This window comes from Musa acuminata, unplaced genomic scaffold, assembly GCF_036884655.1.
Source record: "Musa acuminata AAA Group cultivar baxijiao unplaced genomic scaffold, Cavendish_Baxijiao_AAA HiC_scaffold_1138, whole genome shotgun sequence".
Taxonomy (NCBI): domain Eukaryota; kingdom Viridiplantae; phylum Streptophyta; class Magnoliopsida; order Zingiberales; family Musaceae; genus Musa; species Musa acuminata.
This window is the reverse complement of record NW_027021350.1, coordinates 3,022,971-3,087,936: the sequence shown is the minus strand read 5'-3', so window position 1 is coordinate 3,087,936 and position 64,966 is coordinate 3,022,971. Positions and strand designations below refer to the sequence as shown.

The 64,966-nt window shown below is 34.7% G+C and overlaps 1 protein-coding gene and 2 non-coding genes across 6 annotated transcripts; all 3 read left to right on the top strand.

Moving 5' to 3' along the window:
• Window positions 1-5,558: 5,558 nt before the first annotated feature.
• Window positions 5,559-28,166, top strand: LOC103999724 (ABSCISIC ACID-INSENSITIVE 5-like protein 3). Of its 4 annotated transcripts, none has more exons than XM_009421553.3 (4): window positions 5,559-5,828; window positions 6,510-7,297; window positions 7,383-7,454; window positions 27,854-28,166. In XM_009421553.3, exons 2-4 carry the CDS (start codon window positions 6,533-6,535, stop codon window positions 27,932-27,934), a joined length of 918 nt encoding a protein of 305 aa, XP_009419828.2. In that variant the 5' UTR covers window positions 5,559-5,828; window positions 6,510-6,532; the 3' UTR covers window positions 27,935-28,166. The 4 variants fall into 4 exon arrangements, with proteins under 4 accessions (XP_009419828.2, XP_009419830.2, XP_009419829.2 ...); XM_009421555.3 differs by having other exon boundaries at window positions 6,300-7,297; window positions 7,383-7,438; XM_009421554.3 differs by having other exon boundaries at window positions 5,560-5,828; window positions 6,300-7,297.
• A 588-nt stretch (window positions 28,167-28,754) lies between these two features.
• LOC135671307 (small nucleolar RNA Z101) lies at window positions 28,755-28,855 on the top strand. Its single transcript, XR_010512711.1, has one exon. It is a non-coding gene; the product is annotated as a small nucleolar RNA Z101 (small nucleolar RNA).
• A 121-nt stretch (window positions 28,856-28,976) lies between these two features.
• LOC135671308 (small nucleolar RNA Z102/R77) lies at window positions 28,977-29,064 on the top strand. The gene has a single exon (XR_010512712.1). It is a non-coding gene; the product is annotated as a small nucleolar RNA Z102/R77 (small nucleolar RNA).
• Window positions 29,065-64,966: the final 35,902 nt, after the last annotated feature.

Here is a 64,966-nt window from a genome sequence, read left to right as displayed (position 1 = left end):
CTAAGGCTCTTGATGTCCCATAATTATATAATATGTTTGCATAGACATAAGTATCAAAATAATCTATATGTCTTAACTAAGCAAAACATCTCTTTGCATATGATACATCTACTATGAAAATAAATATTCAAATACTCAATACACAAAGTATCTCCATGTATATGTCTTCGAAGGGCATAATTAGCATTCAAAATAAACAATATGTCCTAAATAAGTAGTGCATCTCTCTCGTGCAATATCCATAGTAAACAAAATTATCTAGAGAATTTGATATATCCTGATCGGGTAAAGCATCTTCTCATGTGATGAATCTATCCTAGAGGTAAGTATCAAAGTGTCCGATATATCCTAATAACTCAGTAAAGTATCACCTGGCACTTGACATCTCTATCTCCATAAATGCATTCAAAGCATCGATGCACCTTAATCGGATAAACCACCTCTATATTTGATGTATTCATTTTGATCACAGACATCTAAGCATTATATAATATTTTTTATGTAAATAATATCTATCAGACAGATATTGTGCTTTGATATAGACTAACTATTATGGTTTGACATAGATTCATCGTTATCCCAAAGTTTTATAGGAAGAAAATAATATGATAATTATTTATTTTATAATCAATCAGAATTGCACATGAAGCCTAATTAACTTAGAATGATAAAGTGTCAACAAGATTTGTCATATTATCATGATATCTAAAACAACATTCTCATAACTAATGATGATTATGAAATGAATACTATAAATAGGAGACTTTCTAGGAATAGTATCTAATTCTAAACTCTTTAGACATTTTTCGTCCAATATAAATAAACACTGACATGAACAAATTAGAGTAGTCTTGTCTCACACACATCGAATGCGAGTTTTATAAGGGCTGTCTAAATGAAAATGATACAATAAAACCCTTGTTGAATTTGGAGGAACTTAACCTCCAAGTAAGTCATCTCAAAAGTAAAGGTGAAAGCTCCTAGAGTGGACAACTTCTATAGTCAATCTTAGTAGGTCAACCTACTCTATCACTTCACACTCCAAAGTATACTTCTTCTTCAACTTTAGGCACGATAATATTTTTACAAAATGGATTAGCTTAGGAAAACTCTAATAATAATAATAGAATTAAAATTTGAGATATGTATGTATATTATTTATCATTTCTATCTAATCAAGTTAAATTATACTTCTTCAACTGCATGGGATTTATTAATGGATTAATTGTTGTTATCAAGCTTTGTAATAACATAAGTTGAACCAAAAACATTCAAATCTTTATTTCATGATATCTTTTTATTTCTTGTTCTATCTCTCATTGTACCACTCATACTCAATTGTCTCGTATATTTTAAGTATGGTATCTATATTTAAGTAATATTAGGATTATTATTAATTTTATGTGATTCAAACATCAACAAATAGAAGAAATACATCATAATTTCTTAAAATCAATGATGTACACAAAATTATTTTCCTTAAAAAAATATTTCACCTTTATAAAGCTTTTAAAAATTTTTTTTTTCTAATATTCTTTACATATAACACAATGGGGATGTAGTTCAAATGGTAACGTGCTTGCTTTGCATGCACGAGTTCTTTTTAATTTTATTATTAATAATAGTATTATTTTTGCTCTGCTCTTTGGTTCAAATATTATTTTGGTAGAAAAGTTTCTTATCAGCTGGATTCTGCGGTCCATTACATTATTTGAGTCCATTTCACTATTAAGTTCAGCCTTGGGTTATCGGTAGTCTAAGAACAAGATATTTCCATGTTTGATGTATTCAATCTACTTCTATATTTGCTCAGATCTTTTAGTTGCATCCTATTCTGATTATTGCCTGGTGATGTCAATTAGCTGAATTCAAGTTTGATGCATATCAGTTTAACATAAGTGCTAATCTGTTTTGGTCATCACCAAGTTGCAAAGCCATGAAGAACAATCAAGCCACAGTGAATCCTTTTCTTCCAAGGACATGAAGGAGGATGAAGCTGTTGATCCCTCATCTTTTTGTTCGAAGTCCTTCCCATACTGCTCCACCGTAATCATAGCAGCCACCAGTATCGAAGACCTTCCCGTATCAGTAATCGAAGTCTTTGTGCATTGTGGCCATCAAGAGTGTCTTGCACTGTAAGCACACTCTTAAAGATCATTGCAAGTGTTTTTTATTAGCAGTGATCTCCTTGTCCTGAAACAAAGAGATTATCTACTGATTTAATGTATGTCAGCAAATCCATTTTATATCTTCAGATACAGTGGTACCTTCATTGGAACTTGAATCCTTGACCTTGACCTGTCTCAGATCAAGCTAATCTTTTGCAAACACAATGAAGCAGATATCCACACACAAGTCACCATAAAAATATTCCATACCCATGTTCTACTGCTGAAAAATGTTCTTGTACTGGATGCAAGGAGCCTGGAAGTTGCCATTGGTGGAGGATGGTGGTCTCTGTTGAAACAAGGTGACTCTTCAAGTGAAGGTGATAGACTGTGCTGTTTCCAGGTTGTCCCTTCTCAAGGATGAGATTCTTAACGAAGAGAAATAGATTGGTTGAGCAGATTGAATGATTATTAAACCTCGGTACTATTAAGATACTTGGAATTCCCACTTTTGATGTATGATTCTGCTCAGGACATAGAGAAGTGGGAGGAGGGAGATGGTCATCATCATGTGCCTCTTGCTTCAGCACCTTCTTCTTTCCCTTCCAAGCTAAATTAATCTCTCCACTGCCTTTCATGTAATGCCTTTAGATGAGGTTTTGGGCATAATCTTTTGAGGCAAATCTTGAAGTGACACATGGTTTATCCCCAACCATTTTTAACTGGCACTTGTAGATTATCAAGATATCTCTGTGGCTACTTTATTATTATTTGTACTTCACACTCTCTATTTTAGTATGTTTCAATCTTGTCACATGTTTTTTTTGTCAGTTGTTATAAGTGATTGTATCCTAATTCACTGCTTAACACTATGCAGAAAATATAAGTGCATTCAATGTTGAAGACATATCTAATTCTTTATAGTTGAATTATTCTTTATTTCTTAGATTTGCAATCTTATTTTGTTCAGTTTGTTTGTGTTTTCTTAGACAGACATGAGAGGATTATTTCATCAATACATCATAGTGGGTTAAGAAAAATAGTAAGTAGATTTCTCAAATATTTGTAATGAATTCAAACAAATAACAATGCCAGATGGTAAATCATGATAAGATGAGAGCTGATTGATAATTACTCCAAAGATTATGAGGATAACTATTTAAACAACCCTTTTAAGTTTTAAAAGTTTGGTAGGAGATCCAAATTCTATTGTAACTCATTTCCAACCCATTCATTCTTAGGAGTCACTTCAATGAAGTCCTTAACTTTGGTGGGATTACATTGTGTTTGTTGATCCCTTAATTTGCAAGAAATATAGTCACAGATGAAATCAAGTGTTAGAAAAAGCTACATCATGGAAGATAAATATGTGAACTGTATGATGGCTTTGATTACTTTACATTTACTAATTACACAAGGGATATTTCTTTTGTTTAAAGATGAACCCACCATTGGACATACAAGTATATTTTTTATTTTCATGATTACTTGGGTTATAATAAAAAAATCTTTACCATTGTAGGAAGGCTCATCTTTAAAATACTTTTTTTATTTTATTATGCATTATAAAATTTTTAGTTAATGGACCATAATGCAATGACTGCAGTGTCATCTGAGTTACTAAGGTATACAATTTGAGAAGAGAATTGTTCCTCATGAGGCACAAATAACAGTGACAGTTCATTCACACTTTGAGAAGAGAATTGTTGATGTCAGTCCAGATGATTCATTCTCCACTTTAACAGTGAGCTTGTTGTTGTGTTGAAACCTTGTTAGGGGATGTGAAAAATCATAACAAGCATACCAAAGTGGCACATATTTTAGATTATCTTCTACAGTATCATCTGACAGCTTCAAGAACAATGTCCTGCTGCAGAAACAAGGGCAAGAGGACCAATGAGATGCCATAGAAACTATCACCCTGCAAATCTCTCTCTCTCTCTCTCTCTCTCTCTATATATATATATATATATATATATATATAAACACCCTGTGAGGATAGAAAAGTTTAAATGAACTATGTTACACATAGTAGAGAATACTTTTGCTCCTGTGAAGAAACATATTCAATAAATTTCAGAGATGAGTGAAAGAGCAATGGAGTGACAAATTACTATACTTCTGTCATCAGTTAACATTTACTTGGAAGATGGATAAATCTTCAAATGTTATTACAGAAGAGGCTTGAAGATTTCTGCATTGATGAGGGTGACAAATCTAATAGCTAATGTTTATGAGGGTTCATTAAACAGCTATGACAGACACCAGTTTAATGATAATAATCTGATCTGAGCCTATACATTTCTTCATGGTCACAGTAACACAGCAGCTTATAATCTTTCTCCATCAGTGTATTTCCTCCAAAATAAAAGAAAAAAAGGGCAACTATTTCACCAAGCAATGCTGATATCACAGCGCAATCTCAAGGACCACCTTGAAGAAAAAGTCCAGTCTGTAGTTCTGGCATTAAGTCAAATAATCCTGTTTGGAGTTTCTGCCACAGGCATAGTACAAAATGCAGCAGAGTAACATATGTGAATCAGTACACTCTTCTCACCTTCCTAGGATGACTCCTGTAGATTTCCTCATGTAAACCAATTTAGAATGATTAGAACAGGAACTCTGTGGTCCCTCTCGTTCAAAGAGTTGGGGAGTCCCCAATCATTGCCAAGTTGGATTTGATGGCACAAGTTGAAGACTTTGCATCACACAACATTCTTGTTTTCTTTCTTACTTGTAAGAACATTCTTGTTTGCAGTTAATCTGGTGAAGCACCACCACACTATAACACACCCTCTTGAGTTATTTCAAGGATGCATAGCCAAAAGATGACCATTAACAAGCAGCTAAAGGACTTTTGTTTCTTGACATGAAAGAAGTAACGATGTCTCAAAGAAACACCTCATGATGAGGAACCTCCTTCGATGCTATGCTATATTTGTTTCTCTAAACATCTCATCTCATGATCATGATGGGGAACCACCTTCAATGCCATGATATATTTGTTTTTCCTTCCAAAGATAATGTACCAAATATGGACTGTCTTAATCTCGCTACGAGGTCTCATCGACTCTATTTGCTTGACTCTACCCTATCGTTTCCATGTGATCATCTCTATCTCATCGTAAAGGTCTCATTTTTTTCTATAAGGTTTCATTACTTTTATCTCGTTACGAGCTACTATTGCATCTAAGTGGTCAAACGTGAAGATGAGAGAAGAAAATAGAAGAAAAGTCGAAGCATAAAGAGAAAAAAAATAAAAGAGAAACAAATAGGACGAAAGCGATTGAACGTCACGATGGGATGAAAGCGACGGATGATAAATGAGGATAAGGTGTATTTAAGATATAAGAGAAAAAAAACCAAATAATATTTAAAAAAAAATCCAGAGATAATTTTTTAGAAAAATCATACAACATTTGTTTGATTCTTATGTAACGAGGTTTATGCAACGCCTGAGAAAGCAGATGGAAGTTTGGCTTTTAATATTCCTGCTCCTTTAGAGTAGTATACCCATCATGGGACCTTCGCTTGGGCGACAAAGCACAAGTGCATGATATGTCACCACATACAGATACAAGAAGGCCAAGAACCGAGGCTTTCTCACGTCATGTCCTCACTCCTAGGATTCTCTCTGGTGACTTTCCAATTGCCGAGAGTTTGTTGTTTCCTTATGGAGATGGATGCTGCAGCTGATAGATTCTGATCTGGTCCCAACAGGTAAGGAAACGGGAAGTATCATAGGATCGCTTTGTTCTTGGTCAGATGTTTGTGTTGATTCCTTTGCAGATCTTTTGGGTCGAGCGAGTTCAAACCCAAATAGCTTCTTTGGCTGGGGAATCTCTGCGATATCCATGTTAGATTTTTTCTTTTTTGTTCTAGTTGGACATGCTTGTAACGTAATCTTTGATGGCATCACCATTTGGGGACTTGATTTCTGCGTCTTTCTTTTTTTGTGTTTGACTGGGTAGGGTTCATCTTCTTTTCCCTGGACAATTTCTAAGATCTTCTGATGTAATTTCCTACATTGATTGCGCTGGTTTTTAGGGGTGGCCACTGCAAGGGCTCGACTGTGTTGATTGAAGTTGTTTCTCTCTGTTGGAAAGATGAAACCATTCATCCTTTCTAAGTTTTCTGTTTCCTTCAAGCCTTGCATTACAGTCTTCAGTGGTTTGTGCTTCTTTTATGCAGGGAAGGTAGTCCTTCTCCTTGAGGATCGTAAAGCTTGACCTTTTCCTTCTTTCCCCCCTTTCTTGTGTTCGCTTGAAGTTTTAGACTTGAAAGGTTGTGTGAATTCTTTTTGTCGGACTGGCTAAGAGGTAGGAAAGTAGCTGGTGTCTCTGGGCCTTAAAGAAAGCAGCAAGATGGGGCACCGAGCCTGATGATCCGATGGTATTCTAGGTTTCAGCAGGAAGAACTGGTAAATGAGCATGACAATGGCGACTCAGGGCGTTGGTGGAGGGCAGCAGTCACCGATCCAGAGCTTGGCCAGGCAAGGGTCCCTTTACAGCCTCACCCTCAATGAGGTCCAGAGCCACTTGGGTGAGCCCTTGCACAGCATGAACCTTGATGAGCTCCTCAGAAGTGTGATCCCGTGCGAGGATAATCAGTCTGCAGGCCCTGACGATGGCGGCGGCACTGGTGTAGGATGTCCAGGCATCCGGTGCGAGGGGAGTATCACCATGCCGCGTGCCCTGAGCAAGAAGACAGTCGACGAGGTGTGGAGGCACATCCAAACAGGGCAGAAGGAGAATAGTGATGGTGTTGCGGATTATGGAAGGCAGCCGACCCTAGGGGAAATGACTCTTGAGGACTTCTTGTCAAAAGCTGGGGTGGTCACGGAAGGATCTGATCAGAGTAGGAGCAATCGGATTGGCAATGTGGGTCTTGATCCAAGGACACAGTGGTTGCAGCAGTATCATCAGCATCAGCAGCAACAAGCTCAGCAGAGCAGAATGGGAGCTTTTGTGGGTCAACAGGTGCCACAACCTCTGGCTGTCGGCATTGGAACCATGTTGGACTCGAGGTACCGTGATGGTGAAGGAGCCAATTTGTCCCCACTTGATCCACAAACACCAAGGCGGAAGAGGGGGCCTTCGGAGGACACGACGAAGAAGACTGTCGAGAGGAAGCAGAAGAGAATGATCAAGAACCGTGAGTCAGCTGCCCGTTCACGAGCTAGGAAGCAGGCAAGACTATGGATGTTTTATCTTTGTTGATGCTAGTGTTGATTCATGGATCTTAGTTATACACATCTGGTTTTTCTATCAACAGGCTTACACGAATGAGCTGGAGAACAAGGTCTCCAGACTTGAAGAAGAAAATCAGAGGTTGAGACAGCAAAGGGTACCTTCTATATTTTTCCTTGAACTTCCTCTAATTGATGATAGATCAATGATTCAAGTTGGTGAGGATGGATGGATACAAAAACCCTATTCTTATCTCACTATTAATTATTTTATATTTAGTGGTCATTTGAATGAAATAAAATCTACATCTTTCAGATGCGGTTTTCATCAGAAGCATAATCTTCAATCACCTAAACTTAAATGGTACTTCAATGTTTGGAAAATATATTATATAACTTAATCTGCTTTTTCTATTCCCAGTTTTGATATTGGCAAATTTATATTCATCATTAGAAAAATTATCTTGCAAGTAATATTACAACTTTATTTATTGCTCCATTTCTCTGCAGTAAGAAAAAGAGAGAAAAAAAAGTGGAGAAGTTGGATAATTGATGGTATAAAACAAGTTTTGACAAGTTCAGAATAGTTCCTATCTTGGATTGCTATGGACAGATTAAGGTAAGAAAGAAAGTATGAAGAAAATTAAAAAGTAATATCTGCCTGGGCCAGAGATTTTAGTCAGACAATCTGTCTATGTCTGAGATCTCATAATATAAAGCACAAGGAGATTGTATTCAGGTCTTCTTAAACTGCCAGCAACATCTAGTAAGAGAGTAAAAAATGCTAAAGAAAGAGTAAAAGGAGGCAAGCTAGTCCCTCAAACCTTTTGACCTTCAAATATATTTCTGAATCAGTTTGAATCTGACTACCTTCTAAAAAGTGCCTCCGATGCACCTGTTTATGACTGATGTGAGAAAATTTTAGTAAGCTGTCGTAAACCATTACTGGACTGGATTAAAGATTAATGAATGGATATCTTGACGTTTTGCATCATAGATAATGCTTAATGTTTTTGGGTCCAACAGCAGAGAAAACTCTTGTTTTGGTCAATTTATAAGGTAATAAATGGTGAATATTTTTAAGTTTGACAGCAAGTTTATGCATTTTCTAGCTTGCAAAATTTACAGAAATTTCACAAGTCGCCAAACTTATAAATAACTTGCTGTGTCAAAGATCATAGCTAAAAGGGTTGTAATAGACTAGATGGTAGGATATTATAAATTACAACTTCCAGTATTGTTACTATTTTCATGGCCGTTGTTGTTACTTCTATTGTTGTTGTTGTTGTTGTTGTCATCTTTCTTCATTTTGTAAATTCAAAATCAACATTGGTTCCCATTGCCAGAAGAGATTGTGTTGGATCATATAGTTTTTATGGTAGACTATGAAAGTTGAAAGAAACTTTTAATTGTTGAAAATGTTAAAAATAGTAAGTGCTTCCGATGCAACTGGTGGAAAAACATGATTCAGACCTTTGGTTGAAATGGTGAAAGCAAGTTCATTTTACTGAAACATTAGTGTAGAAACAATTAAAAGGACTTTTCTTACTTCACTTAATATTCTGTTAGTTATCATCTTATGTTTCAGATAGTATACTCATCTGAATCTGATAATTCTCGTTATGTATCTAACACTTTAAGTGTGTGATCTTTCACATAGTTATTAATTAATTGGATACGTACTGGGTGCTTGAAGATATCTTGCGAAGACTTCTTGTGAGAATTCTTTTTCTAATTCTTGTGAGGACTTAGTAGTATTTTCTCCACTGTTGATACTCAATAATTGACGAGATGGGCATATGGTTTTAGATATGTTGTTATTGTTGTCACTTGAATTGAATATTCATTTATGATATAAATTTATGGTTTTCTCCACTGTTGATACTCAATAAAATTAAGATGATGGTTTCATCTTCTTTCATACTTGTTTTTTTTTAAATTTTCATTTCATGGTTGGAGCATTATATTAAATAACACTAAGATCTGTCCTATGCAGCAGATTTTGTGCTTGTAGCTGCTAAAATGCATATGGTAGACTTCTGCTGGAATCTTTATGTATTTTCCTTTTGGTCTGAATTGTTAAGAGGAGTGGAGGCAACATTTAGTTTCTGGACTTATATTTAGATATTAGAATCTAGAAAATATAGGATTCGAACTTGATTCTGCTTTTCAATCATCAAGGGATTCCTTCTGAACTCATCAATCTCGTTCACTTCTGGTGTATCCATGATCAAGAAATTGCCATGAAGCTATAATTATGTGTTAAAGGTTCTTCCAGTTAAGCGTTCAATTCCAGATGGCCTGCTAATGCTTTCCCTTTATATAGCAATTTCATGTACTGGCTTCAACTTCCAAGACTTGATGCTAATTTACTGTTAATGAAGAAAGTTCAATATTATTTATCTGATTTCGAGGCTTATCTGTTGACCCAATTTGCTGAATCTGTCATCTGAAACTTAAAAAGCCATAGTTGATGGGAAAATGGTTGCCTCGAGTCTCTCTTGCCCATTGTTTAAGATCATAACTTTTGTGATATTTATGTTGAACTTCAAATATATGTGGGCCTTGGTAACTTAATAAGCCTTTAGTGGTTTAATCTTGGATTAGGTTCAATTTGATTCAAGGTTCTCAATTTCATACCGTATCGACGTTTCAAGCTTTGTTCGATATGGTACGGTTCGGGTGTACCGATCGATATGCCAGGGTGTCCTGCTCGGTATATATATATATATATATATATATATATATATCATGGTATGTAGTACCGAATGGTATTGCCCGGTATGGGCGGTACGTACCGGTCCGACAGCATACCGGTACGCTGTCACGGACTTTAGCTGGTTTTGCCTAAGTCGTGCGGCACCCTTGCGTGTCCGTCCGCAAAGGTCAGCCTCTCCGAAGCCTCCCATGGTCCCTTAGGACCCACTAAAGAGAGAATGGGATAGAGAAAATGCCTCACTCGGGATCCACAAGCAAACATATCCGAAAACACTTTATAGACAATGCAAATTACAAACATACTTTACAAGCTTTGAACAGTTGCACAACAAAGGGTAAAATAGTCCATTATAGACCGAAAATCTATCGCACGTGTCCACATGACACAACCTTTATTTACAAGCCTAAAACGGCCACCAACCTAACTAAGATGGGACTATTAAGCCTTCGGCTGTCCCTCTACATGCTGTACAAAGCATGAACATATCAAAAAACACGGACATACATAAGCATTACATCAAACATCCTGTTTAGAAGTTTGTCCGTGACATTCTCCCCCACTTATTCCTTCGACGTCCTCATCGAAGCCTTTGTCGATACTGCAACCCCTCGCCTTTGCTGAGTCTTCAATCTTCTGCTCCAGCTGCAATGCGCCTCTTGGCTCCCAACTGCTCTCCGCTGTTGTTTTTGAGTAGTCGAACCTTTGATCCGCTATGCTGCTTCAACTCGCCAATGACTGACTCTAGTGTGGGGTTGGCTGAGTTGTGTTGATCCCTATTGGTTCTTGCGGATCCTCCAGATGAAGGAGAAGACCATCCTTAGTGCGCTAGTCTCTCAAATGCCTCATGCTGCTTGAATTGGGTGGATGCTTGTTGGATCTTTAACGAGCATCGCCTTGCAAACTTCTGAAGTTTTGGATCCTTCCTCCACAAAATTTGCTTATTGACTCTTCTTTCACTTAGTTGTTACATCCAAGTAGGTTTGCATCACTTCCGCTTTCGATTGGCGTTTCGTTGGGAAATGAAGCGGACAATCTACTCTTAGTAACACTGATCACCGTTGGTGAGGATTTGACAACTATTATCTTCTATTATCTTCGAAGAGTCTTTGAACCTATGCAGAGCTCCTCTACTAGATAGATAAGAGAATTGAGGTACTCGGTTTCGCCCATTCTCTTAATAGTTGAGAAGGCAAAGGTTACTTGATTTCGCCCATCTCGTCGAGGTTGTACTCGATACATCGAGCTGGTTACTGGCCTTCGCCTGCTCTTTGCTCACACTTTTGAAGCACTTGAAGTGTTTGCACTCTTTGCGTTGAGTTAGTTACTATGATTCACCTTCTCAATGCCATCGAACTTCTGGAATGCAGGAAGTTTTCACCCCAACTTGGAGTGATTCTCGCATAGGTTTGGTCGCCTCTGGGATTGTACCGTCTTCTCCATCAACCCTACCGCCTACTCCATCGAGTAGCAAAGGTACAACACCGCATACTGTCTGCTTCGTTCCTTGGTCATGCACTCTTGCCTGACCCGAAGTCCTTCATTTTCGGCTATCTTAATGAGAAGCTTGTTGACACCGGTCTTACGAAGTTCCTTGGCCTCTGCCCTTCAGCCTTGTCTCGGTACTTGGAGATTGCCTCTACATGCTCCGCCTCCTCGGCCCCTTTCACGACCAAGTGCTCTCCCTCCGTGAGAGCAAGGGATCAATGACTTTCGCGGAAGTCCCGCCTCTGCGGTACCATGTTGCTGTCGTGCCCATGGCCCTACTATCCGTCGCCTCGCATCTGCATCCCTTTTCTTCATGATCAATAGATATGTCTCTGTGGCACTCCTCTGAGTCCACCTCCATTCCAACTGATGCTTGATTTTGGGTAGCTAAGTTCCTCTGGACTCATCGTCGCTTCCTCACCCCTTTCGACCCCTTGCTTCAACACCTCTGTGTTCTCCAAGCAGTTCCCTTTGGTCGATGGAAAGACAGACTGCAACTCTCATGCATGGCCTCTGCCATCACGTTGTAGGGTTTGCACCGATTCTGTTCTCCTTAGCTTCCTTGGTAGCAACGTTCGCTTACTCGACCTTGTCCTCTGACATGCCGGGCTCCCTTAAGCGAATATGAGCTCTGGAGCAGTCCAACTCTCCAACCGCTTCGATAATACCTCTGTATGATCAAGTCCCTCCCATGGGACTCATTGGTACTTGCATTCGAACTTTTCCCTTGGTGGAACACAGCCCCCCTATGCTGATGACCAAGGTTTTCATCCGATGCAAAATTTGATGCATGCACGGAAGACCCGCCTTTGCGGTACCATGGCCTTCATTCCTTGAATCCATAACCCTTCTTGTTGTCGTATTGTTCACCGAAGTGGAGCTTCCAATAGCTCCCGATCATACCTCCATATGATCTAGTCCCTCACGGGACTATGTCGTGTGTATCGCATTGCCACGAACTGTTCCACCACGATTCGCTGCACCATGTCACCTCCTGGTGACATCTCTATTGCATTCTGATCCTTGTGGGATGAACTCGAATTGTGAACCCTTCACGTGTTGCCTCTGTCAATACATCGTAGGGTCTGTTCCACCTTCGATTTTGTTCGCTCCTTTGGCAATCAACCTTCATCCCCCCACTCTTGGGTCACACCTAGATGAAGCACCGCTCTAGGACAGTCCGTCGCCTAGTAGCTACCGAAGTCCCCCGACTTCGTTGCAATTAGTGCCCCATTGTTTGGATCCTGGGCCTCTATCCCTACCAGCACAATCTTCGCTGTACACCGCTTCCTGCCTAGCAACTTGATTTGCAACACTATGGCATATTCTTCAAGAGTACCTGTCTCTGTGTCCTCTTGCCCCGTGCTAAGGCCTTCTGAACCCAACTTCACCTCCGCAAATTAAGTCGCCTTAGTTCCTCCATCAAATGCTTTTTTGAGATAAGGTGCATGTGCCCAGAAGCTCCCTTCGTCTTTGGCACCATGCGAGATGAGTCCGCTCCGTCAGAATGAAGGACCCATGGAACAACATGATCCTACTCTTGCCTCTGCAAGAGTTCCTGTCCTTGACCTCTGTCTAAGGAAAGCACTGTGCCTCTGCTCCATGTTCCAACTTCTATGCTGGCTCCCTTTATGCTGCTTGGGTACTTCGCCAAGTTACACCCAAGTTGCTCCGCTCCTCGTTTTTGCATTGAGTCGATGGTGGCCCTCGCGCCCACCATTTCATAGGTCAGCCCTCCCTTGAGTCCGATCTCCATATTGACTCCAAGTGTGCCTTCATTTGAGTTGCTTTGGGTCGCTCCCCCACTTAACCTCGCAATGCATCCACCAATGCATTCTCTCGAGCGAGATCATGCAACGACTCCTCGCCGCTTGTTCAATCCATTGAGCTTCGTGGAGTTGTTGTTTGTTGAGGTACTCCTCCTCAACATGTGAGATCCGTTCCACATGATTCTCCCTCTTGTCACGACCTTAGCTGGTTTTGCCTAAGGCGTGCGGCACCCTCGCGCGTCCGTCCGCAAAGGTCAGCCTCCCCGAAGCCTCCCATTGTCCCTTAGGACCAACAAAAGAGAGAACGGGTTAAAGAGAACGCCTCAATCGGGATCCACAAGCAAACATGTCCGAAAAACACTTCATAGACAATGCAAATTACAAACAGACTTTACAAGCTCTGAATAGTTGCACAACAAAGGGTAAAATGGTCCATTACAGACCGAAAAGCTCTCGAACGTGTCCACATGACACAACCTTTATTTACAAGCCTAAAGAGACCACCAACCCAACTAAAATGGGACTATTAAGCCTTCGGCCGCCCCTTTACATTCTGTACAAGGCATGAACATGCCAAAAGACAACGGACAGACATAAGCATTACATCCAACATCTTGTTTAGAAGTTTGTCCGTTACATTCTCCCCCACTTATCCTTTCGACGTCCTCGTCGAAGCCTTTGTGAACACTGCAACTCTTCGCCTTTGCTGAGTCTTCAATCTTCTGCTCCAGCTGCAATGCGCCTCCTGGCTCCTAGCTTCTCTCTGCTGCTGTTTCTGAGTAGTCGAACCTTTGATCCGCCATGCTGCTTCAACTCGCCAATGACTCTGACTCTGGTGTGGGGTTGGCTGAGTTGTGTTGATCCTCGTTGATTCCTGCGGATCCACCAAATGAAGGAAAAGACCATTCTTACTGCGCCAGTTTCTCAAAATTTCCACATGCTGCTTGAACTGGGTGGATGCTTGTTGGAGCTTTAACGAGCATCGCCTCGCAAACTTCTGAAGTTTTGGGTCCTTCCTCCACAAAATCTGCTCATTGACTCTTCTTTCAGTTAGTTGTCACATCCAAGTAGGTTCGCATCACTTCCGCTTTCGATTGGCATTTCGTTGGGAAATGAAGCGGACAATCTACTCTCAGTAGCACTGATCACCGTTGGTGAGGATTTTGGCAACTATTGTCTTCCATTATCTTCGAAGGGTCTTTGAACTTGTGCAGAGCTCCTCTGCTGGATAGATAAGAGAACTGGGGTACTCGGTTTCGCCCATTCTCTTAAGAGTTGAGAAGGCAAAGGTTACTTGACTTCGCCCGCCTCCTCGAGGTTGTACTTCATGCATCGAGCTGGTTACTGGCCTTCGCCTGCTCTTTGCTCACACTTCTGAAGCACTTGAAGTGTTTGCACTCCTTGCGTCGAGTTAGCTACTGTGATTCACCTTCTCAATGCCATTGAACTTCTGGAATGCAGGAAGTTTTCACCCCAACTTGGAGTAATTCTCTGATAGATGAGGTCGCCTCTGGGATTGTACCGTCTTCTCCATCAACCCTGCCGCCTACTCCACTGAGTAGCAAAGGTACAGCACCACGTACTGCCTGCTTCGTTCCTTGGTCGTGCACTCTTGCATGACCCGAAGTCCTTCACTTACGGCTATCTTGATGAGAAACTTGTTGACACCGGTCTTACGAAGTTTCTTGGCCTCTGCCCTTCAGCCTTGTCTCGGTACTTGGAGATTGCCTCTGCATGCTCCACCTCCTCGGCCCCTTTCACGACCAAGCACTCTCCCTCCGTGAGAGCAAGGGATCAATGACTTGCACGGAAGTCCCGCCTCTGCGGTACCATGGCGCTGCCATGCCCATGGCCCTACTATCCGTCGCCTCGCCTCTGTATCCCTTTCCTTCACAATCAGTAGAGATGTCTCCGTGGCACTCCTCTGAGTCCACCTCCATTCTAACTGATGCTTGATTTTGGGTAGCTAAGTCCCTCTGGACTCGTCGTCGCTTCCTCGCCCCTTTCGACCTCCTGCTTCAACACCTCTATGTTCTCCAAGCAGTCTGTTTGGTCGATGGAAAGACAGACTGCAACTCCCATGCATGGCCTCTGCCATCACATTGTAGGGTTTGCACCGATTCTGTTCTCCTTAGCTTCCTTGGTAGCAACGTTCGCTTACTCGACCTTGTCCTCTGACTTGTCGGGCTCCCTTAAGCGAATATGAGCTCTGGAGCAGTCCAACTCTCCAGCTGCTTCGATCATACCTCTGCATGATCAAGTCCCTCTCATGGGACTCACTGGTACTTGCATTCGAACTTTTCCCTTGGTGGAACCCAGCCCCCATATGCTGATGACCAAGGTTTTCATCCGATGCAAAATTCGGTGCACGCCCGGAAGACCCGCCTCTGCGGTACCATGGCCTTCACTCCTTGAATCCATAGCCCTTCTTGCCGTCGTGTTGTTCACCAAAGCGGAGCTCCCAGTAGCTCCCGATCATACCTCCATATGATCTCATCCCTCACGGGACTATGTCGTGTGTGTCGCATTGCCACGAACTGTTCCACCACGATCCGCTGCACCATGTCGCCTCCTGGTGACATCTCCATTGCATTCTGATCCTTGTGGAATAAACTCGAATTGTGAACCCTCCATGTGTGGCCTCTGCCAATACATCGCAGGGTCTCCTCCACCTTCGATTTTGTTCGCTCCTTTGGCAATCGACCTTCATCCACCCACTCTTGGGTCACACCTAGATGAAGCACCGCTCTAGGACAGTCCGTCGCCTAGTAGCTCCCGAAGTCCACCGACTTCACTGTAATTTGTGCACCATTGCCTGGATCCTGGGCCTCTGCCCCTACCAACACAATCTCCGCTGCACACTGCTTCCTTCATAGCAACTCGAATGGCAACACTGTGGCATATTCTTCAAGAGTACCCGCCTCTGCGTCCTCTTGCCCCGTGCTAAGGCCTTCTGTACCCAACTTCGCCTCTGCAAATTGAGTCGCCTTAGTTCCTCCATCGAATGCTCCTCCGAGATAAGGTGCATGTGCCCCGAAGCTCCCTTCGTCTTTGGCACCATGCAAGATGAGTCCGCTCTGTCAGAATGAAGGACCCAGGGAACAGCATGATTCTACTCCTGCCTCTACAAGAGTTCATGTCCTTGACCTCTGTCTAGGGAAAGCACTGTGCCTCTGCTCCATGTTCCAACTTCTATGCTGGCTCCCTTCATGCGGCTTGGGTACTTCGCCAAGTTACACCCAAGTTGCTCCGCTCCTCGTTTCTGCATTGAGTCGATGGTGGCCCTCGCGCCCACCATTCCACGGGTCAGCCCTCCCTTGAGTCCGATCTCCATATCGACTCCAAGTGTGCCTCCATTTGAGTTGCTTTGGGTCGCTCCCCCACTTGATCTCGCAATGCATCCACCAATGCATTCTCTCAAGCGAGATCATGCGACGACTCCTCGCCGCTTGCTCAGTCCATCGAGCTTCGTGGAGTTGTTGTTTGTGAGGTACTCCTCCTCAACATGTGAAGTCCGTCTCACATGATTCTCCCTCTAGAGAGCTGAGACTTATCTCTCCTGGATAACTGTCCCGTTGGAGCAACATCTCTCTTCGTTTCGGAGACCACCATCCCCTTGGACTACTCCGATCTGCTGAACAAACTGTGCATTGTTCTGCCTCTTGCAAACGCACTTACTAGATTGCGCCTCCACGTCAATACAGCCACCGCTGCACCCCTCAAGGCCTAGCAACATGCTGAACTCGTTGCACACTTCAGCCTCCTCCGGACGTATCCTTCGCATGTCGAAGAGAAAGTTTCAATGCTCCATGGCGCCGAGTCTCGACCGCCTTGGGATGGCCACGAACAATCCATCGTCCGCATACAAGCCCATGCATGAGTACCGAATTCTTCGAGTTAGCAATTCCCCTCACCTCTGTGAGCTTTGCACAACTCTTTCGGTCGCTGAGCAACTCATTCCACTTTGCATGGTCTCGTCCTTTGCCAAGCGCCTCGCTTGCCTTGAGCACCATCAAGTAAAGTTGTCAACGTTGAGCCGTAGCTCAAACTCAGCCATCCCAACCTTTGTGCGCTCCAAATTCTTCCAAGCTTGCCTGTTCTCGTGGTGCCTCTTGCGCGAAGGGTTGGCCATTCCTCTGAATGCCAATCTCAGATGCCCGCTCCTCTGAGCGACTCTTTTCCCTACATCTCCATGCCCGTTTTCCCTCAAACGGTCGCGCGTGTGCTGACTGCCCTCAACGCAGCCCCGCTAGGTCCCCCACGTTTGCATGTCAAGTGTTTCTATGAGTGCTTGTCCCGCTCTGATACCACAATGTCACGACCTTAGCTGGTTTTGCCTAAGGCGTGCGGCACCCTCGCGCGTCCGTCCGCAAAGGTCAGCCTCCCCGAAGCCTCCCATTGTCCCTTAGGACCAACAAAAGAGAGAACGGGTTAAAGAGAACGCCTCAATCGGGATCCACAAGCAAACATGTCCGAAAAACACTTCATAGACAATGCAAATTACAAACAGACTTTACAAGCTCTGAATAGTTGCACAACAAAGGGTAAAATGGTCCATTACAGACCGAAAAGCTCTCGAACGTGTCCACATGACACAACCTTTATTTACAAGCCTAAAGAGACCACCAACCCAACTAAAATGGGACTATTAAGCCTTCGGCCGCCCCTTTACATTCTGTACAAGGCATGAACATGCCAAAAGACAACGGACAGACATAAGCATTACATCCAACATCTTGTTTAGAAGTTTGTCCGTTACACTCTGGGGAGCCGAGACTTATCCCTCCTGGATAACTGTCCCGTTGGAGCAACATCTCTCTTCGTTTCGGAGACCACCATCCCCTTGGACTACTCCGATCTGCTGAACAAACTGTGCATTGTTCTGCCTCCTGCAACTTGCTAGATTGTGACTCCACGTCAATACAGCCCCTGCTGCACCACTCAAGGCCTAGCAACATGCTGAACTCGTTGCACCCTTCAGCCTCCTACGGACGTATCCTTCACATGCCGAAGAGAAAGTTTCAATGCTCCATGGCGCCGAGTTTCGGTCGCCTTGGGATGGCCGCAAATATTCCATCATCCACATACAAGCCTATGCATGAGTACCAAATTCTTTGAGTTAGCAATTCCCCTCACCTCTTGTGAGCTTTGCACAACTCTTTTGGTCACTGAACAACTCATTTCACCTTGCATGGTCTCATCCTTTATCAAGCGCCTCGCTTGTCTTGAGCATCATCAAGTATAGTTGTCAACGTTGAGCCGTAGCTCAAACTCAGCCATCCTAACTTTTGTGTGCTCCGCATTTTTCCAAGCTTGCTTGTTCTCGTGGTGCCTCTTGCGTGAAGGGTTGGCCATTCCTCTGAATGCCAATGTCAGATGCCCGCTTCTCCGAGCGACTCCTTTTCCCTACATCTCCATGCCCGTTTTCCCTCAAACGGTCGCGTGTGTGCTGATTGCCCTCAACGCAGCCCCGCTAGGTCCCCCCACGTTTGCATGCTAAGTATTTCTATGAGTGCTTGTCCCGCTCTGATACCATCTGTCACAGACTTAGCTGGTTTTGCCTAAGTCGTGCGGCACTCTTGCGTGTCTATCCGCAAAGGTCAGGCTCCTCGAAGCCTCCCATGGTCCCTTAGGACCCACTAAAGAGAGAACGGGATAGAGAAAATGCCTCACTCAGGATCCACAAGCAAACATCTCCGAAAACACTTCATAGACAATGCAAATTACAAACAAACTTTACAAGTTCTGAACAATTGCACAATAAAGGGTAAAATGGTCCATTATAGATCGAAAATCTCTCGCACGTGTCCACATGACACAACCTTTATTTACAAGCCTAAAACGACCACCAACCTAACTAAGATGGGACTATTAAGCCTTCGGCCATCCCTCTACATGTTGTACAAAGCATGAACATACCAAAAGACACGGACATACATAAGCATTACATCAAACATTCTGTTTAGAAGTTTGTCCGTGACAACACGGACCGCCCGATATCGCTATAGTGCTACAGTGCTACAGTGCTATACTGTATCAGTGCTACAGTGCTACAGTAATGAAGAAAATATATAAAATTGTTCGGTATAGCAAGGTGTACCGCTCGGTATGCCATGATGTACCGCTCGGTACCCCGGTATCGTACCGTATCGAGCCAACCTCGAAACATCGGTACAGTACAGTATTGCATACCTTTATATATATATATATATATATATATAATAATAATAATAATAATAATAATAATAATAATAATAATAATAATAATAATAATAATAATAATAATAATAATAAGAAAAAGGAGGCGTATGCTACCTCGGCGACGTCACCTCCTTTTCTTCTCCTCGTTGCGTTAGATGAGGAGAAGACGCGGTCTTCTCCTCATCTGCGGTGTTCAGCGAAGACGGTGAAGGCCATAGACGTCTCTGAAGAACGCGGAAGAAGCCAAGCTGTCGTCTCTCCGTTACCTCATAGATCGGGATCATCGAGGGAGGGCGGCGTTGGATTGGGAAGTGTCGAGGTTCTCCCGATTATCCCTCTTCTTCGAACACCTTCTCCCTCTTCTTCCTCGACGCTTCTTTTTTGCTCACTGCAACCAAGCTGATACCGCCCATAGCGAGCGGTCTACGTACCAGTCTATTGGCGGACCTATATATACCGCTGAATACAGGTAGTATCATTTGAAATTAATATCCTTGATTTGATCTATATGGGATTCGGGTTTGATAATCTGTTGACTTGATACTATCTTTTGGATGGAAGCCTTGGTCGAGGAGAGAACTATCGCAAAAAGTGTAGGGAAATCTAGGGGCGACATCACATGTGCAACGGAAGAAGAAAAAAACAATAATCTTAGATTTCCCAAAAAGGTATTCATCGTCGTGCGAAGATTGGTGCGCAAAAACCCGCGAAACTGAAAGCCAAGTATGAGATAGATGTGTTACCTAGGGAGATCGTATATCCCTGAATTCCTGCAGATTTGTAGGAGAGGATGAAGGAGATCAAGTGTTCTCCTCTCTAGCGGTGATCCACATGGCAGGAGCTACGTAGATGCTCCTCGAGTCGCTACTTAAATCTCCACACTTGTTGTCTAAGGAGAAGGGAAGAGGAGAATAGGAGGTGGTAACTAAAAAGGCCTAGACTATGGCCCTTTAGTTCTCTCCTATTTATAGAGGTTCTTTGTCAACTTAACCCTAATGAATTCTACTCTATTGGGTATTGGATCTCTATCCAATTACTTAAGGCTCTTATATTAATGGGTCTCTACCTAATAATATCTTATTAGCTCTTATTAGATCTTATCTATAGGATCCAATAATTCATGGGCTTAATAGATATCTAATAAGATAGGGGCTTCGGTGGATATCTCATATCTGAACCCCTACTCGTCGTAACACCTATCATATGTGTGTGACCCTCTAGGTCCAATATCAAGTTGTCCGTGACTCATACCTATCAGAACTCCTTCTGGCTCAGTGAATTATTATCTTCATAATAATTCACTCGACTCATCGATTGCGAACGTACTAGGCCACTACGTCGTAGTCCCTAGACGATACAGGGGAATCTAATCCTTTGGACCTATCTGTCCTCAGTTATTATGTACCTAGAGTCCCTTATCCATCTAATATTCCAGAGATTATATACTAGGCATGGTGCTGTCAGGCCCATACGGTTTCTCGAGTCTTGCTCTAATCGGATTCTCCTATAAAACTCTTTCTCTCTTAATCCGAATGACCTTGGCTAAGGATTTGTGTAAGTAAGAACATATGAAATATTCCTTTCATGATACTGAGAGCGAATGATCCTCTATCGACACTCAATATCCCTCGTAAGGTTCGTTGTCACTCCCGATGACCAGTTGTACTAGATCTGGAAATATCAAACCTATAAGTCTGGTAGTGGAGTACTCATACAGGACATCCTTGGTGTCTTAAGTCTAAGGACCAGGTACACCACTGAGACGATGGAATCGCTGTCTGACAATGAGGTATCATCAACCATTTAACATTCCGTGAACGGATCAATCAGTGAACTCATTCTCCAATGAGCACCTGTATTGTAGCCCTAGTGTCCCCATACGAACAGCTATGAGACCAGCTGCTTCCATCATATGGACAGATATACAGCACACTAGTCTGTTCGGTTATCTCAATATCCCTCTCAAGTAACCTTTGACCAAGATTATTTAGGGACTGTGTTTAAAGGTGAATCAGTCTCATTATCGTGATCAGATCACTATCCGATTCCCATTGCATAGATCCATGGATATCACAATATATTTATGCATTAAACAATATAAAGTGAAAAATACTATAATAATAATAAGCAAAAAGACTGCGTATCATGTCATACGTGCCATCACGTACGTGATTGACTTGTAGGGCACCTATAACTGGCAGAAAGACCAAGCGTAAAACCGAAAGAAAACAACTTATATTGCTTGTAACAACGATTTAAAAAGGCGCTCGGGCGCTTGGGCGAGGCGAGGCCCGAGCGCCTCGCTAAACTTCCAGGCGTCGCGCTTCAAAGAGGCGCCGCCTAGGCGCTCGCCCGAGCCCAGGTGTTGGGCGCTTCGGGCGAGCGTCTGGGTTAAACCAGGCGACCGAACCAGGATTTTAGGTCTGGTTCGGTCCTGGTTCGGTCTTCGGTGGTCAGTTGGTTCAATCGAACCAACTAAAACCGATATCAACGACAACCCAACCCTAACATTCGTTGTCGCTGTCGCTGTCGCCGCTCGCGCCTCCCGTTGCTCGTTGCTCCTGCGCCTGCTCCCGCTGTCGCTGTCGCTGCTCGCCGCTGCCGCTGTCGCTGCTTGCAAACGTTGCCGCTGTCACTGCTTGCGCCTCCCGTTGCTCGTTGCTCCCGCTCCCGCTCCTGCTCTCGCTGCTGCTGTCGCTGCTCGCCGCTGCCGCTGCCGCTGCCGCTACCTCCTTACACTCCCTTTGCCGTTGCCTCTTTACATTCCCGCTCCCGCTACCGCTGTCTCCTTACACTCCCGCTCCGGCTCCCGATGCTGCTGCCGCTTCCTCTTTTCTCAATCAGCAGTCAGCACCCTCTTACACTCTTCCTTCTTCTCCTTCTGTATACTGTTAATAGTATTTAACAGTATATTGTATACTGTTAATAGTATACTATATACTGTTAATATTGTTAGGTTTATTTGAAATTATTAATTTTCAATACTGTTAATAGATTAATAATATATTATTTTGATTTTAATACTGTTAATTTATATTTATTTGAAATTATTGTTATTTTGAATTTTGAAACTTTTTGTTAATGTGACATTATGATTTTGTATCTTAGATTTTCTTAATTTAATAGTATATTTTTATTTAAAATTTTAAATAATTATATTTATTAATTATATTATATATTTTTATATTTTAGCGTCTCGCTTCGCTTCGGCGAGCGCCTGGGCGAGCGCTTAGCGCCTCAGGCGTTTTTGGACCTTAGCGTCTTTTGGCACCTTGCGCTTTTTAAATCACTGGCTTGTAAAGCTAAAAGCTACTTACAAGACTTAAAACGATAGAGTTAAAAGTGCGTAACCAGACCAATAGGTGCATAGAGTGCAGGTTGTCTTTGGACAGCTCTTGGCTGCTCTCGGCAGTTTGTGGAATGTTGCCAATTTCAACCTCCTCCTCTCTTGCTGCTGCAACCTCCTTCGGAGGTTTGGACAACAAGCATTGGGGACTTCTCACAACAGTTGGATAAAGCTTTAATGCAAGGTTTTGGTTACTAGAACACGAGGAAGAAGGCTGCGATTGGAAGAATGGGCTATACCTCACAGAATTCCTCCTTTCTCTCTTCTCCTCTCTTTTCTTCTCTCTTTTGAGGTTGGAATAGCTAGGGCTAGTTGGGCTTTTGCTCAAGACTTCTGTTGATTGCCTTTAGATGGGAGCACACCCCTTGTTTTATAGGGTGAGGGATATGCAAAGTCCTTAGAGTTTAATGACTTTCCTTGCAGGACATGCACAATTAGTACTTTCCTTGTAGTGTTGCTGCACCCTCCTTGCTTGGTGGTTGCTCCTATTTGAGTGAGGGCTGTCCTAATCCGTCTTATTAGGACTTGGATTAAGGTGAGTGGGTTGTTGGGACTTGGGCTTTGCTTAGCCAAATAGGGCTTCAAGTGTTCAAGGGGCTCTTGGATAGAGATCGACCAAACTGGTTGATTAGGCAATTCACATCCTATTGAATCTTGCTTGAGGTCTTCTTCTCTCTCTATTTGTAGGTTGAAGATTTTGCTTTGGTCCGTTGGTGTGGTCGATGATGTTGTGGCTAGCCATGTCATCTATACATATTATGTTGATGAAGTTTTCCCTGTTATCGATCACCATTGACTTAAGGGCTTTACTAGACTTCTTAGAGCTTCAAGGTTGCTATTGCCCGCTTTGGTTTCTTACCCTAGTTCATCATGATGAAGGTAGACTTTGGTTCTTTGCACGTCGAAGTGAGAGCCACAAACTTTCGACAAGCATTCACCATCCTTTTTGTAATCACCGATAATTTTCTCCCTTAACATAAATTAATTACTATAAATAATATATTACTTTATTTAAATTACTAACTTCCTTGTTTGTGTAGTATGGTTACAGAAATGATTAAAATTGATTTTCTTAATCATGTGGACAAGTTAGAAATTTTGCCAATCAATTAAATTATTAATTGATTTATTTCTTAGTGAGTGATGTGATTTTTAGAAAGTAAATAGTTCATATTCCATTTTTGTGTGTGAACCATAAGAAATGAATATTATATTTCTATTTTTGTGTGTGAAAGCAAAATAAAAATAAATTATTAGGCGTAGTTCCAATGTCATCTCTAGGCTGAGCTCCTTCAATAAGCTCGTTGGGATGAGGTTGAAAATCACGTCAACAACTTCTTGCTTCACTTAGATCTTTTATGGTAAAGAACTTTTCTTGAACCTTTGGATCTGAGGGTCCGATTCGTGTCGAAAACCTTATGTCTAGTCATTAGCGATAGACTTGGTTCTAGGTGTGAAATCGAAAAAAGTTCGATGGAGTCGTCGCCCATGGTCATGGCCACGACTCACTGACTTTGATCGTTCTTTAACCACTTTTTTGGGAAGAGTTATAAGTTACCGTTCCAACACTTTTCTCTAGAGTGACCTATAATTTTGCTATATTCACAATAAAGATGACTTCATTTTGAGGAAGAAGTTTTACCATCCCCGATATTCTCTTGGGCCTTTGAGTGGCCTCCCTTTGGCCTTCTCCGTAGGCTTCTTATTGCGGGTGTGATTCTTTTTCTCGATCGCCATCACCATGTTGCTAATGGTCAAAATATCATATACTCTAAAGAGGCTCAATTCTATATGAATCTATTCATGGAGGCAAGAAGTGTCTTTCATCATCGTTGAGTGGTCGTCGAGAAAAATTCCGAATGCCACTACTTGGGTAGTGCTACTTTCTTTTTCTTCAAGATACCCCATAGGGTAGAACTCCTCTTGTATGAGCCTTATGAATCATGTCTATGATACATCATCATCTTTGTTGGTTTGAAGATAGACTTTCCACCATGCGAGCACATGTCCAGTCAACTTGAGTCACACAAGCATCGCCTTATCCTTGCTGCTGTAGTCATATAGATCAAAATAAGTATTAAGTTGATCTATCCATGAGTCTAATACCTTAGGTTGATCGACTCATCGTAGGAGAGTATGTCGATGTGAGCCTCAACTCGAAAGGGACGAGTCCTTGCTGCGATGTTCTGTTTAGCAGCGTCTTCTTCGCGTTTGCGCATCTCAAATGGAGACACCTCTCTCTCCTTTGCTATAACGTTCTTTGCTCGGTCATGCTTTGTTATAGGATTGATTTGGGCTTGCATCCAGCCAATCACGATCTCCATCTATTGGGCTAATACTATGGTTTGCAGTACCGAACTGTACCACCCGGTACGGGCGGTATGTACCGGTTTGACAGGTTGCCGGTACGCGGACCGCTGTTACCGGTCCGAGTGCATTGTAGCACTGTAGCAGTGTACTGTAACACTGTAGAAGAGCTACAGTACTCGGCATACCTGGGTGTACCGCTCAGTACACCTGGGTGTACCACTCGGTATACCGTACCATACCGGTATCGAGCTCAGGTCGAAACATCGGTACGGTACGGTATTGCGAACCTTGGCTAATACTATCATCTGAGCAATAAGGTCGATCAAGCCTGTTGGGTTGTTGGCTGCCATCCTATCGATGTTTCTTCCTTGGGTGAGCACGGCTTGGACTCCAACTCCTATAATTCTTCGCTTGACTCTTTGTATCCTTGTCTTGTGGTCACCATCTACAATATTGTTGCTATGATGCCACCTGATCCACATGGGGTTCGGTTTTAATGATCCATCGACTCAATACCACCTTTCAGATAAAAGTTTTGGTGGAGAGAACTATCGTAGAAAGACCAAGCGTAAAATCAAAAGAAAACAACCCTTATTGTTTATAAAACTAAAAGTGCTCATTACAAGATTTAAAACAAACAAAATTAAAAGTGTGTAACAAGATTAATAGGTGCGTAGGGCGCAGGTTGTCTTTGGATAGCACCTGGGTGCTCTCGATAGTCTGCAGGACACTACCGGTTCCGGTCTCTTTCCCTCTTGCTCCTGGAACCCTCCTCCTGAGGTTTGGACAACATGCAATAAGCATTGGACGAAGCTTTGATGCAAGGTTTTGGCTGCTAGAACTCAAGGAAGAAGATTGCAATTGGAAGGATGGGTTGCACCTTGCAGAATTCCTCCATTCCCTCTTCTTCTGTATTCTCTTCTCTCTTCTAAGGCTGGAATAGCTTGGTCCGGTTGGGCTCTTGCTTGAGACTTTGTTTGATTGCCTTTAGATAGGAGCATACCTCTTGTTCTATAGGGTGAGGGGTAACCTAAGTCCTTAAGGTTTAAGGACTTTCCTTGTAAAGCATGATAGCTAGTATTTTCCTCGTAAGACTACTCCCCCCCCCCCCCCCCCCCCCCCCTCCCCCTCCCCTAAGCTCGCTACTTTGCAACGTAGGAGACTAGGATTCGAGTCACAGAAATAGCCTCTTTAAATATTTAAAGGTAAGGCTGCGTACATTGACCCTCCCCATATTCTACATTGGCGGGAGCCTCGTGTACTACTACACCCCCCTTCCTTAGTGGTTGCTCCTATTTGAGTAAGGGCTGCCTTAATCTGAGTCCTATTAAGACTTGGATTGTGGTGAGTGTGCTATTGGGACTTGGGCTTTGGTTTGCTAAAGAAGGCTTCAAGTCTTCAAGAGGTCTTTGGATAAGGATTGGCCAAACTGGTTAAATGGTATTGAGATCATCCTTGATCATAATTTGCTCATAGAAGTGATTTGCAATTCTTGTCTGTCTTTTCAAATTTTAAAAAATCTTTTATTTTCCTTGAAAGCTTAGGTTTTCCTCTCTTCTTTTACTTTGTGCCATATTTATCTTGTCAAAAGTTCTTGATGGTGTTTGACATTTTAAATTTGTTGTTGCTGTCAAAAATTAATTTACTTAGCAAGGAATTCAAGATTTCATTATTGTTTTAAGATACTGTACATACTGATGCACAAGGATAATTTTGTGTAACATCATTTCCTAATTGGCCTAATATATTTTTTATTATATCCTGAATGGTCACATTACTCACTGTCGTAACACAGACATATTTAGACAGCATCAGTTATCAGTTATGAGGCAATGTCATATTATGGATACCTTATTAGGATTGAGAGGATTGAGGAAGATGCTCATAAGAGATATTCAAATTGAAGAAAGTAGATTCTTGACATAGTTGAGGAATGTGGATAAAAAGTCTTTAGTGAATATCATTCATTTTTAAATTAAATTCCAAAGGGAGAGGGTCTTCATGAATAAACAGTCCCACAATTTTTGCTTTTGCTAAAAAGTTAAAATCTTCAGGAGACCTGAAAACAAGGATGTTTGGTAAGGAATTATACAAGGAAAAAAAGACCCTCTTTCGACAAGCAGCTAGTAACCTGTGGTATGAAGAGGAAGTGATTTTAGGGTACAGATTCTAAGCTTGTATGCTGTAGTACTATTTTTGTCAATTAATCTGCAAAAAACTATTCACACTTGAGGAGATTAAGGTCAAGGTTGAAGGTTTCCAAGCTTTAGCAAATATGGCCATGGGTAAGGATGCATAATTAAGGTAGCAATTGTAATCTTTGCATGATCTTCCACTAAAGTTAAGGTGGTCCTGATTTCTGACATAAATGATAAGAATGCTCATACTGGTAGAGTTAACCATTGTGTAAATATGCATCAATGTAAAGAATTCTTTTGTTGCATCTGTGTGGAGTTTATATTGCTGGGGAACTTCCATTGAGCAAAGTGCCTAAATATTGGCGCTCACCAGTTCAGATATGTGTTGCTGACTTCTTTCAAAATTTATTAGTAAACTTGGCCAGGCGATATTTTACAGAAGTTGCTGCACTCATTGTGGCACAAATAATGATTGATATGTATTCCATTATAGATTTGATACCAAGTGAAAAAAGCCTTTTTTCATCAAACTTCTTTGATTTATATCTGTGCATCGGCACTAAGTTAATGTTTATTTGCTTATCTGCAGGAGTTGGAAGCTATGATACACTATATTCCCCAGCCCGAACCAAAGCATCAACTCCGTCGAACGAGTTCAGCCGCTTTCTGATCCGACGAGAGATCTGGATGGGTTGGTCTATTAAGTTATGCATTAGGAACATATGTTTGCATGTTGATTCAGCTCCAGGATTCATTCACAATAGAGTGGGAGCTGAACGGTCTGCTGCTTGTGTTCTAAGGTTGTATCTGGCCTTGTTTGGTTTGTCTAAGTGAATGATTTTGAACATAAAGAACTCGATGAGTATTGTGATATAAGATATTCCACTTCTCATGTGCCTTTACCTGTTCGTTGCTGAGATCCAATGACAAATGAAGTGTTGTTTCTTCTTCACTTGTTTGATCTGAAGATCGACTTCATTAGAACTGCAAGCATGCAGGCAAATTGTAATTCATCACAATATATGTTGCACTTTCAATTGCTTTGTTCAAGAGCACTTGTGACTTAATGTTGAAATCTATATTAGCAGATTCAGTAATGTTGTATGAAACATAGAACAGATAGAACGAATACAAAAGCCTATTCAGATTTATCAACGAGAGGATTCCAATATTACAAGACTCATCTTCCGTCTCAAGAAAGATTATGCGATAAGATGGATTTGGATGGGAACGAGTTGGACGAACCCAGTGAGTCGGCTCGGCATCGTTGATTGGTTTCCGACTTGGTTTCCAACCACAGCCAACCGTCTGATCTGACAGGAACGAACGGCACAGATCATCACGTCACCAATATAACCCTAACCCTAGTCCCCCCCCGTCTATAAATTGACATCTGTTACGGCCTCTCGCGTTCATCCCCGCTCCTCCCAAATCTCTCTCTCTCTCTCTCTCTCTCTCTCTCTCTTTTACTATCGGTTTTTGTTTGGTTTGACGGGCAAATGAGGAGTGCTTTGATTTAATGGGTAATTTGCGTCTGAAGCATTGATTATGAAGTTACCTATCATATCACCTTGGAGATCTGATGGCCAAGAACTGCAAGTGTTCTCCCCTTATTTTTCCCCAATTTTGTTATGATTTTGTGGATTCGTCTTTGATTTGGTCGTTAAATCCGAAGTGTTTTTGGTACAGTGGATGGATGGTGATAAGGATATGACTGGAATGATGATCGATGATTGTTTTCCCTATTGGTTTGATTGCCGATATGATGGTTCCCATTGCATGAACTCCATCTGATCTCTCTCTGCTCCTTATCATCTATTTTTTCTCTTTTGAAACTTCGAACTTGCTTAAAATTGTGGTCTTATTTTTTTATCATTTCATATATATATATATATATATATATATATATATATATATATATATATATATATATATATATATATATATAGTTTTTATAACAAAAAATTCTTTTTGTTTTGATGAATAAATTTATGCGGTGTTAAGAATTCAATGATGATGGGTTTCTCAGCACATTAGGCGGATACTTAATCCGTGTTTGATGTTGTATTGCTTTAAACGTGTTCTCTATGTGTTACAGGTATCTTTAGTGTCAGTAATACAGTAGTATTTTTAGATTAAATGCTAAAGTGTCATTGTTGTATCAATAAGATAATTTATTATTATCTGTCTGATATTATGGATAGGGTTCTCCAGTAACAGATCCATGTTGGATCAATTTCACCCCCTAAAAATTAAAATTTATTTAAAATTGTTTATATCTTTCTCTACCTCTCATCATTAGTATTAATGATCCTAACTTTGCAAAAAAAATAAAGATTTTATAATCTAGAAATCCTACTATTATTGAAAATTTTTATTTGGTTGAGCAATATATGGGTTGAGATAAGTGATGAAACAAGCACTTATACCACAATAATTTGTCAAATTATTCTATGATAAAAAATAAAATTATCTTTAGCCAATGTGACAGTATTGTTAAATTACTTTATATTTTATAGAACCAAAATGTCCTTAGTCAGAGGGATATTTTTTGGTTAAATGTTGCTAACTTGTTAAATGCTAATATTATGTATCCCCTTTAAGTATGTCATTAATTATCTTGTGAAATCAAATTTTATTATTATCTTTATGTATTTTTGATAAAAATAATATTATAGATTATCTTATATGACTTGACTTAGCATATTGATATATGAGTCCCCTTGTAAAAGAGACTCATATGGTTTCATTTAATTTAGTATTGTCCAATTAATCAGATTAGATTGAATCTTTAATTGAATCTTGCTTGGACAATCAAAAAATGTTTTGACACTGAGATATTTCAATATATTGTCATTTCAGTACTGTTGTCATTGATATATAGTCATTGATTGTTTTATTTGGCTTAACTTAATATATTGATATATAATGAAATTTTTAAGAAGAGTTTTTGAAGATTGTATCTAGGCGGTACGATCTTATTATAGGACACTAAATGGATTAAATAATAAGTCCAATTGGTTTCTAATTGAGTTGGTAATATTTTATCCTAATATCGACTCAATTAGATTTAAACTAACTCGATCTAGATAAATTTTTGCAAACATGAATCTGATGTTGTTCGACATGTCATTGGTTACTAACTCGATCTAAATAAAGTCTTCTATCGACATATTGATGGATTCTACGTCTAATCTTATGTTCATTCGGGTTCATTCTTCTTACTTTAATTAATTTGTTTCTTCTTGATCGAAGTTAGTTTTGTTTCATTCAAAATATAGATTAGATTATAATTTTATCAATTGATTTTATTATCAAAATTCAAGATTCAATAATCATTTTATTTTTTTATAATGATAATTAATTGATGATAAAGTTTAATTAAACTCTTTTTATTAATATGTCATTCATAATCATAACATCTAAGTATATCATCATATCTTCTCTTTCTTTGCCATTAATAAAAAGAAGAATCATAGCTATCAATTTTTAGATATGCAAGCTAACAATTTAGTAAATTTTTTTATCACTTTAGAACGTGTTCAAGTTTAGTAATATTTGTTTTTTGCAACAAGTTAACAATTTTTGTTATTCATGAAATGTGGAAGCTAATAAGTTTTTTTTGCTTCCCTTTGAAATGTGCTAGTAATTTTTCTCTCCCTTCGTTATCAAAAAAGAACGGAAGAATATAATATTATAATTTTTTTAATATTAATTTTTAAATCATGATAAAGATAAAGTATCAATCTTATTTTAATATAGCATATGAAATAAGGTATCATTTTAGAAAATGATAATTGTTGATTTTTATATGATTTCATAAAAAAAATCATAAGTATTGTATGTATCATTCTAAATTACAAATATTTCAAATCATAATTGTATCAAAATATCAAATTACATTACATCCTATCATGCATGATCATAAATTTTCATTTGTATGAATTAACATAATATCATGAGTATTGTATGTATCATTCTAAATTACAAATATTTCAAATCATAATTGTATCAAAATATCAAATTACATTACATCCTATCATGCATGATCATAAATTCTCATTTGTATGAATTAACATAATATCATGAGTATTGTATGTATCATTCTAAATTATAAATATTTTAAATCATAATTGTATCAAAATATCAAATTACATTACATCTTATCATGCATGATAAAAAATTTTCATTTGTATGAATTAACATAATATCATGAGTATTTTATGCATAATTTTATATTATCACATGAAAAATATCAAGAAAAATTAATTGATTGATAAAATATACACTTCATGAATACAAGGGAGTATGAACCAAATTTCAAATTGTGTATATTGAAAAATTAAGAGAAAAATTATGATTTTTTTTGGATGACTCAAATTGCGAAAAGAGGAATAATAGTAAATGAACTTGATTCATAAAAAATCATGTTATAATTTTAAAGATTCATAGAAAAATCATGATTCATTTAAATAAATATTTTTTTAGTAAATAGTAAAAAGAATCGTATGAGAACAAAATATGAAAAATCCTGATTCATAATAAATTTTAATTTATAAATATTAAGTGAAAGAATCAAGATTAGTTTAGATGAATCTATTCTTTAACAAAAAGGAATATACGAGAATAAAAGATCTAGTTCACGTATAAAAAAAAATCTCAAATTATCAAGAACATGATTCATAAAAAGTAATAAGAATGTATGATACGAGAATACATAATAAGAGATCTTTATTCATAAAAGAATTTAAGTTATAATTTTTAAGAATCAAAAGAAAAATTATTATTCATTTAGATAAATCATATAACGAAAAGAAGAATCATAGTAAACGATTTTGATTCATAAAAATCTCAAGTTATAATTATCAAAGAATCGAGATCATAATTTATATAAAAAATTATTCAAATTTAAATTATCAAAATCATGTATATAGTTCAAGAGATTAAAAATAAATAAATAACATAAATTGATTTATTAATCTCTTTTTGAAAAATTTGATAAGATAGAAAAATTTTTAAGAAAAATATATCCTCTTTTTATTTCATACAAGCATGCCTTTGCCTTTTATGCCAAATAAAAACATGCATCATCATCATCTGAAACCAAAAGAGTAAGATTTATTAAAAATTATCAAGATCAAAAGTGTAACATATAATTCTAAAACATATGATTTCAAATCATCATTGCTTCAAATTCTAATAGATAAATATAAAATCATCAAGCATGATATCAAACATTTTAATATTTATATTACATCATTAAAATATCAAACATGATTTTATTAATCATAAAACGTTGTCAATCAAAATCATTTTGTTTGTTGTAATAATACATTTTTCTTTTTAAGTGAATCTAAATTTTCATGCTTAGTGATAAGAGTTAACATGCAATTGTCATGCTCTTTTTTTTTTTCTTCAAAATCACTAGAAAGAGAAACATAATTTTTTTATATTTTTTTATTTCTTACTAACTAATTTAAAATCATGTATTTTTTTTATTTCTTACTAACTAATCTAAAATCATCAAACAACGCAAGTAATAAGTCATTAATAAATGCATATTTACTATTTCCTATATTTGTGATATCAATAATAAGTCCATGTAAATTAGTTATAGTGGAGTTATAGTGGTCTAGGGGTACTTAATTGACTTTTGGATTTGAAGATATTCTTTATATATATTTTTTAATTTATATATATCACAAATTTTATTTTTAATAAATTTTATTTTTGATGTTTTTTATATTTTTTAATTCAAATTTAAGAAATTAATTTTATACTAATATGTTAGTCTCGTGGGCCAAAGTCACATATCATTATTTAAAGTTAAAAAATGAGTTATATCATGTAAGTTATTAAGATTAATAGTCTAAACATTGTCGTTTTCTAAAGCAATAAAGGATTTATTTCTATTTGATATGTCCAATAATACAAGTTTAAGAATTTAAATTTAACTTTATATTCTTTATCATGAGTTGAAACACTTCTTATATTGTTATTTTGAATACTCTTTTATTTTACTCTTTAAATGCTATAGATTAGCTTCCACATTGGGTATTATTAGGATATATTGTTGGCACTAGATATTTAGTTATTCTATTTGGAGTTTTTATTCTTATTTATATAATCATCCGAAAAGCAATGATGATGGAAATATTTGGGAATTCGCTCGATGTAAAACCCAACTCTCTTTATCTTCCTATTGGGTGTTTCGCTTTGCTCATAATACCTTTCTCGATCAGGAGGTTATAAATTTCCTTCAAGATAGAGAGACAAAAACGAAGATAAATTCTCAATCAGCTCCATTTCGTACAACACGCGAAGCATAAAAGAATTAGAAGAACTAAATCTCAAACACCTATTTATCTACTACTGTCGTGTCATCGGAGAGGAAGACGACAACTACTCCACGAGATCTTGTAGTGGCTCGACTCCTGAAGGCAAGTCGGTGAACAGAGCGAGAATTCGGGAGAAACTTGTGGATTTCACGGAGCGGAAGCTGAATGATCTTGTTTTCACGGTGGAGAAGATGTCGGAGGAGCTGCGAACGATGAGATAGACCAGACCCTGAACTACAATGAACAGACATGCCTTCACCAACTCCTTGCTCGAGTCTTCGAAGACCATCATCATCGTTCACTTCACTTGCCTGAATTGATCCGAGGAGTCGATAATTGATATGAGAGAATGATCAAGAAGAGGTGCTTGCTGGCATATATATATATTTATACATACTTGAAATCAATCCAAAGAAGCTTCCTTCTTCCCAAGCAGCTCCTTTGCTCATAGTTGAAATGGTCAAATAGTCTCATGAGCTAAACGAACGAGAGTCACACATAATTATTTTAAGACAAAGTCAAAAACTCAGTTGCTTTCATTGAACCCTTCCACGTTTTCTATGATTAGAAAACATCAGATGTAAACATAGATATGAGATCCCCGGTGCCTCTAAAACATAATGAATTATTAAGCTCAATAAACAGCAGTCTCTGCTTAATACTAGTACAAATCTTGCTATTGTTGGACGTGAAATTGATATGTAGGTGCTCCGTTCTCAACACATAGTTTTCATTACGAGTTGGTAGACAAAAATGGTAAACTGTTCATCTCGTTGTATTACTCGAGAACAATTTGTGTTGATTATAGAAGCCTAAGCCTAAGATAATCACCAATGAAGATGATAGAGTTTATGGTTACATTTTACCCCAATCAAATTCCTCGTTTTTCGTAGTCTGAATGATGTCATGATCCTTTGTGCATAGTTGAAAGGATCGAAGTCGTCTCAAAAACCGAGTGATAGTGACACATGATCTTATTATTTGTATTTTTTAATCCCATTGAAAAGTCAAAGTTCAGTTCCGATTCTTTGAACAGTCACACATTGTAGAAAATTAATAGAAACATTAGCTCTTGCGCATTCATGCATGCATGCATTTGGAAACGAAGGTTGTGGAGACAGTAAGATGTTACCTATTAATCTGCATGTAGGGTATGAGTGGAACTAGGATAGGAGTGAGTAAGGTATTATAATTATGCTATCAATAATAATTTTCCTGAGAACTTATCAATTTTACCAGAATTTTCAATAAATTCAAGATAAAATAAAAATTATTGGCATTTGAAACTTCACATTATAATATTTATTTTATCCAAAAATCAATATTAGATAATATTACGAATAGACTTTTTTTGTGAAGATAAGCGTCATTCTTCAATCTTATGATGTTCTTGGCTTCTTGACAAGGAAGCCTCCAACATTCTTCAATCCTGGAATCAATGATGTGGCTAAGCCATGCATGGAACAACCAGTCGCTTAAGTATACGAAACCTTTAGCAAGTTGATCAAGATCTTGAGACGATGGAGTTGATGGAATTTGTGGGTCACTCTATCACTTATTCTCCTATGTTCAATGGGACGGGCTACGCGTATTTGAAAACATGAATGAGAGTTTTCTTGCTTTCTATGAGCTTTGATTTATGAAATATTATCGAATATGATTTTCCAATACCCTCTAAACCTATGAATGAATGGAATAATTTTAAGAAAAAATTATTTTCGTTAAATGCTAAAGCTATGATTGCTTTGTTTTGTGCTTTATACAAAAATGAGTTTAATCATATTTTGATATGCAAAATTGCACATAATATTTGACACACTCTTGAAATCACTAATGAAGGCCCAAGTAGGTTAAAAGAATCTAAGATAAATCTTTTGATGCATAGTTTTGAATTATTTCGAATGAAACCAAGCAAAACCATTGGAGACATGTACTCTCATTTTACGGATGTCATCAATGGTTTAAAAGCACATGGTAAAAGTTTTTCTCACCTCGAACTTGTTAATAAAATTTTATGATCTCTTCCTAAAAATTGGGATCTGAAAGTAACTGCTATTTAAGAAGTAAAGGACTTTAACTATTTTCCACTTGAAGAACTCATAAGGTCATTAATGACATATGAAATGACATGTAAGGCACACGATGCACATGATGAATATAAGAATAACCTTCCAAAGAACAAGAAAAATATGACACTTAGAACAAAAGAAGACCACTCGAGCAAAAGATAAGTGATGGTGACTTTGAACTCATCACAAGAAAATTTAAAGAGTTCATAAAATAAGAATCTAATAATAAAAATAAATTTAAAAAGAAAATACTGTCAAGAAAAAAAAAGTACTTAAGGTAACTTGGGACGAATCAAGTACATCCGAAGACGAGGATCAAACTGATGAAGACGAAGTGACGAACTATGCTTTGACGACTCTCCACAATGAGGTAAATGACTCAACCGAAACCCCTTTACCTTATAATGAATTGCTTGATACATTCTATGAGTTGTTTGATGATTTTAAATTAGTTAGTAACAAATATAAAATGGTAAAAAAAGTATCATGCTTTTCTTTCTAGTAAATTTAAAAAATTAAAAAATGAGCATGATAATTATATGTTAACCTCTGAATTTGAAAAATTAGATTCATACAAAAAGAAAAATTTGTTATTACAATAAACATTAGAAAATTTTAAAATTAGTAGTAAATCATTAGACATGATCCTTGCTAACAAAGGTCATGTACATAGAAAAGTAGAAATCTATTTTGTAAGTAGCAATACTCAACAAAAATTAACTTTATTTGTTAAAGGACCCACATTACAAGTTTTCCCTGAAAATAAATGTAATTTTTGTGGTAGACATGGTCATTTTACTTATAAATATTTATTTAAAAATTATAAATCGTATAAATTTATTTGGGTTCCCAAAGGAATCATAAAGGACTTAATGCCAATAGACAAGATATGACCCAAAGTCAAATGGGTACTTATAGCAAATCCACCTTTCTTGTAAAAAATGGGACTTGATAGTGGATGCTCAAAGCATATGAATGGACATCCAAAATAATTAACAAAGCTCACTAGCTGAAATAACAATAATAAAAGAAATTTGATTGAAATTAGAATTATTGGTAATAAATCTTTTGATTGAAGACTTTTTATTTTTTAATGTGTTGTACTATTGATTTTTGTCATGATTAAACTTATTTTTCTTTTAAACGATGATGCATAGATTTGGCATAAAATACTTGGGCATGCTTTTATGAAATCAATCATCTAAATTGAAACAAAAAAAGGGAAATGTATTTTTCATAAAAATTTCTCAATCTCTATCTTATCAAGTTTTCAGAAAGAGATTGATGAATCTATTTGTATCATTTTTTTTTATGAATCTCTTGAACTATGAAAATGATTTTGATGATTTGAATTTGAATGAGTTTTATCCGATCTTAATGATTTGAGATTTCTTATGCATGAATCCAGATATTTTACTATTTGATCTACTATGTTTCTTTTTTGCTATTTATAAAAGAAGAGATTTGTCAAAATGAAACATGTCTTTTGGTATTCATTACTTGATCTTTCATAATCTTTGATATTATATTTTTCATGACATGATTTTCATTATGTATAATTCCTTTATATTTATGGTTATATACCTTATGTTCTAAAAAGATGTAAAACTTGCTAAAATTACTAACTTGCATATCTCAAAAGATAAGTAAAAATTGCTAGCTTACACATTTCAAAGAGAAGGAAAACTTTTTAGCTTGCACATCTCAAAAGAGAAGCAAAGTTTGCTAGCACATTACAAGAAGAAGCAAAAAAATTGTCTATCTTACACATCTCAAGAGAAGCAAAAACTTGCTATCTTACAAATATTAAGAAAAGCAAAAATTACTAACTTTCATATCTCTAAAATATTGTTAGCTTTCATATTTAAAAAATTTGCTAGTTGTACTTTTCTCCCTTTTGTTTATGACAAAGGGGGAGAAATTATGATGATGATCATGCATCGTATGATGTAATTTTATATTTTAAAATTATATATAATGATTTGGATATTATGACTAAGTCGGCACTAAGAGGGGGGGTGAATTAGTGCCTATGTAAAAACCAACAGTTTCAAAACTTTTATTCGATAAAGCTTGTATTGGAAAGATGAGTTTAACTTGAAAGTGTGTTCGTAAGCGTAGTGAAAGTAATAAGCAAGTAAATCAGTTTGCAATATAAATAAAAGACATGAAAGAAATGCAAAGTAAGTTTTATAGTGGTTCGGTCGTCATGACCTATTTCCACTCTCGATTCCTCTTCACTCGAAGCCACCGGCTTCCACTATTGATTTTCTTTCAACGGGCGAAGATCAACTACCCTTACAACTCTTCTCCTTTTTACAAGCTCAAGAAAGATCCTTTACACCACTCTCTTTTAGACCTAGATCTCACTTCTCCCTTTAGAAGAACTTTCTAAATACTAGGAATGAGTGACTTAGTCTTCAAGAGAGATTACAATTTTTTTTCACAATGATTCTTTCCCCCCTTTCAACTCACTTTTTGTTCAATTTTTGTATTCTATATAAGAATATCTAGGGTATTTATAGACCCCAAATAGCTTCAAAATTAGAGCAAAAAAAGGTTTCATCCCAAATTTCTCGGGTCCTGACGATACCACTACTTATGTTGGGTAGTACCATCGCCTACAGCATTGACACTGGACAGTATCACCGCTTAGTCTGATGGTACTACCACCTGACATAGTTTGGGAGACTATGCTCGGGTGGTACCATCGCCCAATCTGGTGGTACTATCACTTGACACAGTCTTGACTGTATTTGGGCGGGACCACCGCCCAATCTGGCGGTATAACCACCCGACATAATCTTGAAGATTGTGTCTAAGTAGTACCATCGTCAGACCTTACTACAGGACATTTAATGGGCAAAATAATAAGTCCAATTGGCCCCTAATTGAGTTGGCATTGTTTCACTCTAATACCGACTCAATTAGACCTAAACTAATTCGATCTAGACAAATTATTACAAGCATGAATCCTATGTTGTTCGGCATGTCATTGGTTCATTCGGTGCTTTGTTTGATCCTTTGGTCCATCCTCCTCTCATTCGGTAGATTGCCCAATCAGCATGTTGTCTTCTCGTAATATGTGATCTCCTTAGTGCAATGTCTAATCTTCTTGGCCTGATGCCCAAACTCATGGCACAAAGCCTTTTGCTGACACGTCGACATATCCTTCAACCCGACGTCCAATCTTCTGATATGTTCACTCGGGCCCAACATCTGATTCCTCCTACTTTAATCAATTTGCCTCTCCTTGATCGAAGCTAGTCCTCACTCAAAATACATATTAGATTATAACCTCATCAATTGATTTCATCATCAAAATCCGAGATTCAACAATCCCTCCCTTTTTTATGATGACAACCAATTGATGACATAGTTTAACTAAACTCCCCCTATCAATATGTCATATCGATAGAACTTTATAATTCATAGAATTATAAGTATTTTACCATTACATGCAACATCAATATTGAAGGAACCAATCGTATCATTGCATGCAACATAAAATCATACGTAATCAAAACATCTAAGTACATCATCCCATGCATGATTATCATCATAACTTATACATCATCATCATATCTTCTCCCCCTTTGTTATCAACAAAAAGGAGAAGCGCAACTATCAATTTTGAAATATGCAAGCTAGTAATTTAACAAATTTTTTATCATTTTAGAACATGCAAGTTAGCAAATTTTAGAGATGTGCAAGTTTAGCGATATTTGATTTTCTTTAGCAACGTGCAAGTTAGCAATTTTTGATATTCTTGAAATGTGTAAGCTAGCAAGTTCTTTGCTTCTCTTTGAAATGTGCAAACTAGCAATTTTTCTCCCTCTTTGTCATTGTCAAAAAGAAGGGAAGAATACAATATTATAATTCTCTTTTCTTTACATCAATTTTCAAATCATGACAAAGATAAAGTATCAATCTTATTTCAATATAGTATATTGAAACAAGGTACCATTTTAGAAAATGATAATTGTTGACTTTCACATCATTTTATAAAAAAATCATAAGTATTGCATGCATCATTCCAAATTATAAATATTTCAAATCATGATGGTATCAAAATATCAAATTACATTATATCCTACCATGCATAATCATAAATTCTCATTTGTATTTATCAATATAATATCATGAGTATTTCATGCATAATTTCATATCATCATATAAAAAATATCAAAAAAAATTAATTGGGTGATGAGATATACACTTCACGAATACAAGGGAGTTATGAACCAAATTTCAAGAGAAAAATTGTGATTCTTTTCAGATGACTCAAATTACGAAAAGAGGAATCATAGTAAATGAACTTGATTCATAAAAAATCTTATGTTATAATTCCAAAGATTCACAGAAGAATCATGATTCATTTAAATAATTCTTCTTTTTAGTAAATAGCGAAAAGAATAGTAGGAGAACAAAATATGAAAAATCTTGATTCATAATAAATCTTAATTCATAAATATCAAGTGAAAGAATCAAGATTGTTTAGATGAATCTCTTCTTTAACAAAAAGAAACATAGGAGAATAAAAGATCTTGTTCATGTATAAAAAAATCTTAAGTTGTCAAGAATATGATTTATAAAAAAAAATCCTCTTAAATAATAAGAAGAAATGATACGAGAATACATAATAAGATATCTTGATTCATAAAAGAATTCAAGTTATAATTCCTAGGAATCAAGAGAAAAATCATCATTCATTTAGATAAATCAAATAGCAGAAAGAAGAATCATAGTAAAAGATCTTGATTTATAAAAATCTCAAGTTATAATTATAAAGGAATCGAGATCATGATTTGGATAAAAAATTATTCAAATTTAAATAATCAAAATCACATTTATAGTTCAAGAGATTAAAAATAAATAAATTATTTAAATTGATTCATTAATCTCTTTTTAAAAAATTTGATAAGTTGGAGAAATTTTCAAGAAAAATGTATTCCCTTTTTATTTCATATAAGCATATCATTATTTTTTATGCCAAATAAAAACATGCATCATCGTTTAAAACCGAAAGAGCAAGATTTATCATAAAAATTATCAAGATCAAAAGTGTAACACATAATTCCAGAACATATGATTTCAAATCATCATTGCATCAAATCCTCGTACATAATATAAAATCATCAAGAATGATATCAAACCTTTTAATATTTTCATTACATCATTAAAACATCAAGCATGATTTTATTAACCATAAAATATTTTTAATCAAAATCATTTTGTTTGTTGTAATAATGTATTTTTCTTTTTAAGTGAATCTAAATTTTCATGCTTAGTGATAGGAGTTAACATGCAATTGTCATGCTCTTTTTTTTTTTTTCAAAATCACTAGAAAGAGAAACATAAATTTTTTGTATATTTTTTATTTCTTACTAACTAATTTAAAATCATCAAACAACGCGCAAGTAATAAGTCATTAATAAATGCACATTATGATTTTTTTGGATGACACAAATTGCGAAAAGAGGAATAATAGTAAATGAACTTGATTCGTAAAAAATCATGTTATAATTTTAAAGATTCATAGAAAAATCATGATTCATTTAAATAATTTTTTTTTTAGTAAATTGCAAAAAGAATCGTAGGAGAACAAAATATGAAAAATCTTGATTCATAATAAATTTTAATTTATAAATATCAAGTGAAAGAATCAAGATTAGTTTAGATGAATCTATTTTTTAACAAAAAGGAATATACGAGAATAAAAGATCTAGTTCATGTATAAAAAAAAATCTCAAGTTATCAAGAACATGATTCATAAAAAAAATCCTCTTAAATAATAAGAATGAATGATACGAGAATACATAATAAGAGATCTTTATTCATAAAAGAATTTAAGTTATAACTTTTAAGAATCGAAAGAAAAATCATCATTCATTTAGATAAATCATATAGCGAAAAGAAGAATCATAGTAAACGATTTTGATTCATAAAAATCTCAAGTTATAATTATCAAAGAATCGAGATCATAATTTAGATAAAAAATTATTCAAATTTAAATTATCAAAATCATGTATATAGTTTAAGAGATTAAAAATAAATAAAAAACATAAATTGATTTATTAATCTCTTTTTGAAAAATTTGATAAGATAGAGAAATTTTTTAAAAAATATATCCTCTTTTTATTTCATACAAGCATGCCTTTGTCTTTTATGCCAAATAAAAACATGCATCATCGTTTGAAACCGAAAGAGTAAGATTTATTAAAAATTATCAAGATCAAAAGTGTAACATATAATTCCAAAACATATGATTTCAAATCATCATTGCTTCAAATTCTCATAGATAATATAAAATCATCAAGCATGATATCAAACATTTTAAAATTTATATTACATCATTAAAATATCAAACATGATTTTTTTAATCATAAAATATTGTCAATCAAAATCATTTTGTTTGTTGTAATAATACATTTTTCTTTTTAAGTGAATCTAAATTTTCATGCTTAGTGATAAGAGTTAACATGTAATTGTCATGCTCTTTTTTTTTTTCTTCAAAATCACTAGAAAGAGAAACATAATTTTTTTGTATTTTTTTTATTTCTTACTAACTAATTTAAAATCATCAAACAACGCAAGTAATAAGTCAATAATAAATGCACATTTACTATTTCCTATATTTGTGATATCAATAATAAGTCCATGTAAATTAGTTATAGTGGTCTAGGGGTACTTAATTGACTTTTGGATTTGAAGATATTATTTATATATATTTTTTAATTTATAAATATCACAAATTTTATTTTTAATAAATTTTATTTTTGATATTTTTGATATTTTTTAATTCAAATTTAAGAAATTAATTTTATACTAATATGTTAGTCTCATGGGCCAAAGCCACATATCATTATTTAAAGTTAAAAAATGAGTTATATCATGTAAGTTATTATGATTAATAGTCTAAACATTGTCGCTTTCTAAAGCAATAAAGGATTTATTTCTATTTGATATGTCCAATAATGCAAGTTTAAGAGTTTAAATTTAACTTTATATTCTTTATCATGAGTTGAAACACCTCTTATATTGTTATTTTGAATACTCTTTTATTTTACTCTTTAAATGCTATAGATTAGCTTCCACATTGGGTATTATTAGGATATATTGTTGGCACTAAATATTTAGTTATTCTATTTGGAGTTGTTATTCTTATTTATATAATCACCTGAAAAGCAATGATGATGGAAATATTTGGGAATTCGCTCGATGTAAAACCCAACTCTCTTTATCTTCCTATTGGGTGTTTCGCTTTGCTCACAATACCTTTCTCGATCAGGAGGTTATAATTTTCCTTCAAGATAGAGAGACAAAAACGAAGATGAATTCTCAATCAGATCCATTTCGTACAACACGCGAAGCATAAAAGAATTAGAAGAACTAAATCTCAAACACCTATTTATCTACTACTGTCGTGTCATCGGAGAGGAAGACGACAACTACTCCACGAGATCTTGTAGTGGCTCGACTCCTAAAGGCAAGTCGGTGAACAGAGCGAGAATTCGGGAGAAACTTGTGGATTTCACGGAGCGGAAGCTGAATGATCTTGTTTTCACGGTGGAGAAGATGTCGGAGGAGCTGCGAACGATGAGATAGACCAGACCCTGAACTACAATGAACAGACATGCCTTCACCAACTCCTTGCTCGAGTCTTCGAAGACCATCATCATCGTTCACTTCACTTGCCTGAACTGATCCGAGGAGTCATTAATTGATATGAGAGAATGATCAAGAAGAGGTGCTTGCCGGCATATATATATATATATACATACTTGAAATCAATCCAAAGAAGCTTCCTTCTTCCCAAGCAGCTCCTTTGCTCATAGTTGAAATGGTCAAATAGTCTCATGAGCTAAACGAACGAGAGTCACACATAATTATTTTAAGACAAAGTCAAAAACTCAGTTGCTTTCATTGAACCCTTCCACGTTTTCTTTGATTAGAAAACATCAGATGTAAACATAGATATGAGATCCCTGGTGCCTCTAAAACATAATGAATATTTAAGCTCAATAAACAGTAGTCTCTACTTAATACTAGTACAAATCTTGCTATTGTTGGACGTGAAAGTGATGTGTAGTTGCTCCGTTCTCAACACACAGGTTTCATTACGAGTTGGTAGACAAAAATGGTAAACTGTTCATCTCGTTGTATTACTCGAGAACAATTTGTGTTGATTATAGAAGCCTAAGCCTAAGATAATCATCAATGAAGATGATAGAGTTTATGGTTACATTTTACCCCCGTCAAATTCCTCGTGTTTCGTAGTCTGAATGATGTCATGATCCTTTGTGCATAGTTGAAAGGATCGAAGTCGTCTCAAAAATCGAGTGATAGTGACACATGATCTTATTATTTGTATTTTTTAATCCCCGTGAAAAGTCAAAGTTCAGTTCCGATTCTTTGAACAGTCACACATTGTAGAAAATTAATAGAAACATTAGCTCTTGCGCATTCATGCATGCATGCATTTGGAAACGAAGGTTGTGGAGACAGTAAGATGTTACGTATTAATCTGCATGTAGGGTATGAGTGGAACTAGGATAGGAGTGAGTAAGGTATTATAATTATGCTATCAATAATAATTTTCCTGAGAACTTATCAATTTTACCAGAATTTTCAATAAATTCAAGATAAAATAAAAATTATTGGCATTTGAAACTTCACATTATAATATTTATTTTATCCAAAAATCAATATTAGATAATATTACGAATAGACTTTTTTTGTGAAGATAAGCGTCATTCTTCAATCTTATGATGTTCTTGGCTTCTTGACAAGGAAGCCTCCAACATTCTTCAATCCTGGAATCAATGATGTGGCTAAGCCAGGCATGGAAGCAACCAGTCGCTTAAGTCTACGAAACCTTTAGCAAGTTGATCAAGATCTTGAGACGATGGAGTTGATGGAATTTGTGGGTCACTCTATTACTTATTCTCCTATGTTCAATGGGACGGGCTACGCGTATTTGAAAACATGAATGAGAGTTTTCTTGCTTTCTATGAGCTTTGATTTATGAAATATTATCGAATATGATTTTCAAATACCCTCTAAACCTATGAATGAATGGAATAATTTTAAGAAAAAATTATTTTCGTTAAATGCTAAAGCTATGATTGCTTTGTTTTGTGCTTTATACAAAAATGAGTTTAATCATATTTTGATATGCAAAACTGCACATAATATTTGACACACTCTTGAAATCACTCATGAAGGCCCAAGTAGGTTAAAAGAATCTAAGATAAATCTTTTGATGCATAGTTTTGAATTATTTCGAATGAAACCAAGCAAAACCATTGGAGACATGTACTCTCATTTTACGGATGTCATCAATGGTTTAAAAGCACTTGGTAAAAGTTTTTCTCACCTCGAACTTGTTAATAAAATTTTATGATCTCTTCCTAAAAATTGGGATCTGAAAGTAACTGCTATTTAAGAAGTAAAGGACTTTAACTATTTTCCACTTGAAGAACTCATAGGGTCATTAATGACATATGAAATGACATGTAAGGCACACGATGCACATGATGAATATAAGAATAACCTTCCAAAGAACAAGAAAAATATGACACTTAGAACAAAAGAAGACCACTCGAGCAAAAGATAAGTGATGGTGACTTTGAACTCATCACAAGAAAATTTAAAGAGTTCATAAAATAAGAATCTAATAATAAAAAAAAACTTACAAAGAAAATACTGTCAAGAAAAAAAAAGTACATAAGGTAACTTGGGACGAGTCAAGTACATCCGAAGACGAGGATCAAACTGATGAAGACGAAGTGACGAACTATGCTTTGACGACTCTCCATAATGAGGTAAATGACTCAACCGAAACCCCTTTACCTTATAATGAATTGCTTGATACATTCTATGAGTTGTTTGATGATTTTAAATTAGTTAGTAACAAATATAAAATGGTAAAAAAAGTATCATGCTTTTCTTTCTAGTAAATTTAAAAAATTAAAAAATGAGCATGATAATTATATGTTAACCTCTGAATTTGAAAAATTAGATTCATACAAAAAGAAAAATTTGTTATTACAATAAACATTAGAAAATTTTAAAATTAGTAGTAAATCATTAGACATGATCCTTGCTAACATAGAAAAGTAGAAATCTATTTTGTAAGTAGCAATACTCAACAAAAATTAACTTTATTTGTTAAAGGACCCATATTACAAGTTTTCCCTGAAAATAAATGTAATTTTTGTGGTAGACATGGTCATTTTACTTATAAATATTTATTCAAATATTATAAATCATATAATTTTATTTGGGTTCCCAAACGAATCATAAAGGACTTAATGCCAATAGACAAGATATGACCCAAAGTCAAATGGGTACTTATAGCAAATCCACCTTTCTTGTAAAAAATGGGACTTGATAGTGGATGCTCAAAGCATATGAATGGACATCCAAAATAATTAACAAAGCTCACTAGCTGAAATAACAATAATAAAAGAAATTTGATTGAAATTAGAATTATTGGCAATAAATCTTTTGATTGAAGACTTTTTATTTTTTAATGTGTTGTACTATTGATTTTTGTCATGATTAAACTTATTTTTCTTTTAAACGATGATGCATAGATTTGGCATAAAATACTTGGGCATGCTTTTATGAAATCAATCATCTAAATTGAAACAAAAAAAGGGAAATGTATTTTTCATAAAAATTTCTCAATCTCTATCTTATCAAGTTTTCAGAAAGAGATTGATGAATCTATTTGTATCATTTTTTTTTTTGAATCTCTTGAACTATGAAAATGATTTTGATGATTTGAATTTGAATGAGTTTTATCCGATCTTGATGATTTGAGATTTCTTATGCATGAATCCAGATATTTTACTATTTGATCTACTATGTTTCTTTTTTGCTATTTATAAAAGAAGAGATTTGTCAAAATGAAACATGTCTTTTGGTATTCATTACTTGATCTTTCATAATCTTTGATATTATATTTTTCATGACATGATTTTCATTATGTATAATTCCTTTATATTTATGGTTATATACCTTATGTTATAATTAGAGCATTGATGTAAAAGAAAAAACAAATTATACCATTATATTCTTTTCTTCTTTTTAACAATGACAAAAGGGGATAAAGTCTTGCTAGCTTGCACATCGCATAGAAAAGCAAAATTGCTAACTTGCATGTTCTAAAATGATATAAAATTTGCTAGCTTATATGCTATAAAATAATATAAAGCTTGCTAAATTACTAGCTTGCATGTTCTAAAAAGATGTAAAACTTGCTAAAATTACTAACTTGCATATCTCAAAAGATAAGTAAAAATTGCTAGCTTACACATTTCAAAGAGAAGGAAAACTTTTTAGCTTGCACATCTCAAAAGAGAAGCAAAGTTTGCTAGCACATTACAAGAAGAAGCAAAAAAATTGTCTATCTTACACATCTCAAGAGAAGCAAAAACTTGCTATCTTACAAATATTAAGAAAAGCAAAAATTACTAACTTTCATATCTCTAAAATATTGTTAGCTTTCATATTTAAAAAATTTGCTAGTTGTACTTTTCTCCCTTTTGTTGATGACAAAGGGGGAGAAATTATGATGATGATCATGCATCGTATGATGTAATTTTATATTTTAAAATTATATATAATGATTTGGATATTATGACTAAGTCGGCACTAAGAGGGGGGGTGAATTAGTGCCTATGTAAAAACCAACAGTTTCAAAACTTTTATTCGATAAAGCTTGTATTGGAAAGATGAGTTTAACTTGAAAGTGTGTTCGTAAGCGTAGTGAAAGTAATAAGCAAGTAAATCAGTTTGCAATATAAATAAAAGACATGAAAGAAATGCAAAGTAAGTTTTATAGTGGTTCGGTCGTCATGACCTATTTCCACTCTCGATTCCTCTTCACTCGAAGCCACCGGCTTCCACTATTGATTTTCTTTCAACGGGCGAAGATCAACTACCCTTACAACTCTTCTCCTTTTTACAAGCTCAAGAAAGATCCTTTACACCACTTTCTTTTAGACCTAGATCTCACTTCTCCCTTTAGAAGAACTTTCTAAATACTAGGAATGAGTGACTTAGTCTTCAAGAGAGATTACAATTTTTTTTCACAATGATTCTTTCCCCCCTTTCAACTCACTTTTTGTTCAATTTTTGTATTCTATATAAGAATATCTAGGGTATTTATAGACCCCAAATAGCTTCAAAATTAGAGCAAAAAAAGGTTTAATCCCAAATTTCTCGGGTCCTGACGATACCACTACTTATGTTGGGTAGTACCATCGCCTACAGCATTGACACTAGACAGTATCACCGCTTAGTCTGATGGTACTACCACCTGACATAGTTTGGGAGACTATGCTCGGGTGGTACCATCGCCCAATCTGGTGGTACTATCACTTGACACAGTCTTGACTGTATTTGGGCGGGACCACCGCCCAATCTGGCGGTATAACCACCCGACATAATCTTGAAGATTGTGTCTAAGTAGTACCATCGTCAGACCTTACTACAGGACATTAAATGGGCAAAATAATAAGTCCAATTGGCCCCTAATTGAGTTGGCATTGTTTCACTCTAATACCGACTCAATTAGACCTAAACTAATTCGATCTAGACAAATTATTACAAGCATGAATCCTATGTTGTTCGGCATGTCATTGGTTCATTCGGTGCTTTGTTTGATCCTTTGGTCCATCCTCCTCTCATTCGGTAGATTGCCCAATCAGCATGTTGTCTTCTCGTAATATGTGATCTCCTTAGTGCAATGTCTAATCTTCTTGGCCTGATGCCCAAACTCATGGCACAAAGCCTTTTGCTGACACGTCGACATATCCTTCAACCCGACGTCCAATCTTCTGATATGTTCACTCGGGCCCAACATCTGATTCCTCCTACTTTAATCAATTTGCCTCTCCTTGATCGAAGCTAGTCCTCACTCAAAATACATATTAGATTATAACCTCATCAATTGATTTCATCATCAAAATCCGAGATTCAACAATCCCTCCCTTTTTTATGATGACAACCAATTGATGACATAGTTTAACTAAACTCCCCCTATCAATATGTCATATCGATAGAACTTTATAATTCATAGAATTATAAGTATTTTACCATTACATGCAACATCAATATTGAAGGAACCAATCGTATCATTGCATGCAACATAAAATCATACGTAATCAAAACATCTAAGTACATCATCCCATGCATGATTATCATCATAACTTATACATCATCATCATATCTTCTCCCCCTTTGTTATCAACAAAAAGGAGAAGCGCAACTATCAATTTTGAAATATGCAAGCTAGTAATTTAACAAATTTTTTATCATTATAGAACATGCAAGTTAGCAAATTTTAGAGATGTGCAAGTTTAGCGATATTTGATTTTCTTTAGCAACGTGCAAGTTAGCAATTTTTGATATTCTTGAAATGTGTAAGCTAGCAAGTTCTTTGCTTCTCTTTGAAATGTGCAAACTAGCAATTTTTCTCCCTCTTTGTCATTGTCAAAAAGAAGGGAAGAATACAATATTATAATTCTCTTTTCTTTACATCAATTTTCAAATCATGACAAAGATAAAGTATCAATCTTATTTCAATATAGTATATTGAAACAAGGTACCATTTTAGAAAATGATAATTGTTGACTTTCACATCATTTTATAAAAAAATCATAAGTATTGCATGCATCATTCCAAATTATAAATATTTCAAATCATGATGGTATCAAAATATCAAATTACATTATATCCTACCATGCATAATCATAAATTCTCATTTGTATTTATCAATATAATATCATGAGTATTTCATGCATAATTTCATATCATCATATAAAAAATATCAAAAAAAATTAATTGGGTGATGAGATATACACTTCACGAATACAAGGGAGTTATGAACCAAATTTCAAGAGAAAAATTGTGATTCTTTTCAGATGACTCAAATTACGAAAAGAGGAATCATAGTAAATGAACTTGATTCATAAAAAATCTTATGTTATAATTCCAAAGATTCACAGAAGAATCATGATTCATTTAAATAATTCTTCTTTTTAGTAAATAGCGAAAAGAATAGTAGGAGAACAAAATATGAAAAATCTTGATTCATAATAAATCTTAATTCATAAATATCAAGTGAAAGAATCAAGATTGTTTAGATGAATCTCTTCTTTAACAAAAAGAAACATAGGAGAATAAAAGATCTTGTTCATGTATAAAAAAATCTTAAGTTGTCAAGAATATGATTTATAAAAAAAAATCCTCTTAAATAATAAGAAGAAATGATACGAGAATACATAATAAGATATCTTGATTCATAAAAGAATTCAAGTTATAATTCCTAGGAATCAAGAGAAAAATCATCATTCATTTAGATAAATCAAATAGCAGAAAGAAGAATCATAGTAAAAGATCTTGATTTATAAAAATCTCAAGTTATAATTATAAAGGAATCGAGATCATGATTTGGATAAAAAATTATTCAAATTTAAATAATCAAAATCACATTTATAGTTCAAGAGATTAAAAATAAATAAATTATTTAAATTGATTCATTAATCTCTTTTTAAAAAAATTGATAAGATGGAGAAATTTTCAAGAAAAATGTATTCCCTTTTTATTTCATATAAGCATATCATTATTTTTTATGCCAAATAAAAACATGCATCATCGTTTAAAACCGAAAGAGCAAGATTTATCATAAAAATTATCAAGATCAAAAGTGTAACACATAATTCCAGAACATATGATTTCAAATCATCATTGCATCAAATCCTCGTACATAATATAAAATCATCAAGAATGATATCAAACCTTTTAATATTTTCATTACATCATTAAAACATCAAGAATGATTTTATTAACCTTAAAATATTTTTAATCAAAATCATTTTGTTTGTTGTAATAATGTATTTTTCTTTTTAAGTGAATCTAAATTTTCATGCTTAGTGATAGGAGTTAACATGCAATTGTCATGCTTTTTTTTTTTTTTCAAAATCACTAGAAAGAGAAACATAAATTTTTTGTATATTTTTTATTTCTTACTAACTAATTTAAAATCATCAAACAACGCGCAAGTAATAAGTCATTAATAAATGCACATTATGATTTTTTTGGATGACACAAATTGCGAAAAGAGGAATAATAGTAAATGAACTTGATTCGTAAAAAATCATGTTATAATTTTAAAGATTCATAGAAAAATCATGATTCATTTAAATAATTTTTTTTTTAAATGAACTTGCTCGAGTCTTCGAAGACCATCATCATCGTTCACTTCACTTGCCTGAACTGATCCGAGGAGTCGTTAATTGATATGAGAGAATGATCAAGAAGAGGTGCTTGCTGGCATATATATATATATATATATATATATATATATATATATATATATATATATATATATATATATATATATATATATATATATATATATATATATATATATATATATATATATATATATATATATATATATATATATATATATATATATATATATATACATACTTGAAATCAATCCAAAGAAGCTTCCTTCTTCCCAAGCAGCTCCTTTGCTCATAGTTGAAATGGTCAAAGAGTCTCATGAGCTAAACGAACGAGAGTCACACATAATTCTTTTAAGACAAAGTCAAAAACTCATTTGCTTTCATTGAACCCTTCCACATTTTCTATGATTAGAAAACATAAGATGCAAACATAGATATGAGATTCCTGGTGCCTCTACAACATAATGAATAATTAAGCTTAATAGTCTAAACATTATCACTTTCTAAAGCAATAAAGGATTTATTTCTATTTGATATGTCCAATAATGCAAGTTTAAGAATTTAAATTTAACTTTATATTCTTTTATCATGAGTTGAAACACCTCTTATATTGTTATTTTGAATACTCTTTTATTAACTCTTTAAATGCTATAGCTTAGCTTCCACATTGGGTATTATTAGGATATATTGTTGGCTCTTGATATTTAGTTACTAGTTTTTTTTTTTTTTTTTCTATCTATTTGGAGTTGTTATTCTTATTTATATAATCACCTGAAAAGCAATGATGATGGAAATATTTGGGAATTCGCTCGATGTAAAACCCAACTCTCTTTATCTTCCTATTGAGTGTTTCGCTTTTCTCACAATACCTTTCTCGATCAGGAGGTTATAATTTTCCTTCAAGATAGAGAGACAAAAACGAATACGAAGATGAATTCTCAATCAGCTCCATTTCGTACAACACGCGAAGCATAAAAGAATTAGAAGAACTAAATCTCAAACACCTATTTATCTACTACTATCGTGTCATCGGAGAGGAAGACGACAACTACTCCACGAGATCTTGTAGTGGCTCGACTCCTGAAGGCAAGTCGGAGAACAGAGCGAGTATTCGGGAGAAACTTATGGATTTCACGGAGCGGAAGCTGAATGATCTTGTTTTCACGGTGGAGAAGATGTCGGAGGAGCTGCGAACGATGAGATAGATCAGACCCTGAACTACAATGAACAGACATGCCTTCACCAACTCCTTGCTCGAGTCTTCGAAGACCATCATCATCGTTCACTTCACTTGCCTGAACTGATCCGAGGAGTCGTTAATTGATATGAGAGAATGATCAAGAAGAGGTGCTTGCTGGCATATATATATATACATACTTGAAATCAATCCAAAGAAGCTTCCTTCTTCCCAAGCAGCTCCTTTGCTCATAGTTGAAATGGTCAAATAGTCCTATGAGCTAAACGAACGAGAGTCACACATAATTATTTTAAGACAAAGTCAAAAACTCAGTTGCTTTCATTGAACCCTTCCACGTTTTCTATGATTAGAAAACATCAGATGTAAACATAGATATGAGATCCCTGGTGCCTCTAAAACATAATGAATAATTAAGCTCAATAAACAGTAGTCTCTACTTAATACTAGTATAAATCTTGCTATTGTTGGACGTGAAAGTGATGTGTAGGTGCTCCGTTCTCAACACACAGGTTTTATTACGAGTTGGTAGACAAAAATGGTAAACTGTTCATCTCGTTGTATTACTCGAGAACAATTTGTGTTGATTATAGAAGCCTAAGCCTAAGATAATCATCAATGAAGATGATAGAGTTTATGGTTACATTTTACCCCCGTCAAATTCCTCGTGTTTCGTAGTCTGAATGATGTCATGATCCTTTGTGCATAGTTGAAAGGATCGAAGTCGTCTCAAAAACCGAGTGATAGTGACACATGATCTTATTATTTGTATTTTTTAATCCCCGTGAAAAGTCAAAGTTCAGTTCCGATTCTTTGAACAGTCACACATTGTAGAAAATTAATAGAAACATTAGCTCTTGCGCATTCATGCATGCATGCATTTGGAAACGAAGGTTGTGGAGACAGTAAGATGTTACGTATTAATCTGCATGTAGGGTATGAGTGGAACGAGGATAGGAGTGAGTAAGGTATTATAATTAAGCTATCAATAATAATTTTCCTGAGAACTTATCAATTTTACCAGAATTTTCAATAAATTCAAGATAAAATAAAATTTATTGGCATTTGAAACTTCACATTATAATATTTATTTTATCCAAAAATTAATATTAGATAATATTACGAATAGACTTTTTTTGTGAAGATAAGCGTCATTCTTCAATCTTATGATGTTCTTGGCTTCTTAACAAGGAAGCCTCCAACATTCTTCAATCCTGGAATCAATGATGTGGCTAAGCCATGCATGGAAGCAACCAATCGCTTAAGTCTACGAAACCTTTAGCAAGTTGATCAAGATCTTGAGGCGATGGAGTTGATGGAATTTGTGGGTCACTCTATCACTTATTCTCCTATGTTCAATGGGACGGGCTATGTGTATTTGAAAACATGAATGAGAGTTTTCTTGCTTTCTATGAGCTTTGATTTATGAAATATTATCGAATATGATTTTCAAATACCCTCTAAACCTATGAATGAATGGAATAATTTTAAGAAAAAATTATTTTCGTTAAATGCTAAAGCTATGATTGCTTTGTTTTGTGCTTTATACAAAAATGAGTTTAATCATATTTTGATATGCAAAACTGCACATAATATTTGACACACTCTTGAAATCACTTATGAAGGCCCAAGTAGGCTAAAAGAATCTAAGATAAATCTTTTGATGCATAGTTTTGAATTATTTCGAATGAAACCAAGCAAAACCATTGGAGACATGTACTCTCATTTTATGGATGTCATCAATGGTTTAAAAGTATTTGGTAAAAGTTTTTCTCACCTCGAACTTGTTAATAAAATTTTATGATCTCTTCCTAAAAATTGGGATCTGAAAGTAACTGCTATTTAAGAAGTAATGGACTTTAACTATTTTCCACTTGAAGAACTCATAGGGTCATTAATGACATATGAAATGACATGTAAGGCACACGATGCACATGATGAATATAAGAATAACCTTCCAAAGAACAAGAAAATATGACACTTAGAACAAAAGAAGACCACTCGAGCAAAAGATAAGTGATGGTGACTTTGAACTCATCACAAGAAAATTTAAAGAGTTCATAAAATAAGAATCTAATAATAAAAATAAACTTAAAAAAAAATACTGTCAAGAAAAAAAAAGTACATAAGGTAACTTGGGACGAATTAAGTACATCTGAAGACGAGGATCAAACTGATGAAGACGAAGTGACGAACTATGCTTTGACGACTCTCCATAATGAGGTTAATGACTCAACCGAAACCCCTTTACCTTATAATGAATTGCTTGATACATTCTATGAGTTGTTTGATGATTTTAAATTAGTTAGTAACAAATATAAAATGGTAAAAAAAGTATCATGCTTTTCTTTCTAGTAAATTTAAAAAATTAAAAAATGAGCATGATAATTATATGTTAACCTCTGAATTTGAAAAATTAGATTCATACAAAAAGAAAATTTTGTTATTACAATAAACATTAGAAAATTTTAAAATTAGTAGTAAATCATTAGACATGATCCTTGCTAACAAAGGTCATGTACATAGAAAAGTAGAAATCTATTTTGTAAGTAGCAATACTCAACAAAAATTAACTTTATTTGTTAAAGGACCCACATTACAAGTTTTCCCTGAAAATAAATGTAATTTTTGTGGTAGACATGATCATTTTACTTATAAATATTTATTCAAATATTATAAATCGTATAAATTTATTTGGGTTCCCAAAGGAATCATAAAGGACTTAATGCCAATAGACAAGATATGACCCAAAGTCAAATGGGTACTTATAGCAAATCCACCTTTCTTGTAAAAAATGGGACTTGATAGTGGATGCTCAAAGCATATGAATGGACATCCAAAATAATTAACAAAGCTCACTAGCTGAAATAACAATAATAAAAGAAATTTGATTGAAATTAGAATTATTGGTAATAAATCTTTTGATTGAAGACTTTTTATTTTTTAATGTGTTGTACTATTGATTTTTGTCATGATTAAACTTATTTTTCTTTTAAACGATGATGCATAGATTTGGCATAAAATACTTGGGCATGCTTTTATGAAATCAATTATCTAAATTGAAACAAAAAAAGGGAAATGTATTTTTCATAAAAATTTCTCAATCTCTATCTTATCAAGTTTTCAGAAAGAGATTGATGAATCTATTTGTATCGTTTTTTTTTTTGAATCTCTTGAACTATGAAAATGATTTTGATGATTTGAATTTGAATGAGTTTTATCCGATCTTGATGATTTGAGATTTCTTATGCATGAATCCAGATATTTTACTATTTGATCTACTATGTTTCTTTTTTGCTATTTATAAAAGAAGAGATTTGTCAAAATGAAACATGTCTTTTGGTATTCATTACTTGATCTTTCATAATCTTTGATATTATATTTTTCATGACATGATTTTCATTATGTATAATTCCTTTATATTTATGGTTATATACCTTATGTTATAATTAGAGCATTGATGTAAAAGAAAAAACAAATTATACCATTATATTCTTTTCTTCTTTTTAACAATGACAAAAGGGGATAAAGTCTTGCTAGCTTGCACATCGCATAGAAAAGCAAAATTGCTAACTTGCATGTTCTAAAATGATATAAAATTTGCTAGCTTATATGCTATAAAATAATATAAAGCTTGCTAAATTACTAGCTTGCATGTTCTAAAAAGATGTAAAACTTGCTAAAATTACTAACTTGCATATCTCAAAAGATAAGTAAAAATTGCTAGCTTACACATTTCAAAGAGAAGGAAAACTTTTTAGCTTGCACATCTCAAAAGAGAAGCAAAGTTTGCTAGCACATTACAAGAAGAAGCAAAAAAATTGTCTATCTTACACATCTCAAGAGAAGCAAAAACTTGCTATCTTACAAATATTAAGAAAAGCAAAAATTACTAACTTTCATATCTCTAAAATATTGTTAGCTTTCATATTTAAAAAATTTGCTAGTTGTACTTTTCTCCCTTTTGTTGATGACAAAGGGGGAGAAATTATGATGATGATCATGCATCGTATGATGTAATTTTATATTTTAAAATTATATATAATGATTTGGATATTATGACTAAGTCGGCACTAAGAGGGGGGGTGAATTAGTGCCTATGTAAAAACCAACAGTTTCAAAACTTTTATTCGATAAAGCTTGTATTAGAAAGATGAGTTTAACTTGAAAGTGTGTTCGTAAGCGTAGTGAAAGTAATAAGCAAGTAAATCAGTTTGCAATATAAATAAAAGACATGAAAGAAATGCAAAGTAAGTTTTATAGTGGTTCGGTCGTCATGACCTATTTCCACTCTCGATTCCTCTTCACTCGAAGCCACCGGCTTCCACTATTGATTTTCTTTCAACGGGCGAAGATCAACTACCCTTACAACTCTTCTCCTTTTTACAAGCTCAAGAAAGATCCTTTACACCACTCTCTTTTAGACCTAGATCTCACTTCTCCCTTTAGAAGAACTTTCTAAATACTAGGAATGAGTGACTTAGTCTTCAAGAGAGATTACAATTTTTTTTCACAATGATTCTTTCCCCCCTTTCAACTCACTTTTTGTTCAATTTTTGTATTCTATATAAGAATATCTAGGGTATTTATAGACCCCAAATAGCTTCAAAATTAGAGCAAAAAAAGGTTTCATCCCAAATTTCTCGGGTCCTGACGATACCACTACTTATGTTGGGTAGTACCATCGCCTACAGCATTGACACTGGACAGTATCACCGCTTAGTCTGATGGTACTACCACCTGACATAGTTTGGGAGACTATGCTCGGGTGGTACCATCGCCCAATCTGGTGGTACTATCACTTGACACAGTCTTGACTGTATTTGGGCGGGACCACCACCCAATCTGGCGGTATAACCACCCGACATAATCTTGAAGATTGTGTCTAAGTAGTACTATCGTCAGACCTTACTACAGGACATTAAATGGGCAAAATAATAAGTCCAATTGGCCCCTAATTGAGTTGGCATTGTTTCACTCTAATACCGACTCAATTAGACCTAAACTAATTCGATTTAGACAAATTATTACAAGCATGAATCCTATGTTGTTCGGCATGTCATTGGTTCATTCGGTGCTTTGTTTGATCCTTTGGTCCATCCTCCTCTCATTCGGTAGATTGCCCAATCAGTATGTTGTCTTCTTGTAATATGTGATCTCCTTAGTGCAATGTCTAATCTTCTTGGCCTGATGCCCAAACTCATGGCACAAAGCCTTTTGCTGACACGTCGACATATCCTTCAACCCGACGTCCAATCTTCTGATATGTTCACTCGGGCCCAACATCTAATTCCTCCTACTTTAATCAATTTGCCTCTCCTTGATCGAAGCTAGTCCTCACTCAAAATACATATTAGATTATAACCTCATCAATTGATTTCATCATCAAAATCCGAGATTCAACAATCCCTCCCTTTTTTATGATGACAACCAATTGATGACATAGTTTAACTAAACTCCCCCTATCAATATGTCATATTGATAGAACTTTATAATTCATAGAATTATAAGTATTTTACCATTACATGCAACATCAATATTGAAGGAACCAATCATATCATTGCATGCAACATAAAATCATACGTAATCAAAACATCTAAGTACATCATCCCATGCATGATTATCATCATAACTTATACATCATCATCATATCTTCTCCCCCTTTGTTATCAACAAAAAGGAGAAGCGCAACTATCAATTTTGAAATATGCAAGCTAGTAATTTAACAAATTTTTTATCATTTTAGAACATGCAAGTTAGCAAATTTTAGAGATGTGCAAGTTTAGCAATATTTGATTTTCTTTAGCAACATGTAAGTTAGCAATTTTTGATATTCTTGAAATGTGTAAGCTAGCAAGTTCTTTGCTTCTCTTTGAAATGTGCAAACTAGCAATTTTTCTCCCTCTTTGTCATTGTCAAAAAGAAGGGAAGAATACAATATTATAATTCTCTTTTCTTTACATCAATTTTCAAATCATGACAAAGATAAAGTATCAATCTTATTTCAATATAGTATTTTGAAACAAGGTACCATTTTAGAAAATGATAATTGTTGACTTTCACATCATTTTATAAAAAAATCATAAGTATTGCATGCATCATTCCAAATTATAAATATTTCAAATCATGATGGTATCAAAATATCAAATTACATTATATCCTACCATGCATAATCATAAATTCTCATTTGTATTTATCAATATAATATCATGAGTATTTCATGCATAATTTCATATCATCATATAAAAAATATCAAAAAAAATTAATTGGGTGATGAGATATACACTTCACGAATACAAGAGAGTTATGAACCAAATTTCAAGAGAAAAATTGTGATTCTTTCCAGATGACTCAAATTACGAAAAGAGGAATCATAGTAAATGAACTTGATTCATAAAAAATCTTATGTTATAATTCCAAAGATTCACAGAAGAATCATGATTCATTTAAATAATTCTTCTTTTTAGTAAATAGCGAAAAGAATAGTAGGAGAACAAAATATGAAAAATATTTATTCATAATAAATCTTAATTCATAAATATCAAGTGAAAGAATCAAGATTGTTTAGATGAATCTCTTCTTTAACAAAAAGAAACATAGGAGAATAAAAGATCTTGTTCATGTATAAAAAAAATCTTAAGTTGTCAAGAATATGATTCATAAAAAAAAATCCTCTTAAATAATAAGAAGAAATGATACGAGAATACATAATAAGATATCTTGATTCATAAAAGAATTCAAGTTATAATTCCTAGGAATCAAGAGAAAAATCATCATTCATTTAGATAAATCAAATAGCAGAAAGAAGAATCATAGTAAAAGATCTTGATTCATAAAAATCTCAAGTTATAATTATAAAGGAATCGAGATCATGATTTGGATAAAAAATTATTCAAATTTAAATAATCAAAATCACATTTATAGTTCAAGAGATTAAAAATAAATAAATTATTTAAATTGATTCATTAATCTCTTTTTAAAAAATTTGATAAGATGGAGAAATTTTCAAGAAAAATGTATTCCCTTTTTATTTCATAGAAGCATATCTTTATTTTTTATGCCAAATAAAAACATGCATCATCGTTTAAAACAGAAAGAGCAAGATTTATCACAAAAATTATCAAGATCAAAAGTGTAACACATAATTCCAGAACATATGATTTCAAATCATCATTGCATCAAATCCTCATACATAATATAAAATCATCAAGAATGATATCAAACCTTTTAATATTTTCATTACATCATTAAAACATCAAGCATGATTTTATTAACCATAAAATATTTTTAATCAAAATCATTTTGTTTGTTGTAATAATGTATTTTTCTTTTTAAGTGAATCTAAATTTTCATGCTTCGTGATAGGAGTTAACATGCAATTGTCATGCTCTTTTTTTTTTTTTCAAAATCACTAGAAAGAGAAACATAAATTTTTTGTATATTTTTTATTTATTACTAACTAATTTAAAATCATCAAACAACGTGCAAGTAATAAGTCATTAATAAATGCATATTATAATTTTTTTGGATGACACAAATTGCAAAAAGAGGAATAATAGTAAATGAACTTGATTCATAAAAAATCATGTTATAATTTTAAAGATTCATAAAAAAATCATGATTCATTTAAATAATTTTTTTTTAGTAAATAGCAAAAAGAATCGTAGGAGAACAAAATATGAAAAATCTTGATTCATAATAAATTTTAATTTATAAATATCAAGTGAAAGAATCAAGATTAGTTTAGATGAATATATTCTTTAACAAAAAGAAATTTACGAGAATAAAAGATCTAGTTCATGTATAAAAAAAAATCTCAAATTATCAAGAACATGATTCATAAAAAAAATCCTCTTAAATAATAAGAATGAATGATACGAGAATACATAAAAAGAGATCTTTATTCATAAAAGAATTTAAGTTATAATTTTTAAGAATCAAAAGAAAAATCATCATTCATTTAGATAAATCATATAGCGAAAAGAAGAATCATAGTAAACGATTTTGATTCATAAAAATCTCAAGTTATAATTATCAAAGAATCGAGATCATAATTTAGATAAAAACTTATTTAAATTTAAATTATCAAAATCATGTATATAGTTTAAGAGATTAAAAATAAATAAAACACATAAATTGATTTATTAATCTCTTTTTGAAAAATTTGATAAGATAGAGAAATTTTTAAAAAAATATATCCTCTTTTTATTTCATACAAGCATGCCTTTGTCTTTTATGCCAAATAAAAACATGCATCATCGTTTGAAACCGAAAGTGTAAGATTTATTAAAAATTATCAAGATCAAAAGTGTAACATATAATTCCAAAACATATGATTTCAAATCATCATTGCTTCAAATTCTCATAGACAATATAAAATCATAAAGCATGATATCAAACATTTTAATATTTATATTACATCATTAAAATATCAAACATGATTTTTTTAATCATAAAATATTGTCAATCAAAATCATTTTGTTTGTTGTAATAATACATTTTTCTTTTTAAGTGAATCTAAATTTTCATGCTTAGTGATAAGAGTTAACATGCAATTGTCATGCTCTTTTATTTTTTCTTCAAAATCACTAGAAAGAGAAACATAATTTTTTTGAATTTTTTTAATTTCTTACTAACTAATTTAAAATCATCAAACAATGCAAGTAATAAGTCATTAATAAATGCACATTTACTATTTCCTATATTTGTGATATCAATAATAAGTCCATGTAAATTAGTTATAGTGGTCTAGGGGTACTTAATTGACTTTTGGATTTGAAGATATTATTTATATATATTTTTTAATTTATATATATCACAAATTTTATTTTTAATAAATTTTATTTTTGATATTTTTGATATTTTTTAATTCAAATTTAAGAAATTAATTTTATACTAATATGTTAGTCTCGTGGGCCAAAGCCACATATCATTATTTAAAGTTAAAAAATGAGTTATATCATGTAAGTTATTATGATTAATAGTCTAAACATTGTCGCTTTCCAAAGCAATAAAGGATTTATTTCTATTTGATATGTCCAATAATGCAAGTTTAAGAGTTTAAATTTAACTTTATATTCTTTATCATGAGTTGAAACACCTCTTATATTGTTATTTTGAATACTCTTTTATTTTACTCTTTAAATGCTATAGATTAACTTCCACATTGGGTATTATTAGGATATATTGTTGGCACTAGATATTTAGTTATTCTATTTGGAGTTGTTATTCTTATTTATATAATCACATGAAAAGCAATGATGATGGAAATATTTGGGAATTCGCTCGATATAAAACCCAACTCTCTTTATCTTCCTATTGGGTGTTTCGCTTTGCTCACAATACCTTTCTCGATCAGGAGGTTATAATTTTCCTTACATATAGAGAGACAAAAACGAAGATGAATTCTCAATCAGCTCCATTTCGTACAACACGCGAAGCATAAAAGAATTAGAAGAACTAAATCTCAAACACCTATGTATCTACTAATGTCATGTCATCGGAGAGGAAGACGACGACTACTCCACGAGATCTTGTAGTGGCTCGACTCATGAAGGCAAGTCGGTGAACAGAGCGAGTATTCGGGAGAAACTTGTAGATTTCATGGAGCGGAAGCTGAATGATCTTGTTTTCACGGTGGAGAAGATGTCGGAGGAGCTGCGAACGATGAGATAGACCAGTCCCTGAACTACAATGAACAGACATGCCTTCACCAACTCCTTGCTCGAGTCTTCGAAGACCATCATCATCGTTCATTTCACTTGCCTGAATGATCAAGAAGAGGTGCTTGCTAGCATATATATATATATACATACTTGAAATCAATCCAAAGAAGCTTCCTTCTTCCCAAGCAGCTCCTTTGCTCATAGTTGAAATGGTCAAATAGTCTCATGAGCTAAACGAACGAGAGTCACACATAATTATTTTAAGACAAAGTCAAAAACTCAGTTGCTTTCATTGAACCCTTCCACGTTTTCTATGATTAGAAAACATCAGATGTAAACATAGATATGAGATCCCTGGTGCCTCTAAAACATAATGAATAATTAAGCTCAATAAACAGCAGTCTCTACTTAATACTAGTACAAATCTTGCTATTGTTGGACGTGAAAGTGAAGTGTAGGTGCTCCGTTCTAAACACACAGGTTTCATTACGAGTTGGTAGACAAAAATGGTAAACTATTCATCTCGTTGTATTACTCGTGAACAATTTGTGTTGATTATAGAAGCCTAAGCCTAAGATAATCACCAATGAAGATGATAGAGTTTATGGTTACATTTTACCCCCGTCAAATTCCTCGTGTTTCGTAGTCTGAATGATGTCATGATCCTTTGTGCATAGTTGAAAGGATCGAAGTCGTCTCAAAAACCGAGTGATAGTGACACATGATCTTATTATTTGTATTTTTTAATCCCATTGAAAAGTCAAAGTTCAGTTCCGATTCTTTGAACAGTCACACATTGTAGAAAATTAATAGAAACATTAGCTCTTGCGCATTCATGCATGCATGCATTTGGAAACGAAGGTTGTGGAGACAGTAAGATGTTACGTATTAATCTGCATGTAGGGTATGAGTGGAACTAGGATAGGAGTGAGTAAGGTATTATAATTATGCTATCAATAATAATTTTCCTGAGAAGTTATCAATTTTACCAGAATTTTTAATAAATTCAAGATAAAATAAAAATTATTGGCATTTGAAACTTCACATTATAATATTTATTTTATCCAAAAATCAATATTTTGATAATATTACGAATAGACTTTTTTTGTGAAGATAAGCGTCATTCTTCAATCTTATGATGTTCTTGGCTTCTTGACAAGGAAGCCTCCAACATTCTTCAATCCTGGAATCAATGATGTGGCTAAGCCATGCATGGAAGCAACCAGTCGCTTAAGTCTACGAAACCTTTAGCAAGTTGATCAAGATCTTGAGACGATGGAGTTGATGGAATTTGTGGGTCACTCTATCACTTATTCTCCCATGTTCAATGGGACGGGCTATACGTATTTGAAAACATGAATGAGAGTTTTCTTGCTTTCTATGAGCTTTGATTTATGAAATATTATCGAATATGATTTTCAAATACCCTCTAAACCTATGAATGAATGGAATAATTTTAAGAAAAAATTATTTTCGTTAAATGCTAAAGCTATGATTGCTTTGTTTTGTGCTTTATACAAAAATGAGTTTAATCATATTTTGATATGCAAAACTTCACATAATATTTGACACACTCTTGAAATCACTCATGAAGGCCCAAGTAGGTTAAAAGAATCTAAGATAAATCTTTTGATTTATAGTTTTGAATTATTTCGAATGAAACCAAGTAAAACCATTGGAGACATGTACTCTTATTTTACGGATGTCATCAATGGTTTAAAAGCACTTGGTAAAAGTTTTTCTCACCTCGAACTTGTTAATAAAATTTTATGATCTCTTCCTAAAAATTGGGATATGAAAGTAACTGCTATTTAAGAAGTAAAGGACTTTAACTATTTTCCACTTGAAGAACTCATAGGGTCATTAATGACATATGAATTGACATGTAAGGCAAACGATGCACATGATGAATATAAGAATAACCTTCCAAAGAACAAGAAAAATATGACACTTAGAACAAAAGAAAACCACTCGAACAAAAGATAAGTGATGGTGACTTTGAACTCATCACAAGAAAATTTAAAGAGTTCATAAAATAAGAATCTAATAATAAAAATAAACTTAAAAAGAAAATACTGTCAAGAAAAAAAAAATACTTAAGGTAACTTGCGACGAATCAAGTACATCCGAAGACGAGGATCAAACTGATGAAGACGAAGTGACGAACTATGCTTTGACGACTCTCTACAATGACGTAAATAACTCAACCGAAACCCCTTTACCTTATAATGAATTGCTTGATACATTCTATGAGTTGTTTGATGATTTTTAATTAGTTAGTAACAAATATAAAATGGTAAAAAAAGTATCATGCTTTTCTTTCTAGTAAATTTAAAAAATTAAAAAATGAGCATGATAATTATATGTTAACCTCTAAATTTGAAAAATTAGATTCATACAAAAAGAAAAATTTGTTATTACAATAAACATTAGAAAATTTTAAAATTAGTAGTAAATCATTAGACATGATCCTTGCTAACAAAGGTCATGTACATAGAAAAGTAGAAATCTATTTTGTAAGTAGCAATACTCAACAAAAATTAACTTTATTTGTTAAAGGACCCACATTACAAGTTTTCCCTGAAAATAAATGTAATTTTTGTAGTAGACATGGTCATTTTACTTATAAATGTTTATTCAAAAATTATAAATCGTATAAATTTTTTTTTAGTAAATAGCAAAAAGAATCGTAGGAGAACAAAATATGAAAAATCTTGATTCATAATAAATTTTAATTTATAAATATCAAGTGAAAGAATCAAGATTAGTTTAGATGAATCTATTCTTTAACAAAAAGGAATATACAAGAATAAAAGATCTAGTTCATGTATAAAAAAAAATCTCAAGTTATCAAGAACATGATTCATAAAAAAAATCCTCTTAAATAATAAGAATGAATGATACGAGAATACATAATAAGAGATCTTTATTCATAAAAGAATTTAAGTTATAATTTTTAAGAATCAAAAGAAAAATCATCATTCATTTAGATAAATCATATAGCGAAAAGAAGAATCATAGTAAACGATTTTGATTCATAAAAATCTCAAGTTATAATTATCAAAGAATCAAGATCATAATTTAGATAAAAAATTATTCAAATTTAAATTATCAAAATCATGTATATAGTTCAAGAGATTAAAAATAAATAAATAACATAAATTGA

What these genes read in the sequence shown, in the direction of transcription:
- LOC103999724 (XM_009421553.3), top strand. Translation starts at nt 6,533, where the DNA reads ATGAGCATGACAATGGCGACTCAGGGCGTTGGTGGAGGGCAGCAGTCA. An exon ending in GTTCACGAGCTAGGAAGCAG is followed by an intron (nt 7,298 to 7,382) that starts GCAAGACTATGG and finishes TTCTATCAACAG; the next exon opens with GCTTACACGAATGAGCTGGA. An exon ending in AGAGGTTGAGACAGCAAAGG is followed by an intron (nt 7,455 to 27,853) that starts GTACCTTCTATA and finishes GCTTATCTGCAG; the next exon opens with GAGTTGGAAGCTATGATACA.